General features: G+C 37.7%; 2 protein-coding genes across 2 annotated transcripts; one reads left to right on the top strand and one right to left on the bottom strand.

Moving 5' to 3' along the window:
- The first annotated feature begins 26,797 nt into the window (after window positions 1-26,797).
- On the top strand, window positions 26,798-41,272 carry LOC136233898 (regulator of nonsense transcripts 1 homolog). Its single transcript, XM_066023629.1, has 29 exons — window positions 26,798-27,520; window positions 29,382-29,633; window positions 29,711-29,881; window positions 30,008-30,058; window positions 30,247-30,339; window positions 30,478-30,573; window positions 30,739-30,789; window positions 30,874-30,992; window positions 32,428-32,536; window positions 33,122-33,244; window positions 33,449-33,520; window positions 33,859-33,930; window positions 34,020-34,086; window positions 34,533-34,675; window positions 34,750-34,821; window positions 34,902-35,030; window positions 35,761-35,916; window positions 36,392-36,505; window positions 36,583-36,681; window positions 36,759-36,836; window positions 37,464-37,598; window positions 38,233-38,307; window positions 38,423-38,537; window positions 38,728-39,101; window positions 39,294-39,356; window positions 39,450-39,521; window positions 39,936-40,067; window positions 40,151-40,270; window positions 40,466-41,272. The coding sequence occupies exons 1-29, from the start codon at window positions 26,996-26,998 to the stop codon at window positions 40,598-40,600; spliced, it is 3,813 nt and encodes a 1,270-aa protein (XP_065879701.1). The 5' UTR covers window positions 26,798-26,995; the 3' UTR covers window positions 40,601-41,272.
- Window positions 41,273-51,243: 9,971 nt separating this feature from the next.
- LOC136232334 (kelch repeat-containing protein At3g27220-like) lies at window positions 51,244-66,036 on the bottom strand. Its single transcript, XM_066021410.1, has 8 exons — window positions 65,712-66,036; window positions 65,241-65,478; window positions 64,536-64,742; window positions 62,837-63,066; window positions 60,536-60,706; window positions 58,104-58,209; window positions 52,096-52,302; window positions 51,244-51,617 (listed from the first exon to the last, which is right to left on the bottom strand). The coding sequence occupies exons 2-8, from the start codon at window positions 65,424-65,426 to the stop codon at window positions 51,447-51,449; spliced, it is 1,278 nt and encodes a 425-aa protein (XP_065877482.1). The 5' UTR covers window positions 65,427-65,478; window positions 65,712-66,036; the 3' UTR covers window positions 51,244-51,446.
- Between the last annotated feature and the right edge of the window lie 6,053 nt (window positions 66,037-72,089).

Below are 72,089 nucleotides of genomic sequence, written 5' to 3'. Positions count from 1 at the left end.
CATCTAACATGGACATCAGGCTTAGTAGTAGTGACACAAAGCCATTTTCAGGATTTGTTCAAATCGCAAGGGACAACATGGTTCAATATGCTTGATTCAATCAGTAGTCATTTGTTGTTGGTTCAGAAACAACGACTTTCATGGGATTTTTTAGAGTAAGAAGTTAAGTTGGCTGTTTTCTTCATACATCTGGATAAAGATCCGAGACCTGACGGATTTAATGCAGGTTTTTTTTCAACAACATTGGCAAACAATTAGCCTTGTAGTTTCCTCTTATTGTACTACATGCTTGAATATGGGTAACATTCCAAATCACTTTAATATCACTAATATTGTCCTTATCCCGAAAAAGCTGTTGAAACACCTTTCCACGAGATTTTGATTTGACAAAATAATCCATGATTAAGAGGTAATTAAATTTAAGTGCTTTGATTTAATTGTATTAATATGTTTGTTCAATGTTGAGTATAAATATATATATATATATATATATATATATATATATATATAAAGGTAAGACAGAATAAAGACAGCATGATATCATAGCACAAGCTGAGTGGAGTGTAACTCAGCACAATAGAAGAAAAGTCATCTTCAGGAGAAACGCACGAAGATGAAACTGAGTGAAACGCAACTCAGTATCGAGATAAGAAAAGTCTTCTAAAAGTTTGCAGACAAAGCTGACAACAAAAGCTTAATGATCAAGCTAATCAACGAAGCTGAGTGGAACGAAACTCAGTATCAAAAGTCTTCTTAAGAACTTTCTTGCAGAACGAAGTTGAGTAAAAGAGAACTCGGTATATGAATTGACAACAATCAAAGACAACGAATATCAAAGTGAAGCTGAGTGCTCTTCAGGACAACATGAATGATCCGTTTGCTAAAAGACAAGATCCGACAACTATCTGCACTAATCCAGAACCTTGGAATTACGCAAAAGCCAATTTCGAGATGCATGGGTCAACTGTTCGTTAGCTACAAGACAAACTGGCACAAGAAGAAGACAATCCTGACAACTGTGGAAATTCAGACGACAGGATTGGCCTACAAAACTGAAGCTGACCAGAACGTGTCTCAAAAAGGAGCCGTTTGGATCAACGGAAAAATCCAAGATTCAAATCGTTTCTACTTCAGACCTCAACTATAAAAGGACATAATCATTCTTGGATCATTAGCTAAAAAACAACAAGAGAAAAATAGCATACATACAAAGCACACAAAAACCAAAAGAGATCTTACACCAAATTTCTATTATTGTGTAAAGGCTAGATTGATTTTCTGTAATCATCTAAAGTGTTCTTCATCCGAAAAGACCAATCTGTATCAAGTGTAAAATTGAGAGTGTTGTGCTGAGTACTCGGTGTTGAGTGCTTAGTGGTAGAGAAATCTAGGTGTTCGGTTATAGCACTTAGTAGGAGTTGAGTAGACGAATAGAGTAAGGTACTCTTGCATATTCAATTGCCTTGTAAACGGTTTGTGCTCTACCTTTAAAGAGCTCAGTATTGGATTTAAAAAGCCCGGAGGGATTCTGGGGACTGGACGTAGGCGGAGAGGCCGAACCAGGATAAGTCGTGCTGAGTAATCTCTAACTCTCTCAATATATATATATATATATATATATATATATATATATATATATATATATATATATATATATCTGTATGTGCTGCTTGTTATATTTACTCGGCTTATAAATTGTTTAAATTGACACTGAGTAAATAAGAGTGCTGAGTTGGAAGCTGACCATAAAAGTGTCAATTTCCAACTCATATGTAAAATAGTTCTAGTCAACATCTGACTAAAGCTATCTTACGCTACAATCGGCCGTGTTGACCAAAGCTGAGTTAACAAACTCAAGAAAATATATTAAGTCAGCTTAATTAATTTAGAAAAAGTTATATTAGTTCCTAACCCCCCCCCCCCCTTGGAACTAATCACACGGGACCAACAAGTGGTATCAGAGCCAAAAAGCTCACTACTGAAGGATATAACTGTTGGTCCCTGATAATTAGTTCCAAGGGGGGGTTAGGAACTAATATAACTTTTTCGCGATTTAATTAAGCTGACTGGAAGTAATTTTGAGAGTTTATTAACTCTGCTTTTGGTCAGCTTGGTGAGATATGTTCGAAGACAGCTTTAATCAGATGTTGAGTAAAGTTGTCTTCTTGTGAGTTGAGAATTGACACTCTTGGAGGTCAGCTTCTAACTCAACACCACTTATTTACTCAAGGTCAGCTTAGGCAATTTATATGCTGAGTAAATTTAGCAAACAACACATACAATATAAGAGAGAGTTCAGAGATTACTCAGTATCACTTATCCTGGTTCGGCCTCTCTGCCTACGTCCAGTCCCCAGAGTCCTCCGGGCTTTTTGAATCCAATACTGAGCTTTTTAACGGTAGAGCACAAACCAATTATAAGGCAGTTGAATATGCAAGAGTACCTTCCTCTATTCGTCTACTCAACTCCTACTAAGTGCTACAACCCAGCACCTAGATTTCTTTACTACTGAAATGCTTACAACTTAGCACTCAGCTTTACTCTCTCAATATTGCTATTGATCACAGACTTGTTCCTTTTTGAACTAAAGAACACTTTAGATGATTACAACTCAATCTAGCATTTACACATAGAATAGAAACGTGGGTGTAAGATTCTTTTTGTATTTGAGTGCTTTTGAAACTTTCTCTCTTGTATTTTTCTTTTGATGCTTCTATTTTCTGTATATTTTGGTTCTTCGATTGTCCTTTTATAGACGAAAAACTGTGGACTTGATTATTTAAAATGTCTTGACCGTTGCAACCAAAACGGCTCTTTTGGGGAACATTTTCTGGAAATCTTCAGACTGCACACCATTCCCTGCTTCTGTTTTACTTCAGGCGTCAGGTTGTCTTTTAGCGTCTGTTTTGTTTGTTTGTGACAGTTGTCTGTTTCCAATAATCCAACGTCCCATGACTCTCGAAATCAGTCTTCTTAGGTATCTTCGAGGTTCCAATTATTGGTGCAGATGATTGGCAGACTTTGTCTTTTAGTAGAACGGATCCTTCATGCTGTCCTGATGAATACTCAGCTCCGTTTGTTCATGGTTCATGCTGAGTCCCTCCAAGGTCAGCTCCGTTTTGTTTAAACGCTCCTGACGAGGTCTTCAGCTTTAGTCAGCTTCGTTTTGTTTCTGACCTTTAATCCCACTCTGCTTCTATTCTGTCATGCTGAGTTCTTTGCTACTTAGCTTTGTTTGTGCTGACTTTTATCCTGTCTTTTGACTTATATATTTTTGCACTCAAGATTCAACAAACATATTAGTACAATTAAATCAAAGCATCTAAATTTAATTGCCTCTTAATCATGGATGATTTTGTCAAATCAAAATCTTGTGGAAAGGTGTTTCAACAAACTCCCCCATTTTGATGTTGGCAAAATACATAATTACGGAACTCAGTTTTAAGTTGCCCCATGATTGATATTTCTGAATTGACTCCCCCGTAAGGGTTGCATTCATTTTGTCTTAAGCCTTCCAAGGTCTAATTTTATTAGGTTTGTTATATTTGTGTATACTGGCTTTACTTTTGGAAAGATGTTGTCTCTTTTTGAATTGTTTGTTCAAACTTGACTGGAAGAGAAAAGAAACTGATATTGGATTTAAATAACAGTCAACAACAAAACAACATTGGACAACAAAACATATTATCCTAAGCAGTGGATAACAGAAATAAAAACAGATAACAGGATATGGTTTGATATGGTGCCAAATTTCTAGACACAAACTCTAGACACAAAACTGGCTAGATTCACTTCTTCTTTCTTTGAGCTGAGGGGTCAACATGAGCAATGCCTTTTCCTTTGCTCCTAGAGGCAGACGCAGTTCCTAAAGTCAGAGGCTGAGTTCCTCTTTTACTAGTCTCCCCCGTTTTGCCATCATCGGGTTGATAAAGGAAGGTTTTATTCCTGGCGGCAGAGGAGAGGTAGTTGGAATAGCGCTGAAGCCTTTTTGTGCTTTCTCCCAAATTGTCAATGACAGGAACGCTATCGTCCTGGACGTGCCTGGGGACTCGAATGGAGCTGCTTATCATGCTAAGAAGACATTCATGAGCTTTGCTGAGGCAGGCAATAGAGTTGGTGACCTGACCATAAGATTGATGAAATAGTTTCAGCAGAGCAGAGTCATAGAACATGCGTTGTGCATTGTTGATCCTCATGGCTTTTATGATGGCTTGCGAGAAGCTCATTAGCTCTGTGTTGGATACTGGATCAACGTCCATTTGGGCCCTATCAATGTTCAAGAGTCTCACTGCCTTACTCAGTTGATCAATCGTGCATTGAGAGGAAGAGGATACAAGGTCACAGGTACTTATCAGCTCTGCTTGAATCTTAGTAAAACATTGTTGGAGCTCGGTGGTGGTGACAGATTCTGTATTGCTTGGTGGACTGGATTTAGTTAGCTCAGCATATAGCTTGGTGAAGCAATCTTGCAACTCAGCAGATGTTGCAGACTCAGTGTGGGTAGTTGCTCTGGAGGGGGTCAGTTCCGCTGCTAGCTTAACAAAATAGTTTTGAAGCTCAGAGGAAGTGACGTACCCTGGATTGACTTCAGATAATTGTTGAATTTTTCCTTCAAGAGAGTTCAGATGAGTGGCCATGGTAAGCACTACTTCAGTCAGTTTGGCCATTTGCTCTTGGTTTGGTTGCTGGGTTTGCACTGCAGTGATAATACTAACCAAATCTTTCAGGCTACGGAGTTCTTGTAGAAGTTGAGTGATACTGGTTAGGTGAGAGGGCTCTTGAGTGGACTGGCAACCTTCAGCATGAGTAGAGTGAAAGTCTTGAAGTAAGGACTGAGCTGAATCAATGACCCTACGACCAGACTCAGTTGCATTCAGGTATGCAAACTTTGCAGCATTGGACTCAGAGGCTGGTGTAGGATTTTCTGATGGTGGAGGTGTTGGTTCCTTGCCAGACTGAGTACCTGGACTTTTATGAAGTTGTTGAGCTGAGTTATCAACATTTTGTGATGGAGGTGGAGTTGAGGTATGAGTTGGCTCAATTGGTGCAGCTTGACTTGGATTTGTAGGGTTCTTGGCATGTTCCTCATGTTGAGTAACAGTGGCTTACTTTTCCGCTAGATCTTCTGGTGGAGATTCAGTGGCAGTTGAGAAATACTTGAACTGAATTTTAGACAGGTCAGTTTCTGGCTCGTCAAGGGGAAAGTCGTTCATGAGATCAAGGTGTTTTTGCGCTTTCTTCTTTAATCTCCGCCGGGTCTCAGTTTTTGGCGGAGAATGGTCAATTTGAAGACCTTCACTTGACTCAGCAGCAACAGTTCCTTCCCCTACTGGTTGCTCAATATTACCTTCTTCCCTTGTTTGCTCAGCATCATCACGGGGGCATGCTTCCTCCTCAGTATTACCTTTTTGTTGCTCAACTTGTTCCACATCTTCCTTTTCTAGGTCAATCCCATGACGTTCAGGTTGAGGAGAGGTTAGTGGTACGGCTTCCACTATCTTTAAAGAATGACTTCTTTTCTTTTTCTTTAACGGTGTTTCAGGAGTTTCTTCGTTCTCATCCTCAGGCACATCTGGCCTCTTTCTTTTCCCAACGTGCTCATCAACCTTGTCAGTTTTGGCTTTCTGCCTTGATGAAAGCCTTATTTTCTTTGGAACAGAATGGATATCTTTGGAGCTAACTTCTGCAACCTTCCTCTTCTTCCCTTTTTCAGGCTCAACTGTCTTAGGTGACTCAGTGTGAGCCTCAACTTCTTGTGCAGGCTCAGCTTCAGGTTCCATTTCTGCTTGCTCTTCTTCCTCATTCTCCTCGGCTTCTCCAGTTCCTTCATACCCCTTCAAAGGTTGATTATACAATAGTCCATCTAGTAGGACTGCAGTGATTTCACTTCCCAATGAGCTTGTCTCGTCCACTGTCTCTATTTGCTTGTCCTGTATGATTTTCGTGATAAGTGAACCCAAACGTAGTTTCCTACCGCTTCGTTGAAGGGCTCCAACTAGAAACACAGGGAGATTGAATGGAGTTGAAGTCAACATGTGCTATATAAAGCACTGTTCGAAGTTAGATGCGGAGGAGGCAGAGCTAAGTTTGGGAAAGATAAAGTTAGTCAGCATGAAATGAACCATCTTTTGATCCTTACCCATGCAAGTACTGGGTATTTCCCCTTTGTGATCTTTGGGTTTATAGAACCCTTTTAACTTTTCAGACGTGGCTTTAGGTATCTTCTCCTTTGTTGTTCGAAATTGGATTCCTTCGTTCGGTATCTCTAATAGTGTGGCTAGATAGGCAGGGGTAATAACAATTTTCTGACCTTTCACATTTGTCTCCAAGTAATCTGAGTCGTCTGCATCAACTCGTAAATTTGAGTAGAACTCTCGAACTAACCTTGGGTAGGCTGTTCCTGGAAGGGAAAAGAGACCTGTCCAGTTGTTTTTCGCAATCCATTCACAGAATGGTGTTTCAGTCGACACGAAGCTCGGAGAGAACCACCGGCATTTTAACACCTCCATATTGTTAACCTTCGAGTGTACTTTCAGCATTATCCTCTCCTTTTCCATTGAAGGACTAGCGTGGTCAGTGAGTGTGTTTTGCGCTTCTGGGGTTTTCTTTTTGCTGGGAGACATTTTTGACGATTTTGAGATTTTTGGGATGGAAGAAGTTTGAGTTTTAGGGATTGCAAGAATGAGAAAGGACGAGTGGGGGTTCAACTATTTTATATAAATCAATGAGGATCCTAAATCATTATCTTGCCGTTTTTCTCCTAGGGACGTTCAAGCGTCAGATACTCTGTTAATTATGACATCTTCGGCGCATGGGTTTTTGCCATTAATGTGCGTCTTCCCAATGTGTCAGAATTTACACGTGTAGGTTTACTTTATACGAATGGGTTATTGCCGAAATTCGAAGCGTCAATGATATTGAGTGCCTATCGTTTTGTTAAGACGATCTCTCTATCTCCTATTAACTCAGCATAGGTTACATGCTTAGCGTGTGTCTTTACTCAGTATGAAGTGATTTGTTTATCTACTCGGCATGGGATGTTTACTTAACCTTTATGCCTAACTTAGTATTGTTGCTTACTATGTGTACGCAGGGTGGCTATGTCAACCTAAGCTTAGTAGGGAATAGATATTTCACTCAACATGGCATTCGTACAATCATTCAAAGTTCCACTCATAATTATTTAATGCAAAATTTAGTTACAGTGGATTTGACATACCAATTGCTTCCCTTAGTGTGTTGAATTGCTCTCGGGCCAAGGGTTTTGTGAAGATATCTGCAATTTGATCGTTTGTTGGCACGTAGGTCAGCTTGATCTCATCTTTTAATACGTGATCTCTGATGAAGTGATGCCTTATGCTAACATGCTTCATCCGGCTGTGTTGGACTGGATTTTTAGATAGATCAATGGCACTTTTGTTGTCGCATTTGATCTCTATTGTCTTTGTTTTGACTCCGTAATCCTCAAGCTGTTGCTTTATCCATAGGACTTGTGCAACATAGCTTCCTGCAGCCACGTACTCAGCTTCAGTTGTAGACAGAGCTACGAATGATTGCTTCTTGCTAAACCAAGATACTAGACAGCTTCCAAGGAAGTGACATCCCCCTGAAGTACTTTTTTGTTCTAGCTTATCTCGTCCGTAGTCAGCATCAGTATATCCAATGAGTGTGAAGTCATTTAAGGTTGGATACCATAGACCTGCATCAACTGAGCTTTGCAAGTATCTAAAAATTCTTTTTACAACAGTTAGATGAGATTCCCTGGGGTCAGCTTGATATCTAGCACAATAGCATACTGAGTATTGAATATCTGGTCTACTAGCAGTGAGGTAGAGTAATGAACCTATCATACCTCGATAGAGTTTACTATCAACTGACTTACTCTTTTCATCCTTGCATAGGACAATATCAGTACCCATGGGGGTTGATATTGGTTTGCATTCTTCCATGCTGAACTTCTTTAACATTTCCTTGGTGTACTTAGACTGACTTATAAATATGCCATTCTTACCTTGCTTGATTTGGAGTCCAAGGAAGAAGTTGAGTTCGCCCATCATAGACATTTCGAACTCAGTTTGCATCTGTTGACTAAATTCTTTGCATAAAGATTCGTCAGTAGCACCAAAGATTATATCATCAACATATATCTGTGCAAGTAGGGTATGTTTACCCTTTTTCTTAATGAACAAGGTTGTGTTAGCTTTTCCCCTGACATAGTTCCTGGTCAGCAGGAAGTTGGTCAACCTCTCATACCAAGCTCTTGGAGCTTGCTTTAGGCCGTACAAAGCCTTTTTGAGTTTATAAACGTGATTTGGAAATTTTGAATCTTCAAATCCAGGAGGTTGATTACCATATACCTCTTCGTTTATAAAGCCATTAAGAAATGCACTTTTTACATCCATTTGATATAACTTAAAATTCATGTAACTGGCATAGGCACACAATATTCGTATAGCTTCTAATCTAGCAACCGGAGCAAATGTTTCTCCATAGTCTATACCCTCTTGCTGACTATAGCCTTGAGCTACAAGTCGGGCTTTGTTTCTAATCACATTCCCATGTTCATCTAGCTTATTTCTAAAGACCCACTTAGTTCCTATGGGCTTTTGATTCCTAGGTTTAGGTACTAGATCCCATACCTCATTTCTGGTGAATTGATCAAACTCTTCTTGCATGGCATTGATCCAATACTCATCTTGCTCAGCATCAGCAAAATTCTTTGGCTCATGTATTGATACGAATGCAACATTGCTGAGGTATTTTCTAAGTTGATCCCTGGTCATCAGTTTGTTGTTAGCGGCATCAAGAATGGCTTGTTCTGTATGGCCTCTTGGGATCTTTATTTCCTTTGGTAGTGCTGAGTCGTTTGGAAGAGGTGTTTCTACAATCTCTACAGGAATAGATTGGTCAACAAATGATATTTCAATTTCTTGCTTACCTTGAGTCAGTTCCTGAAGGTTAGGCATTGTGGCTTCTGGTTGATCAGCGGAAGCTGAGCCTGGTTCTTCTTCTTCTTCAGGCTGAGCTGGCTTACCTGTAGGGTTAGTTTCATCGAACTCAACATGTACAGACTCTTCTACAACTTGAGTTCTTTTATTAAATACTCTATATGCTTTACTGTTTGTTGAGTACCCTAAAAATATCGCCTCATCAGCTTTAGCATCAAATTTAGCAAGGTTGTCTTTTGTATTGAGTATAAAACACTTACAACCAAAGGCACGAAAGTATCCAATGTTGGGCTTTCGAACTTTCCAAAGTTCATATGGGGTTTTCTTAAGTATAGGTCTGACTATAGCCCTATTCAGTATATAACATGCTGTGTGAACAGCTTCACCCCAGAAGTACTTTGGAAGCCTATTTTCACTCAGCATTGTCCTAGCTATTTCAACAATGGTTCTATTTTTCCTTTCAACAACCCCATTTTGTTGAGGTGTTCTTGGAGCAGAGAAGTTATGGTCAATACCACAGGTTTCACAGAATTCATCAAACTGTTGATTTTTGAATTCTCCACCATTGTCGCTTCTAATGTGAGCTACTTTTAGGTCTTTGTCATTTTCAAGCTTTCTGATCAACGTGGTGAACATCTCAAAGGTTTCATCCTTGTTACTAAGCAAGATGATCCAAGTATACCGAGAGAAATCATCTACAATAACCAAAGAAAATTTCTTACCTCCCAAGCTGAGTGGCTGGATAGGTCCGAAAAGATCTAAGTGTAGTAATTCCAATGGCCTTTTGGTTGAGATGACAGTTTTACTATGAAATGACTTTTTAGTTTGTTTTCCTTGCTGACAGACTTTACATAGCTGATCTTTTTCAAATTTTAATTTGGGTAATCCCTCAACTAATTGCTTTCTAGCTAGTTTTGGCAAGAAGATCCATGCTGACATGCCCAAGTCTTCTATGCCATAGCCAGGAGTTGTCCTCTTTTGATACTAAGCATATATTTTTAGAAAACTGTTTTTCCAAGTTCAACATATATACATTTTCTACACGAGGGGCAGTTAAAATCAATTCATTTATATTTCCCTCGAGTATTTGACACTTAGTATCATCAAATACAACCCTTCTGCCGCTTTTGCAAAGCTGAGCTACACTCAACAGGTTGTATTTTAGACCTTTAACTAAGGAGACATACTTAATGGTTGGGTTACCTCCGATAGTACCTGAGCCGACTATCTTACCCTTCTTGTTGTCTCCAAAGCTTACACTTCCACCTCGTTTAAGCTCTAGTGTGATGAACTGAGTTTCATCACCTGTCATGTGCCTTGAGCATGCGCTGTCTATATACCATAGTTTTGACTTCTCCACGCATGTCAAGCTGGCCTGCAGTTCAAACTATTCATTTTTAGGTACCCAATTTCTTTTAGGTCCTTTCTTGTTAGTGTAGACAGGTGCAAAATCATGTTTCAACTTATGACGGCATACTTTTATGGTGTGGCCTGGTTTACCACAGAAGTCACAAAAAGGTACCCTTTGTGGGTTGAACTGAGTATAGTCAGCATTATTGTGTTGGGCATGCCAACATACTTTTGTGGTATGCCCTTTTCTTCCGCAGAAGTCACATTGGACAGTCCGCTTGTTATGCCAACACTCATCCTTTGTGTGTCCACGTTTTCCACAACATTCACATTCAGTGACTTGCTTATGCTGACTATTATTTGCGTACTCAGCATGGGCTTTGTTTAAGCCTTTCCCTTGACTTTGTAGGTGTGTGATATCCTTCATAAGTTTCTTTGACTCATATTGGACCTCCGTGACAAACTTATGTAAGATTTGCATGTTGGTATGCAAGTCAGAGTTGTCCTGCAGAAGATATCGGAGATCACTCAGCTTGACCTCTTCAATCTCATCACATCGCCTGTTGAGTGCCTTAATCTTTTTGTTACACTTCTTAGTAAGTGTATATAAGTCACTCAGGGCATTCACCATTTCATTTCTAAGCAAAAGTAAAGATGTTACCTCATTGTTGTGGTTCTCTTGGTCAGTTCCATCAGAAAGGTCAGCATGCTCAGACTGGGATTGGTCAGCTCCATCATCTGCCATAAAACATATGTTGGCTGTTTCATTTTGCTCAGCGTCAGATGATGTTGACTCATCACTGTCACTCCATATGGCTACCATAGCCTTTTTGCTTCCCTTCTTCTCTTTCTTGAGATTGGGACAGCTTGACTTGATGTGCCCGGTTTGATGACACTCAAAACATGTGACAGATTTCGAGCTGTCCTTCTTGTACTTGTCGCTTGACTCAGCTTTGTACTTATCATTTCTTTTAAATGATCTTTTACCATTTCTATCATTTCTTCTGAACAGCTTTTTCATCTTTCTGGTGAACATGGCCAATTCCTCATCATCGGTTGACTCAGCTTTAGTTGAGTCTGCTTTCATGACAAGGGATTTTTGTTTCTTATCCTCTGATTTTTCTTTTTCTTTAGCTTCAAAGTTTTTCATAGAGATTTCATGGGTCAGCAAGGATCCTATCAGCTCATCATATTTGTAGGTAGTCAAGTCTTGAGCTTCCTCTACGGCTGTTTTCTTTGCTTGCCAGCTCTTGGGCAGACTTCTCAGAATCTTCTTCACTTGTTCTTCTTCAGTAAAGCTCTTTCCAAGCCTTTTTAGCTCATTTATAATGTTTGTGAACCTTGCGTTCATTTCTGAGATGTCTTCATTTTCTTTCATCTCAAACAACTCGTAGAGTCTCATATGTTGATTGACTTTAGACTCTTTAACTTTGCTTGTGCCTTCATAGGTTACTTCAAGCTTCTTCCAGATCTCATGTGCTGACTCACAACCTGAAATCTTATTGTATTCTGCAGCATCTAACGCACAGTGAAGCATATTTATAGCCGAAGCATTATTTTGTAGTTTTCTGAGGTCATCCTCTATCCACTCAGCCTCACTCTTAACAATTTTCTCATTGTTAATAGTTTTGTATGGCACATGTGGACCTTGAACAATTGCAAGCCATGCACTCATGTTTGTAGCTTGAATAAAGTTCTTCATTCTATTCTTCCAGAATGTGTAATTCGATCCAAAGAATAGGGGTGGTCTAGTGATTGATAATCCCTCAGAGAGTATCTGTGTTGTTTGGTTCCCAGGAAGGAAACGAGTGCTATTCTCACCCATTTTTAGGGATCAGCTCAAGATTGTTAAATCTCTGAGTAGTGAGCTTTTGCGCTCTGATACCACTTGTTGGTCCCTGATAATTAGTTCCAAGGGGGGGTTAGGAACTAATATAACTTTTTCGCGATTTAATTAAGCTGACTGAAAGTAATTTTGAGAGTTTATTAACTCTGCTTTTGGTCAGCTTGGTGAGATATGTTCGAAGACAGCTTTAATCAGATGTTGACTAAAGTTGTCTTCTTGTGAGTTGAGAATTGACACTCTTGGAGGTCAGCTTCTAACTCAGCACCACTTATTTACTCAAGGTCAGTTTAGGCAATTTATATGCTGAGTAAATTTAGCAAACAACACATACAATATAAGAGAGAGTTCAGAGATTACTCAGTATCACTTATCCTGGTTCGGTCTCTCTGCCTACGTCCAGTCCCTAGAGTCCTCCGGGCTTTTTGAATCCAATACTGAGCTCTTTAATGATATAGCACAAACCAATTACAAGGCAGTTGAATATGCAAGAGTACCTTGCTCTATTCATCTACTCAACTCCTACTAAGTGCTACAACCCAGCACCTAGATTTCTTTACTACTGAAATGCTTACAACTTAGCACTCAGCTTTACTCTCTCAATATTGCTATTGATCACAGACTTGTTCCTTTTTGAACTAAAGAACACTTTAGATGATTACAACTCAATCTAGCATTTACACATAGAATAGAAACGTGGGTGTAAGATTCTTTTTGTATTTGAGTGCTTTTGAAACTTTCTCTCTTGTATTTTTCTTTTGATGCTTCTATTTTCTGTATATTTTGGTTCTTCGATTGTCCTTTTATAGACGAAAAACTGTGGACTTGATTATTTAAAATGTCTTGACCGTTGCAACCAAAACGGCTCTTTTGGGGAACATTTTCTGGAAATCTTCAGGCTGCACACCATTCCCTGCTTCTGTTTTACTTCAGGCGTCAAGTTGTCTTTTAGCGTCTGTTTTGTTTGTTTGTGACAGTTGCCTGTTTCCAATAATCCAACGTCCCATGACTCTCGGAATCAGTCTTCTTAGGTATCTTCGAGGTTCCAATTATTGGTGCAGATGATTGGCAGACTTTGTCTTTTAGTAGAACGGATCCTTCATGCTGTCCTGATGAATACTCAGCTCCGTTTGTTCATGGTTCATGCTGAGTCCCTCCAAGGTCAGCTCCGTTTTGTTTAAACGCTCCTGACGAGGTCTTCAGCTTTAGTCAGCTTCGTTTTGTTTCTGACCTTTAATTCCACTCAGCTTCTATTCTGTCATGCTGAGTTCTTTGCTACTTAGCTTTGTTTGTGCTGACTTTTGTCCTGTCTTTTACCTTATATATTTTTGCACTCAAGATTCAACAAATATATTAGTACAATTAAATCAAAGCATCTAAATTTAATTGCCTCTTAATCATGGATGATTTTGTCAAATCAAAATCTTGTGGAAAGGTGTTTCAACAATAACTATCTTGAGCTGATCCCGATAAATGGCTGAGAACAGCACTCGTTTCCTTCCTGGGAACCAAACAACACAGATACTCCCTGAGGGATTATCAATTAGTCGGCCTCCCCTATTCTTTGGATCCAATTATACTTTCTGGAAGAATATGATGAAGAACTTTATTCAAGCCACGAACATGAGTGCATGGCCTGCAATAGTTCAAGGCCCGTACGTGCTATATAAAACTGTTAACAATGAGAAAGTTGTTAAGAGTGAAACTGAGTGGTCAAAAGATGACCTTGGAAAACTTCAAAATAATGCTTCGGCTATCAATATGCTTCACTGTGCTCTAGATGCTGCAGAGTACAATAAGATTTCAGGTTGCGAGTCAGCACATGAGATATGGAAGAAGCTGGAGGTGACCTATGAAGGCACTAGTAAGGTCAATGAGTCCAAGGTAAATCAGCATATGAGACTCTACGAGCTATTTGAGATGAACGAAAATGAAGACATCTCGGAGATGAACTCAAGATTTAAAAATATCATAAATGAGCTCAAAAGGCTCGGAAAAAACTTCACCGAAGAGGAACAGGTGAAGAAAACCTTGAGAAGTCTACCTAAGAGCTGACAAGCCAAGAAAACGGCTGTGGAGGAACCCCAAGACTTGACCACCTATAAGTATGATGAGCTGATCGGATCTCTGCTGACTCATGAGATCTCTATGAAGAACTTTGAAGCAAAAGAGAAGTCAGAGGACAAGAAGCAGAAATCTCTTGTCGTGAAAGATGACTCAACTGAAGCTGACTCATCAGATGATGAGGAGATGGCCATGTTTACAAGAAAAATGAAGAAGCTGTTCAGGAGGAATGACATGAACAGCAAAATGCCATACAAAAGAGGTGATAGGTACAAAGCTGAGTCCAGTGACACCAGATATAAGAAGGACAGCTCCAAGCCTGTCACATGCTTCGAGTGCCATCAAACTGGGCACATTAAGTCAAGCTGTCCTAATCTAAAGAAAGAAAAGAAGGGAAGAAAAAAGGCAATGGTGGCCACATAGAGTGATAGTGATGAGTCAACCTCATCTGAAGCTGATGCAAATGAGACATCAAATATATGTTTCATGGCAGATGACGCAGCTGACCACTCTCAATCTGAGCAAACTGACCTCTCTGAAGAATCTGAACAGGAGGAACACAACAATGAGGTAACATCCTTACTCTTGCTTAGAAATGAAATGGTAAACGCCCTGAGTGATCTATATACACTAACTAAGAAGTGTAACAAGAAAATAAAAGCACCCAGCAAGCGGTGTGACGAGATTGAAGAGGTCAAACTGAGTGACCTTCGATATCTTCTCGAAGACAACTCAACATTGCATAGCAACATGGAAGTTATGCACAAGTTTGTCTCGGAAGTCCAATCAGATTCAAAGAAACTAAAAAAGGACGTCACTACCCTACAGAACCAAATAAAAGGTCCAACTAAGAATAAATCACATGCTGAGTACTCAGGTACTGGTCAGCATAAACAGTTTACTCAATGTGACTGTTGCGGGAAAAGAGGACACACAAGAGATGTGTGTTGGTATAATAAGCGGATTGTCCAATGTGACTTCTACGGCAAGAAAGGGCATACCACTAAGGTATGTTGACATGCTCAGCACAATAATGTTGACCACACTCAACATTACCCTTAAAGGGTAATTCGTTGTGACTTCTGTGGTAAAAGTGGCCACACTATAAAAATATGTCGTCACAAATTAAAACATGACTTTGCACCTGTTTATGCTAACAAACGAGGACCCAAAAAGAATTGGGTACCTAAAGATGAATGATTCAAAATACAGGTGAGCCTGAGGTGCGTGGAGAAGTCAAAGCTTTGGTATATTGACAACGCATGCTCGAGGCATATGACTAGTGATGAAACTCAGTTCATCACACTTGAGCTTAAATGAGGTGGTAATGTAAGCTTTGGAGACAATAAGAAGGGTAAGATAGTATGGTCAGGCACTATCGGAGGTAACCCCACTATTGAGCCAGTCTCCTTAGTTAAAGGTCTCAAATATAACCTATTGAGTGTAGCTCAGCTATGTGATAGCGGTAGACAGGTTATATTTGATTCTACTCAGTGTCGGATACTCGAGGGAAAAACAAACAATTTAATTTTAACTTCCCCTCGTGTTGACAATGTATACATGTTGAGTTTAGAAAAACAGTTTTCTAAAAATATATGCTTAGTGTCAAAGGAGGACAACTCCTGGCTATGGCATAGGAGACTTGGTCATGTAAGCATGGATCTCCTTGCCAAACTAGCAAGAAAGCAACTAGTTGAGGGATTGCCCAAACTCAAATTTGAAAAAGATCAATTGTGTAATGCTTGTCAGCAAGGTAAACAAACCAAAAAGTCATTTCAAAGTAAAAATATCGTCTCAACCAAGAGACCATTGGAATTACTACATTTGGATCTTTTCGAACCTGTTCAGCCACTCAGCTTGGGAGGTAAGAAATTTTCCTTAGTCATTGTAGACGATTTCTCTCGGTATACTTGGATCATCTTGCTGAGTAGCAAGGATGAAACATTTGAGATGTTCACCACATTGATTAAAAAGCTTGAAAATGATAAAGACCTAAAAGTAGCTCATATTAGAAGCGACAATGGTGGAGAATTCAAAAACCAACAGTTTGACGAATTTTGTGAAACCAGTGGTATTGACCACAATGTCTCTGCTCCTAGAACTCCTCAACAAAATGGGGTTGTTGAAAGGAAGAACAGAACAATTGTCGAAATTGCTAGGACAATGCTGAGTGAAAATAGGCTTCCAAAGTATTTCTAGGGTAAAGCTGTCCACACAGCGTGCTACATACTCAATAGGGCTTTAGTTAGACCTATTCTTAAGAAAACCCCATACGAACTTTGGAAAGGACGAAAGCCCAGCATTGGCTACTTTCGTGCCTTTGGGTGTAAATGTTTTATACTCAATACAAAAGATAACCTTGCAAAATTTGATGCTAAAGCTGACGAAGCATTCTTTTTAGGGTACTCAACTAACAGTAAAGCATATAGAGTGTATAATAAACGAACTCAAATTGTTGAAGAGTCTGTCTATATAGAGTTCGATGAAACTAACCCTGCAGGAAAGACAACTCAGTCCGTCGAAGATGAACCAAGCTCAGCTTCCGCTGACCAAACAGAAGCTACTGAGTCATCAGTACAAGGGCTGACCAAAGGTAAACACGAACCCGAAATTACCTTTGCTGACCAATCTATTCCTGCAGATATTGTAGAAACACATATTCCAGACAACTCAACACTACCTAAAGAAATAAAAATTCCAAGAGGACATTCGGAGAAGTCCATTCTTGATGCCGCTGACAACAAGCTGATGACATGAGATCAACTTAGAAAGTATCTCGGGAATGTTGCATTCGTCTCAGTACATGAACCAAAGAACTTTGCTGATGCTGAGCACGATGAATATTGGATCAACGCTATGCAAGATGAGCTTGATCAATTCACAAGAAATAAGGTATGGGATTTAGTACCAAAACCTATGAATCAAAAGACCATAAGAACTAAGTGGGTCTTTAGAAATAAACTAGATGAGTAAGGCAACGTAGTCAGAAACAAAGCCCGACTTGTAGCCCAAGGCTATAGTCAGCAAGAGGGCATTGACTGAGACCTTTGCTCATATTGCTAGGTTAGAGGCTATACGTATATTGTGTGCATATGCTAGCTATATGAACTTTAAACTATATCAAATGGATGTTAAAGGTGCTTTTCTTAATGGCGTTATAAACGAAGAGGTATATGTTAGTCAACCTCCAGGGTTTGAAGATCCAAAATTTCCAAACCACGTTTATAAACTCAAGAAGGCCCTGTATGGCCTAAAGCAAGCACCACGTGCTTGGTATGAGAGATTGACCAATTTCCTGCTGACCAGGAATTATGTCAAAGGCAAAGCTGACACAACCTTGTTCATTAAGAAAAAGGGTAAAAATACATTGCTAGCACAAATTTACGTAGATGATGTAATCTTTGGTGCTACTGACGAATCTATGTGCAAAGAATTTAGTAAACAGATGCAAACTGAGTTCGAGATGTCTATAATGGGTGAACTCAACTTCTTCATTGGACTACAAATCAAGCAATGTAAGAATGGCATCTTTATTAGTCAGTCCAAGTACGTCAAGGAAATGCTCAAAATGTTTGATATGGAAGATTGTAAACCCATATCTACCCCAATGGGTACTGACACTGTCCTATGCACGGATGAGAAAGGTAAGTCAGTAGATAGTAAGCTATATCGAGGTATGATTGGCTCTTTACTCTATCTTACTGCTAGTAGACATGATATTCAGTACTCAGTATGCTATTGCGCAAGATATCAAGCTGGCCCTAGGGAATCTCACCTTGTAGCTGTAAAATGAATTTTTAGATATTTGCAGAGCTAAGTTAACGTAGGTTTATGGTATCCAAATTCAAATGACTTTACACTCATTGGATACACTGATGCTGACTATGGACGGGACAAACTAGAGCGTAAGAGCACTTCTGGAGGATGCCATTTCCTTGGAAGATGTCTAGTGTCTTGGTTCAGCAAGAAGCAGTCATCAGTTGCCTTGTCTACAATTGAAGCTGAGCACATTGCTGCTGGAAGCTGTGTGGCTCGAGTCCTATGGATTAAGCAACATCTTGAGGATTACGGAGTTAAAACAGAAACAATTGAAGTCAAATGCGATAACAAAAGTGTCATTGACCTATCCAAGAATCCAATCCAACACAGCAGGATGAAGCATGTCAGCATAAGGCATCACTTCATTAGAGACCATGTACTCAAGGGTGAGATCAAGATGACCTACGTACCAACAGATGAACAGCTTGCGGATATCTTCACTAAGCCTCTGGCTCGTGAGCAATTCAGCATATTAAGGGAAGCTATCGGTATGTGTAATCCTATTTAAATAAACTCTTGATCAATATTGAGTGATTATACCATATGCCATTAAGTTATTGCATGCTAAGTAACTCAATCAAACTAGATAAACCTTATAAACATAGAATCACCCTATGCTGACTAGATATACATACTGAGTGATTACTATAGATTGAGTTACCCTTGTATGAAAACTTCTTCTACGAAAAAGCTGAGCACCTAACATCTTAAACGTTTGATATTCTTAATACTGAGTAAAATTCACTTAAACATTAAAATCTAGCACATGCGCCATAAATAGCCACATAGAACGATGTAATCGCAATAATGAAGAAAACAAATGCGTTGAACATGTCATAAATGCCAGAATCTTTGTCGATTGATCATCTCGAGGTAAAACGGCTAGTTCAACGTATAAGATCAATTCGAACCTCTATAAATAGTGGAAGATTTCCCACTTAACTCTCTTTACACTCGAATTCTTTGGCATTCAAATCTCTCGCTCTCTAAATTCCAAAACCTCTCGAAAATCTCTGAGAAAATCATGTCGGACTCTCAGAATATCTTCGATGGTGATTACGACAGAAATCACTCTGATGAAAACCCTAAGTCTCCTCCTCAGCAGGAATATAACGAGACTCCCACCAAAGGACAAGGTCAGCATGACCAAACTCCAAGCAAGAGCCCTTAAGCTGACCTCGCAACCTCTTCGAAAAAGAAGAAGAAAAAGAAGGACAAGCAGCCCAAAGAAAGGTTTTTCCTTAAAGTCTATAAAAGTGTTAAGAACCATGAGGTACTTTGCTATCGGTGGTTCTCTCCGAGTTTCGTAACGGCTGAGCAACCATTTTGTGAGTGGATTTCGAAAAACGGATGGGCTGACCTCTTTTCTCTTCCTAGTAAAACCTACCCTAGGTTGGTAAGAGAATTCTACTTCAACCTCTCTGTTGACGAAGAAGATGCTGACCATCTGGTAACCCATGTCAAAGGTCAAAAGATAACGATTACTCCGTCCTACTTAGCAACCCTGCTAAAACTACCGACAAAAGGAAAATAATTTAGGACCACAAAAGAGAAGCTTGACCATCCTGTGAATTTCTGTAAGCCGGAGGACCACAAAGGAGAGATAGCCAGCACATGTATGGAACAAAATAAAAAAATGGCCCACTACATACTGACCAATTTTATCTTCCCCAAAATCAACTCAACATCATCGGTCTCGAACTTCGAGCAGTGCTTCATCTGGCACATACTGACTTATACACCACTCAACATGTCGGTATTTCTTGTCGGTGCGCTTCAACGAAGTACTGGGAAGCTCAGGATGGGGTCCCTCATCACAAGAATCCTTGAAGACCATCAAATAGACTTGATTAATGAAACTAAGACTTGGGGAACCGAGATCACAACGGCTCTGCTGTTTAGGTTAACATACAACCAACCCCTCAAGTCTAAGAAGGGAAAAGGGGTCATTGAGGAAAATGAGGAAGAAGTTGATGATGTGCAGGATGTGCAACCCAAGGAAGGGAAGAAAGCCATGGCTGAACCTGCTGACCAAGCTAAGCGAGAGAAGAAGAGGAAAGCCATTCAAACCTGTTCAAAAGATGTTCATGTTGCCCCAAAGAAAATCCGGTTTGTATCAAAGGGGAAGAAAATTAATGCTGAACAGGGTCAGGAAGGGCCTGAATCAACTGGTAAACGAAAAAGGCAAGATGAGCCTGAGAAAATCGAAAGTGAGGAAACACCTCTGAGGAAGAAAAAGAGATCTTCTGGTCTAAGTCCAATTGATGTTGTCCCTCTTGGTTTTGCTGTTTCTGATGATTCCCACTTCGTGAGAAGCCAAAAGATTGACCTTGAGAAAATCCCTGCTGATCAAGAAGCAGAAGAACTAAGAAACGATGAAGGTCAGCATGGTGATGTTGAGCCATGTCAGGAAGATAATGCTGTGCAAAAATAAACAACAAATATTGAGCAAGTTGAGAATCCAACTGTGCCAAGTACGACAGTTGATGCTGAGCTCACAGAGCAAGCCATAGCCGGGGAAGAACTCAATACTAACCTAAGGGTAAATTCACCTTCTGAATCTCTTGATTCTATTCAAGCTGACCCCTCTCCTCCAAAGGCTAAGAAATTAAGGAGACTCAAGAAAAAGGCTCATAGATCGCCAGTTATTGACCTTCTGGACGATTCTCCTCTGTGGGATCCTATCACTGATCTATCCGGCATACAATTCAAATTCTTCTCTAATCCCACTGAGCCTTCTCCACATGAACTTCAGGAAAAGCAAGCCTCTGTTACTCACCCTGGGGAACAAGCCAAGACCCTAGAAAATCCTGCTCAACCTGAGTTGACTCCTCCTGCACCAACTCAAACCAATATTTAGTAGGTCAATATCTCTACTGATCCACCTCCTTCCACTCCGATATCGCAGAATGTTGAGAAGTCAGCTCCTGCAGTTGACCTAAATAAAAGCCCAACTATTGACCAAGCTGGCCCCTCCGGTTCCACTCGAATTCCGGCAACTGAGCAAAATCCTGAAGCACGATGTGCTTATCTTCATGCTAATGAGTCTAGGCGTCGACTTATTGACTTTGCTCAAACTATTCTCCAGGATTTAAACACTACTCATGCCGATGCTGCTGGGTCTGCAAATATTGAGTCACCACAACTCTCGACTGTCACTCAGCTCCTCAATGAGATCAAGGGTCTCAAAGATCTCGTAAGTGTCATGACAACGGTCCAAACACAGCAACCCAAGCAAGAATCCATCGTCAAGCTGGCCGAACTGCAGTTAATGACGGTGAATCACATAGATTTCCTCCAAGGTCAAATAAATGCTCTGTCTGCGGTCAACATGGGATATGCTACCTCTGCTGAGTTGAATCAACACTTCACCAAGCTAAACTCCGAACTGACCAGTACCCGTGAGCTAATTTCCTCCTATTCTCAGTGTTCAATCGAACAAATTAGCGAAGCTGTGAGTCTACTCAACTTGAGTAAGGAAAACATGGATACTGACTTGGTGCACACAAATGAAATTCTGCAATATTCCTAAGCCATATTCAAACATGTGCGCCACACAAATGCTCAACGACAGTTCTACGACTCAGCTGTGCTCAAAATGTACCATCAAGCTTATGTCCAGCTGACTGATACGCTTACCTGGATCAGTAAATCACATGAATATCTCATCAGTCTGCTTAGTGCATCCCTTCGTATCCCTGGATCTGTTCGGGATGATGGTGTTCTAGTTTTTGATGGTTTAAATGAGAGTACGAGAAGAATCAAGGCCTACTCCATCAAGTTAACTCATGCTGCTCTCAATGACACTTTCATTCCTCCTCCGCCCGATGCTGGCAAAACGGAGGAGACAGAACGAGCTGATGGAACTCAGCATAGATCAGGGGTAGCAGGAGAAGCATCTGGTAGTCAGCAGAGTAAAGCCAAAGGAAAAGGCAAAATGTATCATGCTGCTCATCAAGCCCAAGTTAATAAGAAGAAATAGCTTAGTCAATCTTAGGACTTAGCTTGTACTCTATTTTTTTTTGTTTGCTTGATGGACAAATATCCATGTTAAGCATTCCTCATTTTAAACTGACTTATCCATATGCGATGCTTACTATTATGCTATATGCTGATTTGTCTAAATTGAACAAACAAATAAAATTAAAGTGGAACATACTCAGTACACATTAACTCTGATACATCCCTACATAAACTCTGATACCAAAACTATCCATGTATCAAACTGAGTAATCATATGTTTCAGACATTGACCTCTTCTGAAAAACTGACCTAGGCTCATCTGAATTAAATCTTGGAAGGCCCATAATTGAACTTAGTCAGTACAAGCATGTCTTGATTTTTCTCAATTAAATCTTGGAAGGTTTAGAGTCAAATTAAGTTAATAGATGCAACCCTTACGGGGGAGTAATTTCAAAAAAATAAAAAGTAATTCAATCATGGGGAATTTCAAAACTGAGTTCCATAATTATATATTTTGCCAACATCAAAATGGGGGAGTTTGTTGAAACACCTTTCCACAAGATTTTGATTTGACAAAATAATCCATGATTAAGAGGCAATTAAATTTAAGTGCTTTGATTTAATTGTACTAATATGTTTATTCAATGTTGAGTATAAATATATATATATATAAAGGTAAGACAGAATAAAGACAACATGATATCATAACACAAGCTGAGTGGCGTGTAACTCAACACAATAGAAGAAAAGTCATCTTCAAGAGAAACAACCGAAGATGAAACTGAGTGAAACGCAACTCAGTATCGAGATAAGAAAAGTCTTCTAAAAGTTTGCAGACAAAGCTGACAGCAGAAGCTTAATGATCAAGATAATCAACGAAGCTGAGTGGAACGAAACTCAGTATCAAAAGTCTTCTTAAGAACTGTCTTGCAGAACGAAGTTGAGTAAAAGATAACTCAATATATGAATTGACAACAATCAAAGACAACGAATATCAAAGTGAAGCTGAGTGATCTTCAGAACAGCATGAATGATCCGTTTGCTAAAAGACAAGATCCGACAACTGTCTGCACCAATCCAGAACCTTGGAATTACGCAAAAGCCAATTTCGAGATGCATGGGTCAACTGTTCGTTAGCTACAAGACAAACTGGCACAAGAAGACGAAACCTGCAAGAAGAAGACAAGTCTGACGACTGTGGAAATTCAGACGACAGGATTGGCCTGCAAAACTGAAGCTGACCAGAACGTGTCTAAAAAGGAGCTGTTTGGATCAACGGACAAATCCAAGATTCAAATCATTTCTACTTCAGACTTCAACTATAAAAGGACATGATCATTCTTGGATCATTAGCCAAAAAACAACAAGAGAAAAATAGCATACATACAAAACACACAAAAACCAAAAGAGATCTTACACCAAATTTCTATTGTTGTGTAAAAGCTAGATTGATTTTTTGTAATCATCTAAAGTGTTCTTCATCCGAAAAGAACAATCTGTATCAAGTGTAAAATTGAGAGTGTTGTGCTGAGTACTCGGTGTTGAGTGCTTAGTGGTAGAGAAATATAGGTGTTCGGTTATAGCACTTAGTAGGAGTTGAGTAGACGAATAGAGGAAGGTACTATTGCATATTCAACTGCCTTGTAAACGGTTTGTGCTCTACCTTTAAAGAGCTCAGTATTGGATTTAAAAAGCCCGGAGGGATTCTGGGGACTGGACGTAGGCGGAGAGGCCGAACCAGGATAAATCGTGCTGAGTAGTCTCTAACTCTCTCAATATATATATATATATATATATATATATATATATATATATATATATATATATATACACACACACATATCTATATTTACTCGGCTTATAAATTGTTTAAATTGACACTGAGTAAATAAGAGTGCTGAGTTGGAAGCTGACCACAAAAGCGTCAATTCCCAACTCATATGTAAAATAGTTATAGTCAACATCTGACTAAAGCTATCTTACGCTATAATCGGCCGTGCTGATCAAAGCTGAGTTAACAAACTCAATAAAATATATTAAGTCAGCTTAATTAATTTAGAAAAATTTATATTAGTTCCTAACCCCCCCCCCCCTTGGAACTAATCATATGGGACCAATAAATCCTCTTGTAGCGATGACTGATCTTAGGCCCATTGCACTTTGTAACGTGCTAATGAAAGTTATGACTAAGGTGGTGGTCAATATACTGAAATTGATTCTTGATACTATGGTTTCTCATGCTCAGAGTGTTTTTGTTCCAAAACGGTATACTATAGATAAAATCATGATAACTTATGAAGCGGCACATGCACTGTGGTTATGTAAAGGATGGAGAAAGGGCTTTGCGACATTAAAAGTGGATATGTCCAAGGCATATGACAAAATTAAGTGGGACTTCCTTTGGGAAGTACTGCTTCGTATGGATTTTCCTATGCAAATTGTGGAATTGATTATGGTATGTGTTTCATATGTGGAGTATCAAATAACTAATTGGAATGCATACTTTTTCTCATTTCAAACCATCAAGGGGAATCCAATAGGGCGATCCCCTGCCCCCTACTTATTTATCCTATGCATATAGGTGCTTACATCACTTATAAGGAAGGCAGAGGAGCTCGAAAGTGTTTATAGATGTCAAATTTCCAAATGCCCCCTACTATATCCCATCTATTGTTTGCTGATGATAGCTACTTCTTCTTTCGGGCTACGATTGTTGAATGTGGAGCTATCCAGCAGATCTTCCAATTGTATAAGCGTGCATTTGGTCAGAAGATTAGCTTTGACAAATCAAAGATCATGTTTAGTGCTAAAGTTCCATAGGAGCGCATGACTGAGCTAGCATAGTTTTTGGGGGTTCAGTTGGTAGACAGTGAGGATACTTATTTGGGTTTTCCTTCATCATTTGGGAGAAGCCGTACTTCTACTTTCTCTTACAATATGGACAGTTTGTGCAAGAAACTAAGAGGATGGCAAGGGAAGATGATTTCATAAGGTGGGAAAGAGATACTGATTAAAGTAGTGGCTCAATCACTATCGTCTTATATTATGAAGTATTTTCCCTTCCTAAGATTATATATGAGAAAATTGAAGTCTTACTGAATGGGTATTGGTGGGGTTGTGGGGTGAAATGAAAAGGAATGAGGGGCTTGAATTTTAGACACTTTCAAGAATTTAACGTTGCTTTTTATGGGCAAACATGCTTGGAAATTCATTGCTCGTCTCGAGGGTTTTGTCTCTTGTATTTTTAAGGCATGTTATTTTCCTAACTCAAACTTAGGGAGGCCCAGTTGGGTTATAATCCGAGTGCAATTTGGTATAGTATATACAAATATCGCGAGTTGGTAATTACAAGAACCCAAAATCGCATAGGTAATGGCCGGCGAACGTGGATTTGGCAGGATTTGTGGTTTAAATCGGATGTTGGAGGTCCTAGTAGCAAAGTCATCCCATACAATGACTGGACTGTTGACAAATTAATTCACAATGGACATTGGGATACTGAGGTTCTTACCGAGTTATTTTCACAAGAAGATCGCATACGCATATTGCGCATCCCAATCTTCATACGTGAGACTGAAGATAAATTGTGTTAGAGGTGGGCGAGAAAAGGTAATTATAGTGTTATATTAGCTTACTATGCTTTGGTGTCGTCTTACCCGAAACCGTCAGAGGAGACATGTCGAGCTCCCTAGAATAAGATATGACAGTTATCTTGTCCACCGAAAGTCAAAAACTTCATTTGGCATGCAACCTGGAATATTCTTCCAACCAATGACAATCTTCGAATTCAGCAAGTTAATGTTGATACCATTTGCCCCCTATATCTGTAGGTTGTATAGTCAGTTACGCACATCTTTCTTGTATGCCCGATCATGCTTGCTGTCTGGAACCAATTGATAATGGTAAGAAGTCCACAGATTCTGGATGAATCGGAATTCGACCGCTAATGGAAGTCATTGATGGACAACATTTCAGCCGAAGTTGCAGGCAACTGGGCAACACTGCTATGGTTTATCTAGCATGGCTATAACCAGTTGGGAATGAGCGTATACCGTTCATATCATCGGAGATTGCATCCAAAGCTGCTAGGTTTTTAGAGTCGTGGAGGCAAGCACTTGCTTGACACGGTACAATTGGTCTGAATAACACAACAACTCGAAGCAGGGGCTGGACTCCATCGATGACATGTATTAAAATTAATTTGCCTCAATCAGACCGGGTGACGTTAAGATTAGTATTAGAGCCGTAATACAGGATTCCCATGACCTATTTTTGGCTGCTCGGTTTGGGTTGCTTATAGGAGCTTTCCCGCCGACGATGGCTGAGGCAATCTCCTGCCATGAAGCTTTTAGTTGGATCAAGCACTAAGGGGATATTGTAGTCAGTGTGGAGGGGAATGCACAATCGGTTATCAATACGTTACTGTAGGGTGATAAGAATGATTGCTCGTGCTTAGGACTAGTTTTGGCAAATTGTCATGACCTTGTCAAGACGATTCCAAGCTGTAAGACCAACTGTGTAACTGATGAAACTGCAAGATTAAAACTTTACGTATCATATTTGTTATAACTTCTATTATTCCTTGTTCTCTTGTAAGCTTTATGGCTATTGATTAATTTATATTCCACTATTCTTTCCTTTAGAAAAAATCTGTAATTATCATATATTTTTTTTTTCTTTTGGAAATGTTAGAATTAGCGTAGGCACATTATTTAAATGGTAAAACTGCATTACAAAGTAAATAATTTTTACTGAAACATCGCGCGTGCATCGCTTTCTTCTCTTACTCGAGGTCTCAATAGACGCACCTATGACCTATGCACTCCTCTCTCTGAGTCTTTCTTCTCTCTCCACCTTCTAATTTCTTTCCGCTCACCAAACCCAAACCCTAACCCTAAACCTAACCTTCTGTTTTGCTCTTCCATCCCAAAAGCCTTGCAAATCTAATCTATAACCTGCAAATTAAACGATCAAATTAACGCCACGAACGTGAATTCCCGTAATCGGCATGGATTCAGAGCAGAGCAACCTCTTTGAAACAGCGTCGCAACCGGACACGGGGACTGACGCGTACACTTTCCTTGAATTTAACACCCAAGGTGAATCTGACTTTGATTATCCCGAATTCCGCTCTCCGGTGGCCTGGCCGACCCCCTCCGATTCCCTTACGGTCAATTCTTCCTCTGCTGTTGACGCTACCACTTCTGACCACCGCACCCCTGCGTCTTCTTCTGATCATCATTCTGACTCTCCTGCAGCCTCTCCTGTTTCATCGAAAGCAACTCGCATTGGGGTTGGAAGCAACAGTCAGGGGGTCGATGGGATAGTTGCTGGTATGGGAGGGTTGAATTTCGAGGAGACTGGGGACGACGATGGGTATGACTTCGGGAAAGGGGATTTTACCGAGCATGCATGTAGGTACTGTGGAGTTTCAAACCCTGCATGTGTAGTGAGGTGTAATGTTCCTTCTTGCAGGAAGTGGTTTTGTAACTCTCGAGGGAATACTTCAGGCTCGCATATCGTCAATCACCTGGTTAGTATTTTTTTCTCTATCGGGTGAGAGTCTTGTTTAGGACATAATTGTGATCGAGTTGCATGCTTACTTGAGAAGTAAAACCTCTATAAATTAATAATATCTAGACTATGAAATTTTATTAATTTATAAAGGGATTTTGAATTTTTTTAAAAATAAATTTCAAATTACTAATTTAAATAAAGTTTTTGTCCAAAATCAATGAACAAATAAAGTTTTTATCTATGTAAAGTACTCTAGAGTCATATTTTGCTAAATTATCAGGAGAATAGTTAGAAATGAAATTCAGCTTGATTTAAACTTCAAGAAAAAACAAAGTACAATAGAGTCATATTTTGCTGAAGTATCCTAAGTAGCAAATGTATTTGAGAAGTTATTAATTTATAGAGATAATAAAACAATGTATTTGGAAAAGGTTTTCTAAAAATTATTATCTTATTAATTTATTAAAATTGATTATTTTTTTAACTGGCCCAAGTCTGGAGCAGAAGAATTATTATTTTAAAGAGATGATTAATTTATCGAGTATTAATTTATGAAGGTTTTACAGTATTTCAATTTTGTCAAGATCAGTCGCATTATCGGGGTTCTTCGGTTTTGCTTCTTATTTAGCTGTGAGTTTTTGTTCCTAGCTATATTTTCTTAGAAACATAATTGTTAAAGGCACTCCTCACTCAAGGCTCAAGTTCTTGTGCCTTGAATGCAGAAAGAGAGGCGCTGTACAAAAGGCTCAGAGCCTGGATCAAGGCCTGAGGGTTTTCAGTAGTGTTTTTATTTTTTTATTTTTTACTGTTTTCTGTAAAATAAATGTTTGATTAATTTCAACCACTAATCTAATAGGATTAATCTTAACCCTTGATCTAAATAAGAATATCAAGAGTCCTAACTAAATAGAGAAGGATTAAGTGCACTCACCTAAAGAAAGAAGACCTGTCACTTAAAGAACTAAATATATGATGATGATGATGATTCTTAGTATTTTTTGTGTGTTCTTTTTGATTGACAATGAATGGTCATTAGTTTAGTAGCATTAGTTATAGTTAGGTACTTAGGTTAAGACGTTAGGTTAATGTCTCTATGAAGTATGAACTTAACTTGGTGTTTTTGACATTTATCATTTATGATTTATGATTTAGTATTTTGTTTTTATGTGGTTTTGTTTCATTTTGTGGTCATAAGTGTGGTTTTTTGGTTTATGCTTAGCTACTAAAAGAGTATATATTTTTATTTTATTTTATGCGGCCTTGCCTTGAGCCTAGGCTCTATTCCGTTTCCGTGCAACATAGCATTGTGTCCTTGTATTAAAATAAGACATGTTTAAATACATCATACTGTCGCTGAAATATCGATTCATCTGTTTTGCTCGAGGGTTATTTTGTTGAGTTTTTAAGCATTTTTGTATTGTCCAAAAACTTTGCAATTTAAGCACAGGGAATCATGTTTGGAATATGCTTGAAAATGGGGTTGAGCAGTTGATTTGAAACTTAAAAACTTACTTGCTTGACAATGATGAGTTGATGGTAAGTAGAAATATGCAACAATGTAGTGTGAAGTGAAATTTGAAGAAATCTTGAAGCAACTGTTGGTGTGGTTGTTTTATGATGGAGATTCTACTGTATTAAAATTTATTTCTGATATTCTAATGTGGTAGCTAATTGTGCATTTATAACCAGCCGTCCATGTGTTATCTTGTTTAAATTTGCACCTTTTGAAGTAGCATAAATTGCCATTTTCTGAATCTTCGTTAAATTATTAATTTTACCAGCTGGCTACAACTTTATACTTTATGTTGTGGCTGTATGAAGATGTCTATATTTCACGACATTTGCAATTAAGTTTGTTTGGTTTGATATTTTTGCAGGTACGTGCAAAACATAAGGAAGTCTGCCTTCATAAAGACAGTCCTTTAGGAGAAACAATACTTGAATGCTACAACTGTGGGTGTCGGAATGTTTTTCTTCTTGGATTTATATCAGCCAAGACAGAAAGTGTTGTTGTACTACTTTGTAGGGAACCTTGCTTGAATGTGAATGCACTGAAGGACATGAATTGGGATCTGAGTCAATGGTGCCCCCTTATTGATGATAGATGCTTCTTGCAGTGGCTTGTAAAGGTTTGTCTAGGTCCTCGTTTTATTTATTTAGTGTTGTGAAAAAGCTCTATAATCTGTTGTTTGTTTGTACTTTGCAGATCCCTTCTGAACAAGAGCAGCTGAGGGCACGTCAAATTAGTGCTCAGCAAATAAATAAAGTTGAAGAACTTTGGAAAACTAATCCAGATGCTACACTTGAAGATCTTGAGAAACCTGGAGTTGATGATGAGCCGCAGCCTGTAGCATTGAAGTATGAAGATGCATATCAGGTGCTTGTTGTAAATTGTAATTCAAATTGTCAAATTCAGGATGATCACAAAATTGAGTTGGTTAGAGGAGATAACAATTGGTTCATGACTGCTTCCTAATGTGATGTTTATTTTTGTTTGTTGCAGTATCAAAATGTGTTCGCTCCGCTAATAAAGCTTGAGGCTGATTATGATAAAGTATTCATCACTATTTTCTGCGCTCTTCCCTTTTTGTCTTATCTCCAGTGCTTTATTCGTTTTCTTAAAACCTTTATATACAATTTTTCACGCTGTAAACGTCTGTGCTTATACTGTAAAGAATGCATTTTGAATTTGGTTTATCCTTAATTATTTTGTTTTTTTTTTGTTATTTTAATTTATTGTAGATGATGAAAGAATCTCAAAGCAAGGACAATGTGACTATTCGATGGGATATTGGTCTTAACAAGAAACGGATTGCATATTTTGTCTTCCCAAAGGTGATTTACTTTCTATTGCTGTATATTTCTAAAAATTTCTTTTGTTACGTTTTCTGATTGTTTTGAGTGTTGTTAATAACATGTTTTCATGACTATCCTTTTACTCAAAAATACTGGACTTATCATTCTCTCATGTAGGAGGACAATGAATTGCGTCTTGTACCTGGTGATGAGCTAAGGCTACGTTATTCTGGAGACGCTGCACATCCAGCATGGCAGTCAGTTGGGCATGTGGTATGTCCTCTCTGTGAATCTGTATATTTGATGATTCATTCTTTTCGAATTTAACAGTGTTTTGGGGTTAACTTAACAGTGATTTTGTAGCTTTCTGTATTTTCCTTTCTATACTTGAAGGTGCTGCCGCTACTGCATGCTTAAGTTGTTTCTTTGATTTTTCAGATCAAGTTAACTGCACAGGAGGAGGTGGCACTTGAACTTCGTGCTAGTCAGGTAGTTGTTCTAACATTGATGCTCAATATATTGCATCTTTGTTATTAACAAGTTGATACTAGCAACCATGATGCTGATGTGCAGGGTGTTCCTGTTGATATAAACCATGGCTTTAGTGTTGATTTTGTCTGGAAGAGTACAAGCTTTGATCGGATGCAAGGAGCAATGAAAACTTTTGCAGTGGATGAGACAAGTGTTAGTGGGTATGTTGTTGGGTTAAACTTTCTATCTGATTATGTGTGCTTTGGGTTCTGGAAAGATGTTCGTCATAGAGGAATTAAGGCCCTAGGCACCCTTAAGATGATGACCCCAAATTACCTTGGTGTAAAGTCATGTGTTAAGAAAAATATAATTTATAAAAACAATGTTGGTGTCATACTGAAACATATAAAATCTTATAAATTTTCATAAAGTATAATTATCAAGAGAATCTTCTTTTGCAAGTTAGGATTCTTCTTCAATTGGGCGTCTTTCATTGTTTATCATTTTCCCCCATATAAAGTCAGATTGTTGATGTTTTTTCCCCTTGATAGCTGTCCTATAGTCCAGATAATGTTCTGCAATCTGCATCCTGTTAAACAGCTTTACTTTATTTTGAATGCCAACATATTATTTCAGTTTTTGTTGCCTGAGTCTCTCCTTTCAGATGCTCCTTTGTTTCCTTTTTGAATGTTTTAGAGGTAGCTGACTGGCAAAAGCATGTGTTTCAAGCAACATTGCCCGTACACGGATACGGTATCCGACAAGGGCACGGGAAACGTCTTTTCTATAAAACACAGGACACGGAAATGTGGGGGAAACGTGTAAATATTAAAAATATTGGGACACATTTATAGATATTAAAAAATATATTTTAATATTTGAATTTTTGTAATATAACTAAATAAATACATATAAAAGAAATTGTAAAACTCTTATTAAAACATAATTATCAAATACATAAATATAAATAATGTCAAAAAACGTTCTGAGAAAAAGGAGATAAAACAATAAAAGCTTTCCTCCTGAACACTAAAAACCTATTTCTTCAATGTTTTCATTTCTATCTTCACCAACAAGTAGGGATTCTAGCTCCGGTTCATCTAGAAGTCTCTTTTGGATAAAGATCGACGTACTCTTTTGGATATTCCTACCCGTTTTCCCTTCAAATAACGATCGACCATAATTGCTCTGTTTACCTTTTTTTTCCCTGAAATGAAATTCAATCGTTTTTTGTCTGGAAAATGGGTTTCCCAGACAGATACGGGTATCCAACTTCTGAATATTACAGAACCCCGAAATGTATCCCAGCAGTTTCCGGGCGTTTCCGTATCCGAAACGTATCGGAAACGTAATACGCAGGCATGGTGAAGTTTTCGTGCTTCATAGGTTTCAAACCAATTTTAAAACTGAACTTCTAAGTTGGAAAAGTAGAAATGTTAGTTTGGTCTTAGTAAAAGAGGGCAAACAGTACAAGGAGCTGGTGTCTGTAAAGCTTAACTATGTTAAAGTTAGTCTTTCCACGTGTTTTGAGATGTTGCTAATTTTGAACCATTTTAGTTCGTGTAAACTGATATTGTTGTGGAAAGTTGGAATGAACTTTTATCTTTTATCATAAGCACATATTTGGGTTTTTTTACAATGTTACTCCCTGTGCAGGTATATATACCACCATTTGTTGGGGCATGAAGTTGAGAGCCAAAATGTTCGTAACACTCTTCCCCGTCGATTTGGTGCACCTGGGCTTCCAGAGCTGAATGCATCTCAAGTATGTTATCTTCACTTCCCTTCATTGCTAGGCAGCAAACTGGAAATTTTTCTATTTCATGTTTGATTATTTAGCATAGTTTATTCTTGAATACCCAAGATAATTTTCAGGGTTGTGGTGGGATGGTCAGGAACCTTTTTATTTATTACTTGTTTTTCTTATTGTGTCTTATGGAAGCGTAAAAAGTTGTTCATATCATATCTTTGGCACATTAATGCCTGGTTTGTGTTAATATATTAAGTTAATATTTAATAACTTGCTATTTAATAGAAATGAAATATTTTCTGCAATTTATGTTTTTTGTTGGATGTTCTGACTTTTTTTTTTTATCTCAATGCATGTGAGATCTTATTGGAGCTCTTTTTACTTCTCTGTATGTGATTTTAACTGTTGATTTTTACCCCATGTATATGTTTATGACATAGTATCTTTCATTTTGAAAGAAGAAATGATCAGATTATTTGCTTAAATAATTTAACATGTATACTATGTAGTATAGTGGCCATTTTCTAATTGTTTATTTTGAAGAAAAGATCATTTGCTTGAATAATTACTGCAAATAATCCTACTTTTCCCATTCTATAGGTATTTGCTGTAAAGAGTGTCCTTCAGAGACCTATAAGCTTAATTCAAGGTCCACCTGGCACTGGAAAAACAGTCACTTCGGCTGCTATTGTTTATCACATGGCTAAACAGGGGCAGGGGCAGGTGAGATCCGCATTGAATCATGTGTATTTAAGTCCCATATATTATATTATTGCTTTCCATAATGGTATATGCATTCTGTTTTTAGGTGTTGGTATGTGCCTCAAGTAATGTGGCTGTTGACCAACTGGCTGAGATTTATGTGTATTCAAGCCCTATTTATTATTTAATTGCTTTTCATAATGGAATATATGCATTCTTTTTTAGGTGTTGGTATGTGCGCCAAGTAATGTGGCTGTTGACCAACTGGCTGAGAAGATAAGTGCAACTGGTCTGAAGGTAAAGTGCATAACTGTGGGATACGAAATGAAGCAGTTTTAGTGATTGGTAGTGAGCAACTGCTGCGGTTTATATATGATGGCATACAGTTTGGAGTTCAATCATTTGTATTCTTGCATAGATTGTATTGTATGTGATATTTATTCTTTTTATGCTTGAGAAGTGTCACGCAATGAAGTTTTTGTAGCTACTTTATTTTTCTTCCTTTTTTTTTGACTGAGTTCTAGCTACTTTGATTAAGAATTATGTACTCTGATTTTTTTTTTTTTTTGAATTGATTAAGAACTTTTGATCAATGTTTTATATGATATTTTTTCTTTGATCTTTCCCCATCCAAGGTTGTGCGTCTATGTGCAAAATCAAGGGAAGCAGTGAGTTCCCCTGTTGAGCATCTAACCCTTCACTATCAGGTTCGTTCAATTGTTGTTATAACTAATTCTTGTGTTTTTATTGTGCCTGCCATAGCTGCATAGTTCACATTCCTGAGTTATGTTTGCAGGTTAGGCATCTGGATACTTCTGAAAAGAGTGAACTTCACAAGTTGCAACAATTGAAAGATGAACAAGGTGCACCATTTTTCTAGCTTTGGGATTGAAATTCTTTGTTTTATGCAACTATTATGTTTTCTTCATTATTCACAAGAAGTTAAGTCAGTTTCTATGCTTAGAGAATGTGTTAGCTCAGTTGGAGCCTTTAGTTTTATGTGTTCTTCCGGAATATAAGTCTTAGGACGTGTGAGATTTGCAATGCTTATTTGGGCATTGATTTTATATTCTTGCTTTGCATGTCCTCTTTTCTTCTGTCATTGCATGCTAAACTTGAGCAGAAAATTTGATTTGTCTCTGGAGTAGACTGCAATATTACAGAAATGTACTACTTCTGCAGTTGATGATTTATATTTCATTTGATTTTGTTTGGTAGTTGAAGTTTCATTCAAAATGTTAGAAGTAGAATTTGATTTTGTGCTCATGAGTTGCCTTTTCTCTCCCTTTTACATTGTTGTTATCAACAGGAGAACTGTCCAGCAGTGATGAGAAAAAGTACAAAGCACTGAAGCGAGCAACAGAGAGGGAGATCTCTCAAAGTGCAGATGTCATTTGTTGCACTTGTGTTGGTGCTGGTGATCCCCGACTTGCAAATTTTAGGTTCCGCCAGGTTGAAATGAGTTTTTTCTAATTGTTGAAGCAGTGTTGGGCATTCAGGGGCTTACACCTTTTGCTGTGTTTTAGGTGCTGATTGATGAGTCCACGCAGGCAACAGAACCCGAGTGTCTTATTCCCTTAGTTCTTGGGGCTAAGCAGGTAATAGAAATCAAACGTCAAACTTGCTAGTTTCAATGGCATCTCATTCACTTTCTTCTAACTTAGTGGTTATCTATTAGGTTGTCCTTGTAGGTGACCATTGCCAGCTTGGTCCAGTCATCATGTGCAAAAAAGCAGCACGTGCTGGGCTAGCTCAATCTCTTTTTGAACGTCTTGTTTTACTTGGTGTGAAGCCAATTAGGTTGCAGGTAACATTTATGTTTCTTGCTTCCTCTTTGCATTGGGTTTTATTCATGCACTTGTCTTTTTTAGTTTTCCTTTTGGAGATGGTCTATTCTGGGATAATTTTCATTTCGATTTCAAATAAATTTTTGTACTAGCAAGAAAAATTATTTGAACATAAGATTGTTTTGTATGGCTGTTAGATTTGAATTCTGATACTTAACTGCTGCATAGCTGATATTGATGGAGGTTGTGTTCTTATTTTAAGCAACCATGGTTGCAAATGGGCTTTACTATTTATCCAGATGGTCAGAGTGATTAAAAAAATGTCTTGTGTGTTCTCTTGTGCCAGTTACATTAGGTTAGTTTTGGCTTCATTCTGTGTTGATTGATGTTTCTGGTTTAGTTTAGGAGAATGAAATCTTCCCAATTGACAAACAAATGAAGGAGCTGAAGCTACTACTAGTTTAAAAAAATTCTATATATGTTTTTTCAAGTCTATACAGTTTCTGGCTCTTCAACATTATAAAAGCAGAGAATAGCAAAGTGAAGACTTTTAAAACACCTAACCTTTTTGTATTTTCTTGTATCGGAAGTATGTGATCATATTTATATTCATGTCAATATTGTTTGGCATACTCTTTTCTGATGTTGCTGGATTCTCTTGCAGTTGACTTTCTATATATATTCTAAATTTTTTACAATTGATGAATATGACAAGACTAACAATTTATGTGTTCACCTGTTTAATTTCAGGTTCAATATCGTATGCATCCATCTCTTTCAGAATTCCCATCCAACAGTTTTTATGAGGGTACACTACAAAATGGAGTCACTGTCAATGAGAGGCAGTCAACTGGAATTGATTTTCCATGGCCCGTACCTAATCGCCCCATGTTCTTTTATGTCCAGGTAAAGTGGCTAGATTTCATCTACTATGCTACAGTTAATCTGAGCTCTTCAGATGAAAAATGGATCTTCTTGTTGGTTTATGAAGTTGCTTCCTCATTTGGATTACAATACATTATTTGTGTTAAGAGTGATTACTCCTTGCTCTGGCTCAGGTGCCTTATTCCTAAGTTCTCTAGGTGAAAGCTGGCTGAATTGTTAAGTCAGCAACTTTTAGCAGATAAGATCCAATTGTTTGCTTTATTCATGTGGGGTGGTGACTTAGGATGGGTTGGGCTTCCCCTATATCTGATGGGCCCCTCCACAATTAACTAAGAACTGTATTTGTAGTCTAGTATGTTAGTATATCTAGTGAGCTGTTCTGTGGAAAGATGTGTGTTTTTAGTGAATGCGTATTTGTCATTGAGCTCTGAATTTTATTTGCTTCTTTCATATATTTTCAACTGCTATATTTTGTAACTGGATTGGTGTTCTTTAGATGGGACAAGAAGAAATAAGTGCCAGTGGTACATCCTACCTAAATCGTACTGAGGCAGCAAATGTTGAGAAAATTGTAACTACTTTTTTGAGGAGTGGTGTAGTTCCCAGTCAGGTAATTTCTTACTCGTTTTTGTTTTGTTGTGGTATGTTTTATGATCGTTTCATTGATATCAATTTTGAATTTCACAGATTGGGGTAATTACACCCTACGAGGGACAGAGAGCATATATTGTGAACTATATGTCAAGAAATGGTGCTCTTCGCCAGCAACTGTACAAAGAAATTGAGGTAATCTATTTCAGTATCTGTGTGCAAATTTATGTTCATTCTTTTTTTGCAATTACTTAATGTTATATTTGCTGCAGGTTGCAAGTGTTGATTCATTTCAAGGGAGAGAAAAGGACTACATTATTTTATCTTGTGTTAGGAGTAATGAGCATCAGGTTTGTTTATGACACCTACTTATCTAAAGAATGAAATTAGAGTTGATGTTAAACGGAAAGGAAATTTGTGATTGTTGTCAGATGTGTTGCTGGGGTGTATTTTATATAAGTAGTTTGTGTTTGACATTTTATTGTTGCATCTTTACCTTGAATTTTTTGGTTCTGGGCTTGCCTATGTAGAGATTCAGAGAATTAGAATGCTGGTACTTCTAAGATTCTCCTTTTACCTCTTATCTTCGATTATATCTTCATTTATTTCACGGTGCAGTTTGTTTTATTGTTCAAGTATGTGAAACTGCATGCTACTATGGATTATTCTATACCTTTATGGATTAGAATGTTGGCACTTCTAAGATTCTCATTTTACCTCTTATCTTTGATTAGGTCTTCATTTATTTCGTGATGCAGTTTGTTTGATTATTCAAATATCTGATACTGCATGCTACTATGGGCTATTCTATACCTTTATGGACTAAGAATATTCTCCAGCTTCTTTTATATTGAATCTCAGGAAGTTTAATTCTGTTTTAGGTTTAAATTTTGAGGCTATATTCGTGTCTCTTACTTATTTTCTTCTAAGTTCTCTGTTATGCAACACTGTCTTGATTTTTTGGTACTTTCTTTTAGGGTATTGGATTTCTTAATGATCCTCGAAGGCTCAATGTTGCTCTAACACGTGCTAGATATGGGATTGTTATCTTGGGAAACCCAAAAGTTCTGAGCAAACAACCTTTGTGGAACAGCTTACTAACTCACTACAAGGTATGTCTTTCTTTCACTTGGTATTTGGTCATTTTACAAAATTTATTTGCTTAGTTGCTGCATGCTTATTGTATACTTGCCACACTATTTTGATGCAGTGATTAAACTTTGAACATGTGTTGTGATGTCTTTGATTTAAGGGAGGCCTTTTTTCCCCTAGAGATAGTGATTGCCTAAAATGACATAGTTAAGTTTCTCAAAGACATGGAAGGCGCATTTATTAGAGTAATCAGCTTCTATTTATATGATGCCATGCCACTTAGGATGAGTCTCAAGTTTGCTTGATCAACTTTACTTTGAGCCACCCTAGTCAAATTTACCATGCTTGTCCCAGAAATATGTACTGAATCCACTATTGTCTAAGTAGCTTTATTTATAGTAAATGAACATTACCTAAGTAGCAGAAATATGTACTGAATAGTTCACTATTATCTAAGTTAATTTCTAGGCACCATGTGAGCGGAGCTCCTCGTTTTTATGGGAATTTAATTGTGGGATTTTCTTGGTTGGTTGATAATTCTGATAAAATGAACCAAATAAAATAGGACCTATAGATTTTCGCTGCATATTTTTTCTGTGTGTTTGTATATATATGTGTATATTAAGCTGTATCAGGTCTCTATTGTTGCATCAGGAGCATGAATGCTTGGTTGAAGGACCTTTAAATAACCTGAAGCAGAGCATGGTTCAATTTCAAAAGCCGAAGAAGGTATGGCTTTTAAAAACTTAACAAACTTTTTCTTTTTCTTTTTACGGATCTCAAATGTCATTTAAGAGGAGCATTTTAAATGTGGATTAACTTAGTCTTCAATAAATTGGCACAGATTTATAATGATAGGAGGCTTTTCTTTGGTGGTGGACCTGGAATTACATCTAATGACAATTTTGGTTCTGCTGCCTCATCTACAAATTCAGATAGAAGAAGCTCTCGCGGCAGAGGTATGCTAGACTTAGTTTTTCTTGCAAGAAAACCAGAAGTCTTTTTGTTCTGATAATATTTTTATATTTTATTGGAAAGTAACTTTTGGGGATATTTATCAGTTCATTGCTGATGGTTTTAATTTTGATATTTGATTGTAAGATGTTGGTCTTTATTAACATAATATGATTTTACTCTGCGCTAATACAGGATCATATGTGCCTCCTGGCCCGTCTAATGGTACCCATAAGCCTGGTGTTCATCCTACTGGATTCCCAATGCCTAGAGTTCCCATTCCTCAATTTCATGGTGGTCCACCTTCCCAACCATATGCTATTCCAACTCGTGGAGCTGTGCATGGGCCTGTTGGAGCTGTTCCTCATGTCCCTGCTCCAGGAAGTCGAGGATTTGGGGCTGGCCGTGGGAATGCTGGTGCTCCTATTGGCGGTCATCTTCAACACCAGCAAAGCACACAGCAGACTATTGGAAATATGGGATCTTCATTCAATTTTCCGGCCCTGGACAATCCAAATAGCCAGCCCTCTGTGGGAGGTCCACTGTCTCAACCTGGATATGTCAATAATGTATGTAATGTTCTTATATTTGTGAGAAATTATTTAGGTTTTACATTTTAGTTGAGTTCTCCTTATTCTTTTAAGGATGGAAAACATTTAAATGATTTGCTTTGTGTCAGTGCTGTGTTCTGGTGGAGCTTTTCATTGCTTGTTGCTGGCATGCATTATTTTTTCTTGATAGTATTCTGGTTTTGTATATAGATGCCTGTCCAAGGACCAAGCCAAACATTTCGTGATGGATTTTCTATGGGAGGCATGTCTCAGGTATACCTTTCTTCTGCTTGCAGTAGTTGGTTCTTAATTTTCAGTTGTTTTGGTATTTATTTCCTTATTCGTCTTTCGTTGATTGCCAACCAGGACTTTCTTGGTGATGACTTTAAAAGCCAGGGATCACATGTTCCTTATAATGTTGCTGATTTCTCCACTCAGGTAGAGGATATACATGATATATAGAATTTGGATTTCTTTCGTAGCATTTTGAATGCATAGCATACATGTTCCTATGCAGCTGCTTTTCCGAACGCAATAAAAAATTAAATTGTTTCTTCTGTTTGCATGCAATTCACAAACTATTTACTTTCTGTACTTGAAATTTCGAAATATATTTTTCTCATAACAAGCATAATTTTTTATTGTATAATTAATTTGTAGTATTTGATTATGTCATGCAATGCATGCAAATTTGAAGGCTTTAACAATTTGATCTATAAAGAAAAAATAGTTCCCTAGAAGGAAGCGGTTTGTGCCATAATCTACGTTCTCCAAAGTTTTTAGTTTGCTGCCTCTATTGGATAGAGGTTTCCTAGGTCATATTTTTATAATGATTTACCAACTTCTTTGCAGGCATCACAAAGTGGATATGCTGTTGATTATGTTACACAAGGAGCTCAGGGTGGCTTTCCAGGCAATTTTATGAATCAGAATTCTCAAGCTGGATTTTCTCGTTTTGGTTCTGGAAATGATTTCATGTCTCAGGTTTGCTTGGTGTAGACATGATGTTATATCAGAGGTTCATCTATGTTTCTGTCCTGACATGTTTTTTTTTTGGCTTAAAAAAGGACTACATGACTCACGGATCACAGGGACTATTCACTCAGATTGGCTTCAATGATCCATCACAAGATGATGCTTCACAAAGCCACTTTGGCATAGCCAATCCAAACCCACTTCAGTCTCAGGTTTTTCTCATAACATTGGTGTTGAGTGAAAATAATTATTACTGGAGAAATCATCACACTAGTAGAATCTGTAAACATTTGGCTTTTCATGCAGTTAGTTAGTATTAACCCATATGTTATGTTACACTGGTTACTGGTCTGCTTGTCGATGGGTTTTTCCCAGTCCGATTCTCAACCTGGCAATCTTATGTGCAGGGGTTAATGAACTCTCTCTACTCTCAGCCCTTTGCCCATTACAACACTCAGCCACTAAATTTGCAGTCTCCACAACAGCCGCCACAGCAGCAGGGTCCAGGCTCCCAAAACCAGAAAATCCACTATAATGGTTAAGGTACCATGATAGTTTGCTTTCGGCTGTGATGGGTTCTAACCTTTGCATTCAGCATCTTGGTTTGTGTGCCCCAATTTATGCCAGAAGTACAGAAATATTTTTTGCCATACATTGGAGGTCAGTTTGATATGCAGTCTTGATTATACAAAGAAGACCTTGGGTGATAAGAATAAAATGATACTGCTGGCATTGGCTATGCTATGGGGTCCATGAGCAGATGGCAAGCTGCACAACCAAGGGCTGTGAACGAAAAGGATAACCTCATTCATTTGCCTGCTTAAACTTGTGTTTGAAAAAAGAGCAATACGTGACATGGTACTGTCGAAAGGGTCCCGACTTGAAGACGACGATGATGATGTTATTGGGGTTAATTGTATTTGACTACAGGTGAACCCCCATTATTTATACAGAAGCAGTTACCACAGTAATATTGTGTACAGCATGACCAGAAAAGTCACCTAACCCTTTCAGCTGCACCTGACATGTAATTATACTCTGTTACAATTGGTTAGTTGATGATAATTTCTTAGGAATATGTGGAATTGCCGATACCCTACAAAATGTAAGTGTGAAATTGGTTTGATCTTTTTCCCATTATTTTTTTGGGACTTAATGGTTGTACCATTGAAAGTACAGTATATATAATTCATATTGGTGGTGGTGGTTTCAGAGCTGCATGCATTTTTATTTGTTGCTTCTATTGTCATGCTATCTTAGTATAAGGAGTTTTCACTCGAATTAACAAGTGTGATTGAGGTTATAGTAATGAACGGGACTTTTTTGTTACCTCTAAAAAAAATAGTACAAGGAAAATAAAAGGAACGAACTTTTTTACCTCAAAATGAACTCTGTTGCTGGCTGGAAAATAGTATAGGCAAATATTTTTTCAATTTTCCAGTATAATGAGTCAACCTAAAAGTGTAGGTTACTCGACAAACAAAATATATAAGGAAAGTGAGGCAACAAAACAAATATGAAATGGAGAGGAATTTTTTCTGAACTTTAAAACACTATTTTCAACTAAAAATCGTGCCTAGATAAGATTAAAATTAGAAATGAGAGAGAAAATCTATTCTCCTTTTTTCCACTAAAAAATCAATTTACTAGAAATGAGCAGAAGGGGGAGAGGAGAGGAGGTATAAAAAGTGGAAGGACAAGATCCGGGGCTGGGGTTAGAGGATGAAGAGCAGAAGAGGAAAAACAAAGGATGAAGATGTGAGGAAACACAATCAAAGATGGAAGAAGGCAAAAGGGGCAAGGATGTTGTGTCATAGTTGATGGAAAAGGTGAGAGAGTTAAAGCTGGAGCATAAGAGAGAGATGACAGTGTCGAGGGAGGAGTATACGAGAGAGTTGACATTGTTGAGGAAGGAGCATAGGAGAGATATGGCGGAGATGATGGTAGATGTAGATGAAGCCTATTTCTATGGGCTTCCACCCGCGGGAGGTCCGTCATGAATATTACGGTACTGTTTGAATTCGGAGTTTAATTGAGAAAACGACTAGCTCGACAGAGCCAATGCCGGAGAAATAGTTGCCACCCGGATTTTAGGTTTGAGGATGTTATTGAGATTCCTTGCGGGGAAGCAAGTGGGTTCGGGAAAGGAGAGGCATATATATATATATATATATATATATATATATATATATATATATATATATATATATATATATAAAAGCTATTTTGGAAAAGTCCATATTGAAATAGTTTAGATATGTAATGGGTGATTGGGTTTATGAAGATGAGGTTATTCGGAACTTAGCCCTGGATTTCTACAGAGAGCTGTTCAAAGAGGAACCTGTTCTTTTGGAGAGGGCTCACTCTATTGCTACATTTCCTTTAATCAGTGAGGATTGTAGTCAGGAGGCCTTTCAACCTATTTCCCGAAAAGAGATTGACCAAGCTATCTTCAGCATTGGGGCTTCTAAAGCTCCTGGGATTGATGGTCTTCCGGCGGGCTTTTACCATAAGCATTGGGATGTAGTGAAGGAAGGCATCTATAATTTTGTCTTGGGGGTGTTCAGTGGTTCGAAGGATATTGAGCTGGTTAATAGAACCCTCCTGGTTCTGATTCCTAAGATTGATAAGCCTTCTTCCTTTTTGCATATGAGACCTATCAGTCTTTGTAATGTTCTTTACAAAACTGTTACAAAGATTGTGGCTAATAGAATTCGTGGCATTCTTCCTGCGATCATTTGTCAGAATCAGGGTAGCTTTGTGCCTGGTAGACAAATGATGGATAATGTGGTGATCGCCCAAGAGATGGTCCACACGATGAAGATTAGGAAGGGGAGGAAAGGCATTGTGGCTCTGAAGCTGGATTTAGAGAAGGCCTATGATCGAATTAATTGGGATTTCTTGATGGAGAGCCTTGAGAGAGCTAGAATCCCGGACAGTTGGAGAAGTTTAATTAAGGTATGTATTTCTTCTCCTGTGTTTCAAGTTATGGTCAATGGGGATATGTCGGAGGAATTTTCCCCGGGCAGAGGAATCCGTCAGGGGGATCCTATGAGCCCTTTCCTTTTTGTTATTGCTATGGAGAGGCTCTCTCACCTGATTCAGGATGCGATTGATAATGGGAGTTTCCACCCTGTGGCGATCAACAGCTTCTGTCCCCAGGTGACTCACTTATTCTTTGCAGATGATGTCCTTATCTTTCTTGAGGGTAATGAGGAGCAGTTGAGAGTCATTATGGATATTCTGGATTGTTTTTGTTCGGCCTCTGGGCAGAAGCTTAATATCCAGAAATCTAGGATGATGTGCTCTAAGAATATGAATCAGAGAGTCTGTAAGAGATTAAGTGATCTCTCAGGTATTCCTCTTACTGATTCTCTTGGGAAGTATCTGGGCGTTCCCCTCCATAGTGAGCGTGTGTCTAAAGGCTCCTTCAAAGAGACTTTGGATAAAGCTAATTCGAAGTGTGACATTTGGAAAGCCAAGACTCTGTCTCTCGCTGGCCGCCTCACGTTAATTCAATCTGTTAATTGTGCTGCTCCCAATCACATCATGCAGGCTTGTAAGCTTCCGGATCCTGTGCTTAATGATCTTGACAAGATTAACCGTAGGTTCCTGTGGGGGGAAGCTGCGGAGGGCAGGAAGATCCATCTTGTGCCTTGGAGTGAGGTTTGCCAGCCTAAAGATTCTGGGGGTCTGGGTATTAGGAAAGCAAAGGACAATAATAAAGTTTTATTAATGAAACTCCTTTGGCGTATGTGGCAAAACCCTTCCTCTCTTTGGGTTCGCCTCCTTTGTGGTAAGTATCGGAAAGACAAAATCTTCGGGGGCCCGAAAGAGAGAGTTGCTAATTGTTCCTTCCTCTGGAAAGGACTTAGTGCTGTGTTTGATGAGTTCTGCTTGGGAGTTGGCCTGGAGGTGGGGAATGGTAAGTCCATTAGTTTCTGGTTTGATAACTGGATTGGGGATAAACCGTTAATTGAGGTGTGTTCTTCCCCCCCGCCTAGTGATATACGCAACTGGAGGATTGCCGATATGGTTGACTCGGAAGGGGACTGGATCTGGTCAAAGTTTGATACTTTCTTTAGCCTTGAGACTCTCCTTAGAATGCGGGGAGTGAAGGTGAGTAATCAAGAGGAAGACTTGGATAGGCACTGTTGGGCGCTGACTAACAATGGAGTTTATTCTTGCAAATCGGCCTTTGAAGCTTTCTCTCTCTTTAGATCTGATCCTCCCTCGGATGTGTGGAAGTCGATTTGGACCCTTAAAGTTCCTTTCCGTATTAGGAGTTTCCTGTGGCTGGGCGTTAAGGACAGGCTTCTTACTAATTCGGATAGGCACAGAAGGCACTTGGCTGATTCTGGAGCTTGCAGTAGATGCAGAGGCCATGTTGAGACTTTGTGCCATGCTCTTAGAGATTGCTCTAATAGTAAAGAGGTTTGGAGGAAAATTCTCCCACACCATATTTTCTCTTCCTTCATGGCACATTCTGAGGTCGACTGGTTCTCTGATGGTGTTAGAGGAAAGTTGCTTCCATACATGGAGCATGGTGACATTTTCTTTGCTATTATCTGTCACCAAGTTTGGAAATGGAGAAACGAGGAGATTTTTGGAGATAAAACTGTTTTTATGACAAACTTAGCTGATTTCTTCTCGAAAAAACTTTTCTCTATTATCGATAGTTTCAAAGGAGAGTCCCTTGCCAGAGCCTCTCAGTGTTGTGATGTCCATCTCGTGGGATGGAGCAGGCCAAGAGAGGGGGTTGTGAAGCTGAATACTGATGGTTCCTGCCTCAGTAACGGTAAGATTGCGGCTGGAGGTGTGCTTAGAGATGTAGGGGGCGTCTGGCTTTCTGGGTTCTCCCAGAATTTAGGGTTGGGTTCTTCCTTTTCTGCGGAGCTCTGGGCTATTCTTACTGGAATCAATCTTGCTAAAAGGCTGGGTGTTAAGAGGCTCTCTGTGGAGTCTGATAATTTGGAAGCAATCAAAATGATTTCTGAGAATCATTCTATGGGTCTTAACAGTCGCAACCTCATCAAAGCTATTATAAGGCTTTGCTCCTCCTTTGAGTTCGTAGAGTTCAGACACATTTTTAGAGAGCAGAATCGTGTTGCTGATCGCTTGGCGGCGGCGGGCCATGAAGGGACGTTAGGCGTTACTACCCTTCCTGTTTCCCCTAGTTTCATCTCTCATCTTCTCTTAGAAGATAGGATTGGGGTTAGCTTCCCTAGGCTAATTCCTGGGTAGTTTGTTGATATTCGTTTTTCTTTTCCTTTTCTACCAAAAAAAAAAAAGATATGTAATGGGTGGTGTAATGAGTCTAAATATGTAAATGAGCCTCTGAATACGAGTCCTCTAACAATGCATGGGACGGACCCATAGTTTCATTGTAATTTAATATTTTATGCTTTAATCATGTTAATACTTTGAATTTTTTTGTCCACAACATTGGTTTTCGATCTCTGTGGTTTCATTTTCTTCTCTTTCTCTGTGGTATCATGTTCTAATGTGTTTTTTAGAGTCAGATAAATCTTGATTTTGAAATTACTCACCTAAGTGATGATGGCATAATATGTGAATTTTTAGTTTTTTTTTTCTTAAATCGGGGTCATATCGGATCACCAGTTCACCAATTGACTCCAGGTTTCAAAATTTTCATGATTTGTCAATTGTAACACCCAAGATGTAGAAAAAATTATTTTGTTTTTTTTTCGTTAAGCTGAAACTATTCATTAGACAAAACAAATTATTGTAACTTATACTCGTAGTTATATTAAACATACACGCATTGATATATATATAGATTTTACAAACCTATTTAAACCAAAATTTTATTTATTCTACATGCTTGTGATGAGAGAAGAGAGTGTGAGATGGAACCCATCGGACCGACTTTTCATCCATGGAATCTACAGTTCTTTAAGCTTCTAGAGTCCAGTTTAACTTTCACTTCAACTAGCTGGAAAAAATTTAACGATTTATATGAGTCGCAACTCAGTGAATATAAACAATGAATGAATTTACCAACCCCACAGAGTCACGCAAAGAAGTCTTACATACAAATCATGGATGAAATCAAATAACAGGTAACATGTATAACATATGTTGTTGTACAGTCTTGTAATCAAGTAATATGACATTTGAGTCCATGTAACCAAGTAGTCTATGTATTGACCCTTTAGGCCCAAGTAGTTTAAGTATTGACCATATAGGTCTAAGTAGTCCATATAAATTCAAGTAATTATAAAAGTGACCGAACTGGTATGTCACAATGTCATTTACGTTTCATGCAACCATGTACCTATATTCTATATCAAATAAATCACATTTAACGTATACTCATACTCCTCATTCAAATCCAACTATCACAAATAATGTTTAACAAGTGTCAATTCACATCTACTTGTGGCAATCACAACAATTCACAAATTCATATCAATATCTATTCACATCAAACACAACAATTCCCAAATCACAAAGACAATTATAAATTCAAATTCATATCATGTTTATACTCACAACTTGACCGATAATTTTCTTGGCGGCGATTGTACCCTCTTCCAGAATATCTTCAATATTATGAGCATCTATAAATATAATTTAGCATATGATTAAATAAAAATTACATCCTCTTTAAACCCAAAATTATTTGCTTTTTTTTTCATTTTATTAAACTTGACTCATATATTCATATCATACTAAAAATTTATAAATTTTCCAAGTATACATAATGTATTACAAAATTTCTCTTCAAGTCTTATTTTAATAATGATTTGTATCAGTTTCACTAAATTACTCATAACTCAAACGATATAACTCTAAACGGCATGATTCTTTTTCCTGCTTAAACTAGATAAATAGGGGTATAACATAGTCAAAATTCAGAATTTTATGAGTTCTTTATAATTTATAATAAAATTTATAATGTGACATTGTGTTAACACATATACAACACAACACACTTGAACTTCTTTACCAGTTATATCCTCACATACAAATTCCATATTAATCAAACATTCTAGAAAACTAGTTAAGATATAAATGAACATTTCTTATTTGTATCACATCTCCAAATTAAGTCTTTAAAGACTTAAAAAAAACATGCAACAGAGACAGCTTCGTATATAGAATTCAACTTAGATCTAATCTAATAGATTATACCTTATCTCCTAAAATACTCAAAGAAATTGCATGAAACAAAATTTGCGATTTAGCTGAGATATAAACTCAAAACTTTCTCTTCTTTAACTCCCTCAAAATCAGCTTCCAAAGGCACGAAATAAGTTGTGCAAAATGATGTATAAACATACATTTCTCTTCTTCTACTATTACTACTATTTATTCTTCTTCTTCTCTTTTTCTTTACTTTCTCTCTCTTAAAAGTGTTTCTCTCACTAAAATTATGGAGAATTTGAGATTATAGCAACTCATCTAAATCTTCTACAAACTTATCTAATGAGTTTGGATAAATTCCCTTATTTACCCATATATATTTATTAGGGAAAAGTACGAAAAAAATGTCCGTGGTTTGCCCATTTTACAAACAGAGGTATATGGTTTAAAAGTTTACAAATAAAGGTTTGTGGTATGTTTTATTTATAAAACAAAGTATCACAATTACACAGTTAAGTTCTGATTACAACTAAAGACATTTTTATCTTAAAAAAAAATTATTCTTACATATCAGCAAAACATAACCCCCCGAAAAAAACAACTTTCTAAATCGAAACAATAAATAATATGGTGGAATTTTACGTTTTTTACTAATCTGACAGTTTATAAACTAAATTGGTATTTAAATTCATTTTACACCGTTTCAATGATTTTGGAATCTGTGTTTTGTCAATATATAAATATAATTTGAAAAAAAATTAAAAAATGCGCTTATTGTCATTGTTTTGTAAAATAAGCATACCACATACCTTATTTTTTCATACTTTGCCCTATTTATTATTATTAGGGTAAATTTCAAAAAAAAACCCTGTGGTTTCACTTTTTTTTTTTTTGCAGAAAAAGGACTGTGGTTTTTTTCTTTTTAAATACAGGACTGTGGTTTATTCCGTTACACTATTTACGGATTTGGTGAAGATGCCGTTTATTTGCTGACGTGGCGAAGGGCAAATATGGGTTTTTAAAAAAATTGGGGTGAATTTTTTTTTAAAAAAAACCTGTGGTTCCACTTTTTTGTAGAAAAAGGACTGTGGTTTTCTTTCTTTTCAAATACAAGATTGTGGTTTATTCTGTTACACTATTTACAGATTTGGTGAAGATACCGTTTATTTGCTGACGTGGCTGAAGGACAAATATGGATTTTTTAAAAAATTGACTATAAAAGGCCTTGAACAATCATGTGAGATTTGCGCTTATGTGAGATTTTATAGTCAATATTGTAGCCACAAAATAGTTATAAAAATCCATTGGTCAATATTGTAGACCCAAAATAGTTATAAAAGATCTATTGATCAATTTTTTTAAAAACTCATATTTGCCCTTCAGCCACGTCAGCAAATAAACGAGATCTTCACCAAATCCGTAAATAGTGTAACAGAATAAACCATAGTCCTGTATTTGAAAAGAAAAAAAACCACAGTCCTTTTTTTTTTTTGCAAAAAAGTAGAACCACATGATTTTTTTTAAAAAAAATTGACCCCAATTTTTTTGAAAACCCATATTTGCCCTTCGCCACGTCAGCAAATTAACGGCATCTTCACCAAATCCGTAAATAGTGTAACGGAATAAACTACAGTCCTGTATTTGAAAAGAAAAAAACCACAGTCCTTTTCCTGCAAAAATGTAAAACCACAAGGTTTTTTTCGAAAGTTACCCTTATTATTACTATCTTATAATCACCACCACCACCACCACCACCACCGCCGCCACCACCATTATTATTATTATTATTATTATTATTATTATTATAATAGTTATGAAATTGTATGTAATATTATTTAAATTACAAAGGATTAATACATCATTTGCCCCCTGAATTTGTTCAAAAAGATTGATTGGTCTTCTGAATTTTTAAAGTGTCCTGATGGCCCTCTGAACTTGCATAAAATGTTCAATTAGCCTTCTGAACTTGTGCAAAATGTAATGAATTGGTCACTCGGTCGCAAAAAAAAAGTAAGTTAAATGCGGAAGATGTATGTACGAGTCTTAAAAAAAGTAAAACGACCAAAATCGGGGTATGCGGTTATAATATTAAAAAATACAAGTTTTATAGTTAAGCAAGTAATAACTTCATTTTTAATTTATTTTTGAATTATGTAATAACATTTTAAGATGCGTGGAATACATCTTCCGCATTTAACTTATTTTTTTTTTGTGACCGAGTAATCAATTGATTACATTTTATGCAAGTTCAAAGGGCTAACTGAATATTTGCATAGAGGCTAACTGAATATTTTATGCAAGTTCAGTGGGCTATTGGAACACTTTGAGAGTTCAGATAATCAACCTTTTTGGACAAGTTCAGAGGGCAAATGATATATTAAGCCAATTACAAATTAAACAAATTACATTTCAGTCCTTATACTTTTAAGATTATTCAATTTAGTCCATATACTTTAATACACACTTAAATATCTATTTCATATACTTTCACTTATCCTAATTGTGAGAGATTAATATAAGACCTATGATTGGACCTTAACTATAAAATTGAGCTTTTAGTTTAAATAGTTTTATGACACTAATATTATAATGACATGTAAAAGGCAAATATTATTTTCTAATTTCCCTAATAATGTCATGTAATGTGTCTATACGTAATAAAATGCACAAAATTGAAATGTTACACTAATTCTTCCCCATATCTCACTTTCCCATCCTCAAAATTAATGCTGTTAATAATATAAAATCCTTCATATTTTAGAATCTATTCCCTTTCAAGGATCTTGATCTGATCTCTGATTCTTTTTAGAACTAAATCTCTATCTAGGAATGGTTTAGCCTTTACTTTCTTGCCATAAGATTTGATTAGTTTTCTTTGAGTTCTTTGATATAATTGTCTGTGATATATTAGTGTTGATCTTTTCTCTTCTATTTATAGATCAAACATTCTCTGTATCTATTTTGAATCATCAATATGCTTCTAACAAGATTCTCAATTAAGGAATTTCCAAGTTATAATCATTTTCTGTACTATCTTGTTGAGATCCTATGGATTTCCATCTGATTCCTGATCTGTAATTCCACAATAAGCCCGAGTTTCTCTCAAATCGACCTTTTTGTTGTGGGTATGTATCCTTTTGTAGTTTTCTAATTCGGAAGCTAAAATCGTGTCCTAAAATGTGACTATGGTGAGTGCACTAGGTCAAATGTAGTAATGATGAGCAGACAAGTATGGATTACTTAAGGATTGTGTAGTTACAACATCTAAACCTAAGATGAACAACCTGTTTGGGTTACAAGTCCGTTCATTCGTAAATATTCTAACACTAATGTGAGCGCATGATAATTCTCGGAAGCTGCACGACAGCACCACGAGATCTGTCCTCACACGTTTTTAACGATGTTATGGTAATTTGTGACATTAAATAGCTTATAGTTGAATTGCACAGAGTTGCCACCCGATCTAGCAAATCGAAAAATTTGGTATAGTAGATAAATTATATCCTTCAGAGAATGGTTCAGGACACTTACTCATTTCTAATGTTAAATTAATTTGAACTTCAAAGTTTGATTTATTTCGAATGATAATACGATTACGCTAGATGTAAAATTAATAAATAATGATCGCATTTGACCAAATCACAGGTATTAAGAAAATGATTAAATATGAAATAAGAAAATTTGATGAAATTATTAATTGAAAATTTATTATGTGTTTAGAAAGAAGTAACTTAACTTTGCAGTTTGTCTTAATTTATTGGATTCCCTGATCAAATTTAATTGAAGAAAAGAAATAAGAAAGAAAAGTAAAAATGGATAAAAATATGTACAAAATTACCATTTGACACGTCAATAAAACTAACGTCGTTAGAGCATACTATAGACATGCTTTTACTCCGAAAAATACCACATAATGATTTGCGAAAACATGACCATAGATTATTATTTTTTAAACCAAACCAACCCTTCTTTTTTGTTTTATTTTTATTTTTTTCATGAAAAATGTGCACATTTTAAGGAACTTGCATTGTAACTACATAGGGATCCGTATCATGTAAACGTAGTCAAGATGATATACGCATCAGCAGATATTAATACATTTCATGTAACTCGAATATAGCTAAATACAGAATGTTATACAAAGGCAGACTCCTCAACACGAGGACGTACACCAAATATCGACACAAAATTGCTAAAACTAATTTTTTTCCTCTGCAGTTGAAAAAATAATAAAATAGATAAGTGAAGATTGAATATCATAAAAATAATAATACAAAATCATGAGTCCAATTTTAATTTTGTTCTCCACATTTCCCCAATGACCTTCTTAGGTGAAGGATCTTCTGGTCCTTTGTCTCGCTGTCCGGAGGTAAAGTACAACCATCCATTCCAGAATCCGACTAGTGTTGTTTTCACACGATAAGGAAGTTTTCCTATCACTGACCACTTCTGCAAACATCAATGTATCCACATATAATATAACTAAACAAAACATAACAATCTGCAAGACTTGAAAGTACAAGTATGATAATATAATATTTAATCTGCAAGGAAATTCTATTCATAGGCATAATATTGTATCACTGTTACTCGTTTTATTTATTAGTGAGCAGAGTATATGTATTCTTTTAACAGATCATTCATGAGCAACTCTTAAATAACTTAAAAGTTTCCTGGATTGCAAGATCGACAGCTAAATGACAGCTAAATGAGCGCATATTCCTCTCAGCAAAACTATTGCTTCAGTACAAGTATAATAGGTGATGAATACTATACCATGCGGAGGATTTTAAGTCTAAATTTCGGAATGAGCACATACGGGTGTATGCAAATATTCACAGCAGCTTATATAGTGAAATCACAAGCATGTGCAATGCACACACCTCCACAACCACTGGAACTGCAAACAGAACGGGAAAATGCTTACCAGAGTGCCCAAGTTAAACTGGAAGATTTCACCAACAAGGACCATCTTTTTAGTCACTGGGTGCTTCTCTGTGGTGCCTCCAACAATGACAATGGAATTATTAACAAGCTTCCAAGCAAATTCAATGTGAGAATCAGGCTTCGGCATGGGGGGTAAAACTTTCCACTTCATGTCATCATCCAGCATGTAGACATCACTGTATACGACCTAAAAAACCAGATGTAAGTCATAAGAATAGATATATAAAATGGGGAGAGGTTAATATTCTTAAAGCCATTATGACAAACCAAACACAATTTTATGGCTCAATTACGTGGTATATAAAGCTGCAGGATTCCAAACCTAGACACTATACCCAACTTCTTTAATCTTCTCTTACCACAAAAGCTACAAGTATTCAGGATTATAGCTGCAATTTAATCAACAATTTGGGCCATCAAAGACCAACACTCGATGCAATCGATCTCTATCTATAAAGCAAATACAAATTCAAATGCAAGTCCTCTTGCTTCATGATTTCTTATAGTGAGCGGTAGATTAGGCCAAACACATACAAAAGCCTCCTCTATTTTCATCTAATGTTCGACTGCATCTTCCATTTCCCATTTTATTCAGGTCTATTCAAAGAATTAACCTTTAACTCAAATTACCCACGAGACTTTAACTAGAGGGGAAACCTAGAAGAAACTTAGAAAAGTTGGTGATTTACCCCCTATCCAAGTTGTACCTGTAATTTGCGTTTTGGTATTTCTACACTTTTCTCATTCCATGCACACACATATATATACAGCCTAGGAGACACCTTTACCCTACAAGCAGCCTATACATTAAATGGGTAGACTAAGCAGCCTAAGTTATGTATCAGCAGACTATACATTAAATGGGTAGACTATTGGGGTTGGGTTTACATTAATTACACTCCCCCTCAAGCTGGAGCATAGATATTAATCATGCCCAACTTGTTACATATATAGTTAACCCGATTACCAGGTAATGCCTTGATAAACACATCTGCCAATTGTCCCCCTGTTCTGACATGTGATGTTGTGATTGTGCCATCTTCTAGCTTTTCTCGAGTAAAGTGGCAGTCAACTTCTATGTGTTTTGTCCTTTCATTGAATACAGGATTATTAGCGATGTAGATAGCTGCTTCATTATCACACCATAACTTCATGGGTTTCGTCTGAGCAAATCCAATCTCACCAAGAAGGTTGCGTAGCCATACAAGTTCACACGTAGTTTGTGCCATAGCCCTGTACTCAGATTCTGCACTGGATCTAGATACAACACTCTGCTTTTTACTTTTCCAAGATACTAGGTTGCCTCCGACAAATACACAATAACCCGTAGTAGAACGCCTATCTGTAAGATCTCCTGCGTAATCTGCATCTGTAAATCCTTCAACAGTGTGATGACCATGATTTTGATATAGTATACCACGCCCCGGAGTTCCTTTTAGGTATTTCAGAATATGACTAACAGCATCCCAGTGTGAAGTTCTTGGAGACGACATGAACTGGCTTACAACACTTACCGCAAAGGAAATATCAGGACGAGTGATTGTAAGATAGTTCAATTTTCCAACGATTCGTCTATATCTTTCAGGATTCGGTAGTAAATCTCCATCGTCGGTCTTCAGCTTCCCATTTGGTATCATAGGTGCATCACAAGTCTTTGCCTCAATCAAACCAGCGTCACTTAACACATCTAGACAATATTTTCTCTGAGTGAGGTAAATCCCTTTACGGCTTCGGCAAACTTCAATCCCCAGAAAATATTTCAATTGTCCTAGGTCCTTTGTCTGAAAACAAGTACTGAGGAATTCTTTCAATTTTATAATGCCAGTTTCATTATTTCCAGTAATTACAATGTCATCAACATATACTACTAGTAAAATGCACCCAGAACCAGATGATGAGTAGAACACAGAATGATCATATGCACTTCGACGAAGACCAAATTCAATGACAGCAGCACTGAATCGTCCAAACCAGGCACGGGGAGATTGCTTCAATCCATACAAGGACATGCGTAACCTGCAAACTTTCCCAGACTCCCCCTGAGCAACAAAACCAGGAGGTTGCTCCATGTAAACTTCCTCGCGTAGATCACCATTCAAAAAAGCATTCTTGACATCAAGTTGATAAAGCGGCCAGTTGTAAGTAGCAGCCAAAGAAACGAACAATCGAACGGAGGAGAGTTTGGCAACAGGGGAAAATGTCTCTAAATAGTCGATGCCATAAGTCTGAGCATAACCTTTTGCAACCAAACGAGCTTTCAAACGAGCAACAGAACCATCGGGGTTGAATTTGACCTTGAACACCCATTTGCAACCAATAGCACGCTTCTGAGGTGGAAGAGACACAAGATCCCAAGTATGATTCTGTTCAAGGGCATGAATTTCGTCTTTCATTGCTTGAAGCCAGCCAGGATGAGCCAGTGCTTCAGAAGGAGAGGAAGGAACAGCAACCGAATCTAAAGAGGCTACAAAAGACTTGGAGGAGGGTGATAACGCATCATAACATACAAATGAAGAAATGGGGTAAGTGCATTGGCGGGTACCTTTTCGGAGAGCGATAGGAAGTTCAAGACTAGGATCGGGCGATGGTGAAGGATCTGGAGACGAAACAGGAGGGGGAACACTGGCAACTGGAGCTCCGGGAGGTGCAGTACTTGAGGGATTTGTGCGTCGAGAATAAACGTGACAGATAGTCGGACGAGAAGGAACAGAAACCACCTGCTCACTGACAGTGTAAACAAGATAATCATCATTAGTAGGACTTGTCACAGTAACAGAAGGAGTTGATTCACGACTAAAGAAAGAAGTGCTTTCAAAAAAGGTAACATCAGCAGATACCAAATAACGACCCAAAGAAGGAGAGTAGCAACGATACCCTTTTTGAGACCGAGAATAACCTACAAAGATACACTTGATTGATTTGGGATCAAGTTTGGAGACTTGTGGGCGCATGTCTTGAACAAAACAAGCACATCCAAAGACACGTGGTGCGAGTGGAAATAAAGAGGATGAGGGAAAAAGAAGGGAGTATGGAATCTGACCGTTGAGGACTGAAGAGGGCATACGGTTGATGAGAAAACAGGCAGTGGACACCGCATCTGTCCAAAAAACTTTAGGAACCTGCATATGAAACAACAGTGCACGAGCAACTTCTAATAAGTGACGGTTCTTACGTTCAGCAACACCATTTTGCTGAGGGGTAACGATGCAAGAAGTCTGATGAATAATACCGTGTTGAGAAAGATATGATTGGAATGTATTAGATACATATTCTTTAGCATTGTCACTTCGCAAAATACAAATAGATTTGTTGAATTGTGTGTGAATCTCAGCACGAAAGGCACAAAAGATAGTAAATAATTCTGAACGAGATTTCATTGGATAAAGCCAAGTGACACGAGAATAATCATCAACAAAGGTGACAAAATAACGGAAACCAAGTTTGGACACAACAGGACACGGACCCCATACATCAGTATGCACCAAATAAAAGGGAGACTCGACACGTTTATTGAGTCGCGGAGGATACGAAACTTTATGATGCTTAGCAAACTGACAAGCTTCACATTCTAGAGTAGAATCACGCGGAAGACTAGGACATAATTTGAGCAAAATTGGCAAAGACGGATGGCCAAATTGACAATGAAGTTGTAAAAGAGACGCGCTTGTGCAGGCAATGGATCTTGGCACCTGTTGATAAGTTGAATCAAGGACATACAATCCATTCACCAGGTTCCCTCTACCAATAATTTGCTTCGTCCCAAGATCCTGAAATAGACAATGGGTAGGATAAAAAACAACACAACAGTTAAGAGTCTTGGTAAGTTGGCTGACAGATAATAAGTTTAGAGGAAATTGGGGTAAACATAAAACAGATGATAAAGGAAGAGTAGATGTTGGGTTAGCTGTCCCTTGTCCAATTACAGAAGCACTTGAGCCATTAGCTAACATAACAGACGGCAAATTGGTCACATGTTGAAAAGAAGAAAGGATACCTGTGTTGCCGGTCATATGGTCTGTAGCACCAGAGTCAATAACCCAACTACGAGAGGAGGTGGATAGACATGCAGCATGATTACCTGTATCAACTAAAACGGAGGTGAAGGTTGATGGTTGTGCTGCAGCATAAGTTGCAGAAAGCTGCTGAAACCGAGCATACTCATCTGCAGAAATGGTGACAAAGGAAGGGGTTGGTACGATGCCACCGTGAGTTGCAGTATTTGCCGATCTCCTGGGGGCATTCTGTTCCGAGTATTGACGCGGTTTACCATGTAATTTCCAGCAATTTCCCTTAACATGCCCTTCTCCCCCACAGTGATAACAAGTACGAGGGGAGCTACGGTTGCCACTAGGAAGAATACTGTCTCCACTTTTGCGACCTGGACCAGCAGTACTTACCAAGGCGGCTGTGTCAGAAGACAATGTACCAGAAACTGTTACGCCATCCTTACAGACGTAATTTTGACTCCCAATTAATTTTCTATCCGTAATTTTAGAGGACCCTAAGGTAAATGCAGTCACAATTTTCTTTTCAATTCCTCCTGCCATAAAACTAGATGAAATATATATATATATATATATATATATATATATATATATATTCTTTTTTTTAAGAGATTTGTTTTTTTTTTTTTTTGCTTTCTTTCTTTCACTGTTTTTTTTCTTTTTTCTTTTTTTTTAAAAAAATAATAACAGCAGTACCAATAAATGTAAAATTGGAGCAGTAGAGAAACCTAAAAACTAAAGTTATGCAACACAGTTGAAGAATAGAAGGGGGGCAGGTTCAGAGGATAACTTCCCTGACACAGGCGAGCACCAGGAATGGCCGGAATTTTTATTCCGACGCCGGAGAAGTAGACCGGTACCGAGAAGGAGAAGCCACTGCCACGCGCCGGCGCATGATGATTGCTGTGAATGAGGGCGGAGGCGCGTGAGGCCCACGCGCTGGTCAGATGGTGGCCGGAATTCGCAGGAGCGCCGATCGGAGGAGGAGAGGAGGAATGGGATGGGTGGTGAGATAAACTGATGTACCAAAAAATATAACCAAGAGACCGAAGCTCTTCACTGATACTAACCCTGGGAAAACTACCCAGAACAAAATTTTCACAAACCCTGGGAAATACTACCCAGAAAACAAACAAGCAAATTTCCACAGAACCTTAGGCTCTGATACCATGTAATTTGTGTTTTGGTATTTCTACACTTTTCTCATTCCATGCACACACATATATATACAGCCTAGGAGACACCTTTACCCTACAAGCAGCCTATACATTAAATGGGTAGACTAAGCAGCCTAAGTTATGTATCAGCAGACTATACATTAAATGGGTAGACTATTGGGGTTGGGTTTACATTAATTACAGGACCTAATTCTTGTTTTGTATGGAAGGAGAGGAAAAGGGTCATAACGCAAGAGAGAGTCAGGTAAAATGATTACTCTCCCTTTATTTAATTATGGAGATGGAAAGAAGTCCACTGTAATATCAGAAAATAAAGGGTAATTTTGAATAAAAGTAAAAATGCCTTCCTCATCTATCCCTAATTTGGGGAGTTTCACTGCACTAAAACATCTGGATTATTTTGAGAAAATGAGAAAATAGATACTCATCATTTCCGATAGAAATCTTACATCCTAATAATGTTGTCCTTTCATCAAACATGAGTAACCAAGAAATTGACCTTAAAAGGGTGACCCAAGAAGACACCAATGAACTTTGCACTTAGCTTGAAACACAAAAGAAACTAGTAGACCATATGTCAATAGAGAAAATTTAATTTAAAAAAAAGGGCAGCCCGGTGCACTACGCGTCCCCGCTTAAGCGAGGGTCGGGGAGGGGTCCCACCACAAGGGTGTACTGGGAGCAACGTTTTACTCAAGTGTGAATGCGCCATTTCTCAGTCACACAACAACGTTTTACCGTTGCGCCAAGGCTCGCCCAATAGAGAAAATTTAATAATAATAAATAAATTGAGTCAATTTAATTACCTCATTCCTACGTGAGCACTTGAAAATTGGCGATCCAGGTTTGGCCATAAAATCACCTTCTTGTCCACCAATAACATAAAGTCGATCATCAGCAACAACACAAGCCCTGCAGAAAGCAAACTAAAATAAAGACAAACAAGAAAAGGTTTCTATGGAAGATGCAATTTGTAATACAATCATCTTATTAAACAAACTAGAAAAAGTACCACTTGCATAAAATTAAGCAGCATACAACAATGGATGAACGGCTTTCTCCATGAATATTAGAAGTTAAAACTTGCAAACTGAAGTCGGTGAATTCCATTCCACATTGGATTAGCAAAAGAGGCCCTTCTAATTTTTAGACAAATTAAGAACTGCAACTTATCAAATAACATGGAAAACTATGCGTTGTATTAATCCAGAACTTGAGGCAAGATTCTCACCAGACAATAAAACAACTCTAACCCATATGAAACCCAACCTCTTCAATATGTCATATTTTTACTTTCATTTTAATAAAAATAAATAAATAACTCAATAACCCATATACACAGACATGTATTTGAGTAAAAAATTGAATAAATACCATGATCAGACATGCCTCTTCATCTGCCCCAAGTTGGCTTCTTACAACTCAAATACTGAAAAGTCAAACAAAATACTAGCATCCAATGCACAACGTAATAATGTAAGCATGGTATGGATCTTGTAGGTATGGGTCTGTGTAGGCATGGGTTGTAGCTGTCTAGGTAGTATCCTTAATGTGTATATATATATGTGTGTATTCTCCTTGAATGAAATATATTCATATAGTTTGTCTATATGGTATCCCATATTTTTCCAGTGTATTCACAAGGTTTGTAACATGGTATCAGAGGCTAGTTTGGCTTCATTTTCTGCCCTTGTGTGCAGAATTTCTGGGTTTGTATTTTTGAGCTGTTTTCTTCAGCATTATTGTCTGCCTTGTGAGCAGATTGTTTGACCTAGGGTTCCAAGCCTCAGTTCATTTCACCACCGCTCCTCTTCCGCTGCCTTTGTCTCTCTGTTTCCGATCTGTTTGTCCGGTTAGTTTTCCGGTGAATCTCCTTTTGTGCAATGACATTGCTGGCAGCCTCTTGCGTGTTGCTTCAGCTGAGTTTCCTTGTCCTTTTCCAACGAAGCTTGATGTTCCGCTATCGTCTCTCCTGTCCGATTTGTTCTTCTAGGTTGCGTCTCCCGGATTATGTTTTATATTCCAAAGAGTATCTTGAGTTTCTTGTTTTGAGTTGTATTGTTTTAAGACTATATGTTCTATATCTGTAGCAGCCTGAGCATGATTAAAATCCAAAGCTCCAGCTTGAGGGGGAGTATAATAATGTAAGCATGGTATGGGTCTGTGTAGGTATGCGTCTGTGTAGGTATGGGCTGTAGATGTCTAGGTAGTATCCTTAATGTGTATATATATGTGTATTCTCCTTGAATGAAATATATTCATATAGTTTTTAGCCTATATGGTATCCCATGTGTTTCCAGTATATTCACATGGTTTGTAACACACAGGAACAAATTGCATTGGAACAGACGAAATTCAAGAATTCTGATTTCAGAGAGAGAAAGTAAATCGAACTTAATTATAAAGAAGGGAAAATAACTCACCAAGAGAAACCTTTGAATGTGCCAAATTAGAAAGGAGCAGATACTTATAGATGACATGAGAGTAACTGCTCCTTCCAGGGTCAAAATAAAGTTTCGGGATGCACAAATTTTGTTCAAATTTCTAAATTCTAATATTTATATCTTTTGTTTACAGATCTTGTACTTGACGTCAAAGAGCTTACTACTATGAAGTTAAATTTAAACAAACAATACTTATATTGTTATTTCGTCAATTAGATTCTACCACTTTATCAAAACATAGATATTTCCAAATATCATTTCAAATAAACAGAGCTAAAACATTTACCATTAAATCACTAACTATTTGTCTTTTCCCCACATCAAGACCAAGTTCACGCACTGTCCACAGCTAAAGTTGTACCTGCATATGATTTCACTCCACCTTCCTGATCCTTCTTACTTCATAAGTAATTAAAACAAGTAAACTGACGAGGTAATATTATGGACTAATTACAAATTATGCCAAGGCAATAAAAATTACTACTTCTGCTTCGCCAATCTTAACAACATAACTAACATAATAATCTAGTCCTTTACATTATGAACTTAACTATTTTGGAAATGCTAGCTACTTATCCAAGAGGAAGCAATAAGTATATAAATTCCAATCTCCCACTTTCCCTTGAGCACTAAAAGCAAAACTGGTAATTGTTAAATTGCAATGCCAAAGCATCTAAGCATTTATATATATATATATATATATATATATATATATATATAAAAGATAGGTATGTTTTGAATAAAGCAGGACAAAAAGGTCAAAATTTAGTGATAATGTATATCGGTCCACAAACCTATGAGGGCCTCCACGGGGTATAGGTATTTCGGTCCTCCACTCCTTTTCTAATGCTTTTCCATCCTTTACAGCAAGACTCCAATGCTCTAGGCCTGGTGTGTGCCTGTTTTCTTTGCTGCCACCCATCACATGGAGTCTACCTCTCCAAAGTTGGGTAGCTGGTGCATACCTGAAAAAAAAATCAAAGCAAAGGGTCCAATCAAAACCACAAATTTGTATTAATCTTAGGAAAATATATTTAGGGATTTCAACAGAATTCCACAGAACATGTAATCAATAGCTAAAGTCCTTACAGTTCCAACACTTCAATGCAGTAAATAGTTAGAGAGGCGAAGTCAGTTATCTAAGTAAATGTCATAAAAAAAATTATCGTTCCCTAGTGCAAGTCCTTATGCACTCTCCATAAAAAGGGCAATGCAATCAATTAAGAACAAGATCACGAAAAGATGTTTTATCAACAGACTAGTGAAACAATTAATGTAAGATACCAAAAAGCAACAATTACTCTGTTAATAAAACTGACTTTCCTCTTACTTCTGCAAAGTGGTGTGAAATGGTGCTCCAATTCAACAATGATATGATACATACAAGCAACAAATAAATTTGGTAACAAAATAAATACTTCAAGGGGCAACAAGGAAACAAGTATTAATTAACACCACAATGACAATAGAAATAAATAAGGAAGACAAAACCTACTTAAACTTAATAACCAAGGAAGTAAGTCATCATAAACATAACGGACACCAAACACACAACACTTCCCAGATTTTAATATATAGGATAGGCAATAAATAGAAACTATAAAACAAAATTTCTGGCTCCAAGAAGCAGTGTCATTATTAACCACAAATAATTCAAAGAGGAAAGTATTTCACTAATACTTAGTTAAGGACAATTCAGGGTGGATAAGATACACTGATTGCTTAATAATTTTCATCAAGCAAAATGTTAAATTTCCCAGGTTGCTTAAATAAGGAGGAGCTATATGGATCCTTATACATGTGAGGCAATCCTCCTCCTTTGAGGTACCTTTTGGGGTTAGTTAGGCCTAGTTTACATGGTATCAAAGCTTTGTATTGATATTTGCTTCCCGATCCAGATGGTTTGAGCATGAGGGGAGGGTGTGTTAAATATCTCACATTGCTTACTTAGGGAGCTATATGGCTTCTTATAAGTGAGGGAATCCTCCCCCTTTGAGGTGCCTTTTGGGGCGAGTTAGACCTTTGTTTAAACAAAAGAAAGATCACATCTACTTCTGATTTCTTAAAGTTATCAAAAGAGATTTGTCAAATATAACATGGGAATGCAAAATCTGATCAAGTAATAAAGAAGCAAATATAACCTTTAAATCTTCACTATGATCATCTGTTGGAGACTTCATTTCATCCATCAAAAACTTTCTCTTTGCCAGAAATCAAACTTTTCAAAAGGAAACCTATATCAAATATTTTAAACTCCTCGAACAATTGTACATTCTCACAACTTTCTAAAACTACTTATATTTTCTGTTGTAAAACTGCTCTTCAAGAAATTTTGTGAAAACATATTTTAATAAATTAAAGTGGAAAACAGAAAGATGAACAGCAAAGGAATATGAAAACCAAGTTTTTTAATGAAGGAGTATATCTTGCTCATGATAGCATCAACGAACCATGCACTTCTCCTAACAACCTGTGTTGTGTTGCTCAAATTAAATTTCATACAATTGTTAATCAAATGTTTATCTCAAGCATTCTTGTGATACTTGTTAGAAACAAAATGTTATCAGACAAAATTTCAAAAGTCAACAATGTTAACATCATAACATGATAATAATAACAAGGAGAAAGAAGACAAGAACACAGAGCTAAGGACAGGAAGAGAGAAAGAAAAATTGTGCACATCCAAATACACCAGCAATGACTAATATAGTTCTCTCTCAGAGAACTTCTGAAATATATATTCATGAAACACACTAAAAACAGAAGAAGGGAGAAAAAAGTGTCAGAAATGCAAACAACCAAACCATCAATCACAGAACACCTTAAAAAAACTGCAAAGTTATGCATTGCATATGCAGTGAATCTGCACCTAAATTTCAAGGTAGGTTTGGAAAGAACATATTACAAGTACGGGCCATCAAGACAATATCAACATTAGAATCATTATAAGTGGGAAAAGTAAATTCTACACACACAACTAAATATGTTCTGAAAGAAAAATCAATAAACATATTAAGTTCAAGATTAAGGATCAACCAGTGTCAGTTAACACCAGCATATACTATATTTCGATCTTATGTGACACAGACACATACCTAGGAACTGGAAGAGGTGGCATATCGCGCCATTGCTTTGTCTCAGTATCTAAAGCAAATGTATGAGCTGTAGGCCCTCTGCATTGTGGACCATATTGTCCTGTGACAACATAAATGTATCTCCCCTCTGGCACCATTCCCAAGTGTGAATGCGCCATTTCTTTAGGCATATCAAATCTATCTACCCATTTGTTATCCGTAAAGTTGTAAACATCAACATGTGAATGCACCTGTTATTGATAAACTAAGTAACAGTAAGACACCAATCTACATTTACAAAGAATCACAAATCTCATAAACAATGCATTCCTAGGAATATTAGCAAACTTTGTGCTACAAAATATGTACCGCCATAGTTTTAAAAAGCGAAAGGCGAGTCAAGGCGACAAGGGCAAAATATCGCCTTGAGGCGACGGCAAAAAATTAGAAAATCAAATAAAATAAAATTAACTCAATAAAAACTAGTAGTACTTAAAGATAGTTTAATTTCTAAATTTATAAACCAAAATAACTTAAAGTCTAATAATAAAGTGCTAATTCTTAAATCAAAATAACATAATATCAAGCATCTTCATCCCCCAAATCCAACTCCTCATCAAGATCTATATCCCCATCAAGATCTTCCACTTCATCATCCTTATATTCTTCTTCTTCTTCATCTTCAACTTGATACTCATCATCATCTTCATCATGGACCTCATCTCTAACAACTCGAGGAGGATTGGCTTTTGACCGGGAAGAGGAGGTGTTTCCTCTAATGTATGTCTTTGTGACGTTAGCACTTGGGGTAGGGGTAGCACTTTTGCCTTTTGCCCTAGTACGGTAGACATCTTCTTCCGCTCCACTAGCTTTAGCAACCATATCCCAACCCAAATCGTCATCCTCAAATACAAGCTCATAATCATCACTATTATTCTCTCCCTCCATTCTACCCGTCAACCACTCATTACAATCATCAATATCCTTCAAAGTAATGGTGTCCTTAACCCCTTTTCTATTCTTCAAAGCTCGATTATACTTCACATAAACTAAATCATTCAAGCGTTTTTGGGGTGTCTGTGTGTCTATTTGCTTTTTATCGGGCTGTCTGTCTGTTTTGTTTTAATATAAATTAGGCTTTTTTTTTAAAAGAGAAAATGTTGACTGGGCTCATTTAACGCCTTACCTGGAAGGCGGGGGGTGATCACCTCTGTCGCCTCTCGCCTGAGGCGGTCGCGTTTTAAAACTATGTGTACCGCTTAACTAAGATGACAGTAAAATCTAGATAAACAAGTTTACATAATCCAGGAATCTAGAAGGATTGTATAGATTTGAATAGGAAAATATTTTAGACGTCAAGAGTTTTCTAGTCCTTATACAGTCCTAACAGAATTTGCAAATGAATTCCACACCACCTAAAACAGAAAAGTAAGATATTAGCAACTTCCCTCACTCCTTCAATGAGAGCAAGATTACTATTTCTCGTTTTGTCAACAAATGTAATGCAAGTGATAATGAATGGCATTTTAGGAGAAGGAATTCATTTACAAAATCAGATTTCATTGATAATACCATACAAGAAATTCATTCTCATATTAAACAGATTTTTTTGTTCAATATGTTTCCACAAAGGAAGCTAAAAAGCATTCATTAAACATATGTAGCTGTTAAACCAGCCATAAACAGCAATAAAAGTAGAGGATTCATAAAAGGTTCTCACATAATTGATTGTTCCATATCCAGCAAACACATACAGAAGATCCTTAATCTGTATTGCAGCCCCATCTAAACGAGGCACAGGTGCAGCAACCATTTTCTCCCATTTTAATTCTGGAGCAGGCAAATCAGCAAAAGTAGCTGATAGGAATCTTCCAGGAATGTCCCCCTTATCATTGTCATTTTGTTTTTTGTCTTTGTCAGCTTGTCCCTACATAGTACAAAATTCCTGGAAGACCTTAGATTTACTTCAAAGACAAAGCAAGTTACATACACCTTCTGAGATATGAAGATACAACAATTTCAATCAACTATATTTACTTCCAGCAAAAGGCCCGTAAAGACCCCCTTAAGACCTAGATGAAAATGAGTTTCTCAATCCAACATCCTAAATTAGATCAGACATCTCCATGGAACCAAGAAAAACAATGAAGCCAAGGCAATCAAGCAATGACCACCTATGGGGTTACTAACTTGCTGAGGTAGTTCCAAAAATATATAAACACCTTAACTAAATATTGGCATTTGTTCAACTTTAAAATTATCGACTTCGATCCAGTCTCGCCAATCAAGAATACTACTCTAATTTCACTTACACGAGGTTATCTTTCATGGAATAAAAGAATATACAAACAGCATTCAAAAAACAAGCACAAGCTATTGAAGCCAAAGATATGATATATATATACACATATAATGACCTGAATACCTCAAATTGAGGGGATGAAGTATTTCTTGGGATAATTAAATTGGTTACGGAGTTATCAACAGCAGCCCATTTGGAGATATTGGGAGAAGAAGCCCGTAGATAGTTAGCAACAACCACAAATCCTAATAATCCAACGCAAACTAACACCAATTTTGTTGATTTCTGCTTTCCCGGAACACGTACCATCTCAACACATCATCTCTCTCTCCGCCTCTTCACGTATATATAATAATTCCCCCTGTATAACACCCGAAGAATAAATCACCGACAACATCTTGATTAATGTAATGTAATTAACATTAAAATACTATTATATTACTGGTACCAAAACAAAACCAATAATCATGCCAATAGATTATACCATGCTTACTGATTTGAACCTAAGAGACTTGATAAAATAAAAGCACTGAAAATCGTTTTTGTTGTTTTTTGGTGAGAAAAGCAAAATTTTGATCTAGAATGGAGTCTCACTTAGTCTGCTCATAAAAGAAAATGCCGAAATCTAGGAGACGATTCTCTGATTTCTCGCCGTGAGTATTCTTTATTCTCGGCTTCGTCACAGAACGGGGAATAAATTAGTATGATGTCAATGGTTTTGACTTCGGCGGTAGACAGGGTTAGGATTGATTGTACAAGCTGAGGGTTTATAAATTATCAGCTGCTACCTTGTAGCCCGATCCGGAACTTCACATTGATTATTGGCTTTGTCGGCGGTGACACTCAATTTAATCGACAGCCACAGAAGGGCAGCAGCTCCGATGAGTTTTATTTAAATATTTTGATTTTGATGGTTGCTTTCATCTTTTTCCCCTTTTAAGTTCACGGTGGTTCTTTCAAAAATTAAAAAAAAAAAATCACGGTGATTTCCCAGCGAAGCAAAAGTGGAGTGGGACGGTAAATCAATTTTCGAAATGAAAGTTAATCTAAAAATTAGATTAATTAAAATTAAGGTGAATTACAAATGGCTTTGCAAAGTCTCCCAAGGAAAAAATACTCTGAAAATAACGATTTTCTTTCGTAGAAAACGATTATACGAAATGTGTGCAGAAAAAATTATCATTTTTAGCATGATTTTTTTTCGCTTCACAAACTTTGCATAATCGCTTTCTCCGAAGCAAAATCGTGCTTTTGGGTTAATTTTCTCTTCGCAGACTTCGCATTTTCTCTTTCTGCTAAGCAAAATTGTCATTTTTTTTTTGTTAAATTTGACTAACACGGCTTAATTTTTTGTGAAGGTGGTTGAATACAAAACATCAATTCAAGTATCTATTTAGCTTGAATACAAAAGCATCAAACACAATATGCGGTGTTCTGGGATGTAGGGAAAGAAAAAAGAATCACCATTATCATCTCAAAAGGTCATCTATTCCGCCGATTTTTCTTGCTTTTGTAAAGCCTGAAAGCACCTCGATTTTTCTTGCTTATAGTTCCTCCTGCTTTTTTTTTTTGTAGGAAAAAGAAAGGAAAAAACAAACAAAAAATCAAAAAGAGACCTAACCCGGGATTAGACTATGGAAGCTAACCCTCACCACATCATCCAACAAGAGAGAAGAAAGGAAAGTAGGAGGAGAAGAGAAAGTAGTGACTCCCAACATCTTCTCATGGCCCTCGGTTGCTAAACGATCCGACACCCGGTTCTGTTCTCTAAAAATATGGCTGAAACTGATGGACTCAAAGGAAGAACAAATCCTTTTGATACTTTTGATTAAATTCTGGCTATTCAAAAAAATAACATTATCTTCTGATATCATTTTGATAGCTTCGAGGTTATCAGATTCCACAAGCAACTTCTTCAAGCCCAGACTCTTAGCAAGTCTAAGGCCAGAAAAGATCCCCCAAAGCTCAGCAGAAAAGGAAGAACTCATCCCAAGATTCTGAGCGAACCCGGAAACCCAAACACCACCATCATCTCTCAGGACTCCTCCAGCAGCGATTTTCCCGTCCTTCAGACAAGAGCCATCGGTGTTTAACTTCACCATCCCTCTGCTAGGCCTACACCAGCCCAAGAGATAAACCGCCTTCTTCTGGATAGATCTAGCAAGAGGGTCCTCCTTGAAGCTATTAATAATAGTGCAGAATTTCTTGGAGAAGAAATCAACCAAATTAGGAGTAATAACCATTTCTCCTTCAAAAATCTCCAAATTCCTCCATTTCCAAATCTGGTGACAGACAACTGCAAAGATGCTATCACCATGCTCCAGATTGGCTAACAATATACCATTAACACCATCAGTAATCCAGTCAAGATCAGGATGGGACAAGAAAGCAGACAACAACTGGTTAGGGAGAACTTTCCTCCACACCTCTCTACTATTAGAACAGTCCCATAGAGCATGGAAAATGGTTTCCTCATGCCCTCTACATCTTCTACACGCCCCGGATTCCACCAAATGTCGCCTTTTCCTATCTGTATTAGTAAGCAATCTATTCTTGACACCAAGCCACAGGAAACTCCTAATTCAGTACGGGACTTTCAAAGCCCAAATCTTTTTCCAAATATCAGGCCGAGGAAACTCCATATTCTGATTGAAGGCCTCGAAGGCAGACTTACAAGTATAAGTCTCATTATTAGTCAAAGCCCAACAGTGACTATCCTTATCTTCCTCTTTATTACTAATCTTAACTCCTCTAATCCTCAAGAGAGTTTCTATATTAAGGAAAGAATCAAACTTTGACCAAATCTAATCACCCTCAGAATCAATCACATCAGCAATCCTCCAATCCCGGATATCCACAGGCGGCGGGGAAGTACAAACCTCTAATAAAGACTTTTTACCAATCCAGATGTCATTCCAGAAACTGATAGAATTCCCATTTCCCACAACCCAACCTATCCCAGAGCAAAACTCTGAGAACACATTGCTTAGGCCTTTCCAGAGAAAAGAACAATTAATAACTCTCTTCCTAGGACCACCAAAAATCTTATCTTTTCTATATTTCCCGCATAATAAGCGAACCCAAAGAGAAGAAGGAAGCTGCCACATTCTCCACAGAAGTTTCATAAGTAAAACTTTATTATTGTCCCTGGCTTGTCTAATCCCCAGACCCCCCATCTCTTTAGGTTGGCAAACCTCTTTCCAAGAAACGAGGTGAATTTTTTTCCCTTCCGTAGAATCCCCCCACAGGAAACGACGATTGATTTTATCAAGATCCTTAAGCACCGGCTCAGGCAATTTACAAGCTTGCATAATATGATTAGGAACCGCGCAATTGACAGACTGAATCAGAGTAAGCCGACCCGCCATAGACAGGGTTTTAGCTTTCCAACTAGCATATTTACTATTAGCTTTATCGAAAGTCTCTTTAAAGGAAGCTTTAGAAACTCTATCACTATGAAGGGGGACCCCAAGATAATTACCTAAAGAATTGGTCAGAGGAATACCAGATATATCACTTAGCATTTTACAAACTCTTTGACTCATGTTTTTTTAGCACAACATCTGAGATTTTTGGATATTGAGCTTTTGGCCAGAAGCAGCGCAGAAGCGGCTAAGGATATCCATGATAACACCAATTTGCTCCTCATTTCCTTCCACGAATAACATAACATCATCAGCGAAGAATAAATGAGTAACCGGGGGAAAAAATTTATTGATGGAGACAGGATGAAAACTCCCATCGTCAACCGCTTCTTGGATAAGGTGGGTTAACCTTTCCATAACAATAATAAATAAGAAAGGGATCATAGGATCCCCTTGACGAATACCCCAAGAAGGAGTAAACTCCTCTGACATATCTCCATTAATCATAACCTGAAACACAGGAGAAGAAATGCAGACCTCGATTAATCTCTTCCAATTATCAGGAATACCAGCTCTATCCAGACTCTCAAGAAGAAAACTCCAGTTAAGGCGGTCATAAGCTTTTTCCAGATCTAAATTAAGAGCCACAATACCCATCTTCCCATTTTTAATCTTCATAGAATGGGTCATCTCCTGGGCAATAACAACATTATCCATCATCTGTCTCCTAGGAACAAAACTGCCTTGATTCTGACTAATAATATCCGGAAGAATACACCGGAGTCTATTAGCCACAATTTTGGTAATAGCTTTGTAAATCACATTACAAAAACTAATGGGCCTCATTTGTAAGAATGAGGTCGGCTTCTCCACTTTCAGAATCAGGACCAGAAGAGTTTTATTCACAAGCTTAATATCCTCAGAACCACTGAACACACCTTTAATAAAGCTATACATACCTTCCTTTACCGTCTCCCAATATTTATGATAAAAACCGGCAGGAATCCCATCAATCCCAGGAGCTTTAGTAGCCCCAATACTAAAGACCACCTGATCAATCTCTTTCTGGTCAATAGGGTGGAAAGCTTCCAGAATCAAATCATCACTTAATCTGGGAAACGTAATCCTAGAAAGAGCTTTATCCAACTCCACCCTTTCCTTTTTAAATAAATCTTTATAAAAGATAAGGGCCAAGAGACGAATATCCTCATCCTCATAAGCCCAATTACCATTCAGATCTTTGATAGCATCAATCCGATTCCTCTGCCTTCTAATCACAGTAGAGAGGTGGAAATATCTGGTGTTGCAATCTCCATCTTTAATCCAAGTTTTCCTAGATTTCTAAAACCAGAGAAGCTCTTCTTGAATAAGCACAACTTCCAATTCCTTCTGGAGAGATCTAAGAAGACCATCTAAACTATGATCAAATCTAATCTCCAAATTGCGTTGAATGCCATCGATTCTGCTCAAAAGCTTGTTTTTCCTTCTGATAATATGGCCAAAGATGTTCTTATTCCAACCCACAACATTCCTTCTAAAACCCTCTGCAGCAAGTAACACATTAGAATGAGGCTGCCAATTCTCCTAAACAAAATTTTTAAACTCAGGGTGAGACTCCCAAGCCACCTAGTACCTAACAGGTCTATCCCCTCTAGGACGATGGCCTCTAACCATCTTGATTAGAATAAGACAGTGATTAGAGTGACGGAAAGGGAGGTTTAACACAGTCACATCAGGAAATCTACAATGAGCAGCCATGTTCACATAAACTTTATCTAAACGAACAAACGTGCTAATACGTTTCCAAGTAAACTTATGGCCAACAGCACCTAAATTTGAAAGCCCACACAAATCCATACTCTGTTTATGATTAAGACACTGGTTCACATAGTGGTTCCCACCCCCTCTTTGATCGCTCATAAGAGCAATATCATTAAAATCCCCAGCCACAAACCAAACATCCTCCATACTCGTACTCATAGAATACAGAACCTCCCACAGCCTTTTACGATTGGCCAAAATAGGGTCAGCATAAACAAAGGTGATAAAGAAAGGTTTATTCCCAGGATAACTAATTTCGCTGTGAATAAATTGTTTATCCATACTAACAATATCAATATGAACACGATCTGGCTTCCAGAAGAGCCAAATCCCACCAGCCCGGCCAGTAGCCTCTGATCTAACACAATTCCAATTTCTAAACTTTCTAACCACCTTACCAACTTTACTTCCACTAATCTTTGTTTCCATTAAAGCAAATCAAGAAGGGTTAACCTGTTTAATTAAATCTTTAACATGGATACGGGTAGCCTTGCTAGCCGCTCCTCTAACATTCCACACAAACAAATCCATCAAACGGAAGACTACTGACCACAGGCCCAACACCCTAAACCAGGTACTTATTAGGGGCTTTTAAGAGCCTAGAAGCGGTACCCGCAGACCCCCTTTTATCCAACAATTCCAAGGAACTTTGGTTATTTTTCTGGTTACCCTTATGTTTCTTCAAATTCATTTTATTAATACCCATAGCCTTACCATTTCTAGGCTCAGCACAGTTTTTCGGGATATTAACCTCTTTGTCTTTCTTTAACACTGTTGGGGCATGAGCCTGGAATCCACCCAGAGCCTCAACTTTGGATTCAAACAGAGGATTGACAGTCTCCACATTAATAGTTGTCGGCTCAGTAGATTCTAAACCTGGCATGCTAAGATCCATTTGCTCATTCGCAGGATCAGAGTCTAGAACCTCCTCAATAGAGAGAGCTCCAAACCTAGACCCTACAACTACAACCGACGCATTACTTGAACCTTCTTTCTCCTTTGGGCCAGACCTCTCCTTAATTCCAAGACTGATTTGGAGAGGACCCGAGTCATTGCCAATGTCAGAAGGACGATTCTGATCAATAGTCGCACGAGTCCTACGCCTTCCCAACCTCTTAGCAACCATCCAGGGGCCAAAGTTCCTTCCATCCTCTTGAAACCCCTCTTCTCTCACCTTAACGGCTTCAACAACCTCCTCTACCACTTTCACTCTCTTAGGGCAACCTTCATAAGTATGACCGAACATACCACATTCGAAACAAATATTATGAATACCTTCATACTCAATAAAGTAGACAGTATTCTGAACACAAAATTTTGATAAGAGGGGCTTAGCTAGATCAATATCAATGCTTACTCTCGCAAACTTACCTCTAACTACCCCAATGGTAGTCTTGTCCACATGCTTAAGAAAGCTTTCATTATAATATTCAATTGGTAGGCCCGGGAACCTTACCCAAGTAAGAATCCTATTCACAGAGCAATCATGTGGGTTAAAGTTAGGGACCCATGGCCTTAAAGCCATAACATGATTAGAAATAATATAAGGACCACCATTAATCACGGCATTATAGTCCTCTGCTCTAGTAAATTTAATAACATAATAGTCGTTTTCTAAGTCAGTAATAGTGACTTTCCCTTTCTTGGCCCACTGTGCCTGGATTCTCTGAGCAAAATAGTTAAAACTAATTCTTTTTCCAAGCACTGTTACAATTAATGAAAATTTCCATTTAGCCCTAAGGCCACGCTTCTCTGTCGTGGAAAGCCGAATCACCGGACATAAAGG

This window comes from Euphorbia lathyris, chromosome 6 (genome assembly GCF_963576675.1).
Source record: "Euphorbia lathyris chromosome 6, ddEupLath1.1, whole genome shotgun sequence".
In the NCBI taxonomy this organism is placed as follows: Eukaryota; Viridiplantae; Streptophyta; class Magnoliopsida; order Malpighiales; family Euphorbiaceae; genus Euphorbia; species Euphorbia lathyris.
The sequence above is the reverse complement of the archived record's forward strand: the minus strand, read 5'-3'. Positions and strand labels throughout refer to the sequence as shown.

Excerpts from the sequence above, each read along its gene's own strand:
- LOC136233898 (XM_066023629.1), top strand. The coding sequence starts at position 26,996 with ATGGATTCAGAGCAGAGCAACCTCTTTGAAACAGCGTCGCAACCGGAC. Across the intron at positions 36,506-36,582 it reads GTGGTGTAGTTCCCAGTCAG|ATTGGGGTAATTACACCCTA; the intron begins GTAATTTCTTAC and ends TGAATTTCACAG. Across the intron at positions 39,522-39,935 it reads TTGCTGATTTCTCCACTCAG|GCATCACAAAGTGGATATGC; the intron begins GTAGAGGATATA and ends ACTTCTTTGCAG.
- LOC136232334 (XM_066021410.1), bottom strand. The coding sequence starts at position 65,426 with ATGGTACGTGTTCCGGGAAAGCAGAAATCAACAAAATTGGTGTTAGTT. Across the intron at positions 58,210-60,535 it reads CCCCGTGGAGGCCCTCATAG|GGCTTGTGTTGTTGCTGATG; the intron begins GTTTGTGGACCG and ends TGCTTTCTGCAG. Across the intron at positions 51,618-52,095 it reads AGTTTAACTTGGGCACTCTG|AAGTGGTCAGTGATAGGAAA; the intron begins GTAAGCATTTTC and ends TGATGTTTGCAG.